Source organism: Gallinula chloropus (genome assembly GCF_964237585.1).
Source record: "Gallinula chloropus genome assembly, chromosome: 12".
Taxonomy (NCBI): domain Eukaryota; kingdom Metazoa; phylum Chordata; class Aves; order Gruiformes; family Rallidae; genus Gallinula; species Gallinula chloropus.
The window spans coordinates 18,044,361-18,116,449 of record NC_140097.1 but is presented as its reverse complement, the minus strand read 5'-3'; the positions used below and the strand labels follow the sequence as shown (position 1 = coordinate 18,116,449).

At 40.7% G+C, this 72,089-nt stretch overlaps 2 protein-coding genes across 2 annotated transcripts in view; both read right to left on the bottom strand.

Annotated features, from left to right (window-relative positions):
* Positions 1-29,046, bottom strand: part of VGLL4 (vestigial like family member 4) — a gene marked incomplete at both ends in the record, with an annotated part of 77,980 nt that extends 48,934 nt beyond the window's left edge. Inside the window, one exon of the mRNA XM_084269599.1 lies at positions 28,983-29,046. Coding sequence (XP_084125725.1) covers positions 28,983-29,046 — 64 coding nt within the window. The remainder of the gene's footprint in view (positions 1-28,982) is intronic.
* Positions 29,047-50,264: 21,218 nt separating this feature from the next.
* Positions 50,265-71,784, bottom strand: TAMM41 (TAM41 mitochondrial translocator assembly and maintenance homolog; the record flags this gene model as incomplete). The annotated part of the gene is made up of 8 exons (XM_084269435.1): positions 50,265-50,341; positions 58,344-58,406; positions 60,540-60,705; positions 62,913-63,058; positions 64,069-64,219; positions 68,329-68,421; positions 70,142-70,321; positions 71,647-71,784. 8 exons carry the CDS (start codon positions 71,782-71,784, stop codon positions 50,265-50,267), a joined length of 1,014 nt encoding a protein of 337 aa, XP_084125561.1.
* Positions 71,785-72,089: the final 305 nt, after the last annotated feature.

Here is a 72,089-nt window from a genome sequence, read left to right as displayed (position 1 = left end):
GATAACTCAGGGATGTTTTAGTTCCTGCCAAGCAGTGCTCAGATAGAGCCAAGGCCTTGCCTGCTCCTCACACCCCCACCAGCACAAGGAGCTGGGAGGGGATAGAGCCAGGACAGCTGACTCCAGTGACCCCAGGGATATTCCAGACTGTATGGCATCATGCTCAGCAGGTAAATCTGGGAGAAGGAGGAAGTGGGAGATGGTCAGTGATGGCATTTGTCTTCCCAAGCAACCATTAGATTTTAAAAAGCACATCGCTATGAATGTGAGTAAAAAATTCCTATCCTTTTTTTGTAAACATTTAGCAATTTAAAACCAGCCATTTCATATGAGATCAAAAAACTCTTACTACATTTAAGAGCTCAAAAAGCTTTAGGTTAATTAAAGACTGCCTTCATCAGCAAGACTTCTCCCTCTGTTTTCCAGTTTTCCCACCATCATATCTAGAAAGCTCTTTGCCTCCTATTCTGAACTAAGCGGCACCATGGACCATTTTCATGAGGGGGATGAGGAAGAAGTAAGAGGACCGAGAAAATGAGGACGAAGTTCACTGCAACTCTCCCTTGCTCTTGGTGGTTTGGTTGGGGTTGTTTTGGCAATTGCCACATTTAGCTCTCTGGGTGGTTGAAACACAAGATGGGTACAGAAGGCAGGATAGGATGGTTCTGGCAGCAACCGCTGTGCCAACAGGCTCCGGAAAGAAGCAGCCAACAACTTAGGAGGCAACCCACTTTTACTCCATCATCTGGATCATGCTGACCCAGGACTGGAGCTACAACCTTCCTTGTGTTCTCTCACTGTGGCACAAAAGCTGTAGCTCCTGGTTGTTTCAAAGCTTAGCATGTTTTTAAAAGCTGTATAATGAACCATGAGCAGGAGCACACAGACTAGATGTTCTGCTGGTCTTTCTACAGCTAAGTAACTATTGCACAATTGCCACGGACTGCAGGGCAGTGGAGGCAGCGCACCAAGTGATCGCTTCCAAGGTCTGCAAGGTGAAATACAAATGAGAAGTGTCGAACAGCACCTGATTTATCTTGACCTCATTCTTTGACTGCTTAGTCAAACCAGACAGTACGCTAGGAAGATCAGGTTTACCAAGAGTATTTTTGTGTCTCAGTAGCATCTTGCTGTTCCCAATTCACTGGCGTTTTTCTCTATTCTCTTAAGCTGGGCTAAGAACACGTTAAAAATGCAGATAGAATACAGAGCAATCTAGTTTATCTACGTCAAAAAACTGTTATTTGCTAATTAAAATCTTGATAATCTTTCCTGCTATTTGCATACTAATTTAAATTTCTGAAGACTTGATGATAATCAGAAACATAATTTATCTTGAACTACAGAGAGACTTGAACACCATCAGAGCCTCCAGATGCAAACAGCGAAGCCTTAACTTTGCTATGCCGTAATACCATGTCAACAGGGCAAAGAAAATGCTTTATAATTTTATTTGGAAGAAGACAAAAAAAAAAAAGAAGAAGAAAAAATAAGTGTATTAAAGAAAAAAGCCAACTCTAAGTCATCTTGATGCTCAAGCATCTAGAATGTTTTTTACTTTAAAAAGTTAAGAGCCAGACCATGTTTAGAGGCTAGATTTCAAAATTACTGTGCATATCCCTCAGTTTTGGGAAGAACCAGTTTCAAGAAACCACTAATTACAGGGTTTAGAAATAAAGCAAAGAGCTCTAAGATTGCTGAAGTCTTTGAAAAGGTTTCCCTTTTATAGCTAGCTCGGCAAGACACGAGATATGCTCACAGGATCTAGCTCAACTCAGAAGTCAACAAATGTAAATTGACTGAAGTGCGTGGAATTGACTTTGCTTGCAGAGAGTATTACAGGCGACACAGGTAATAACCTTATAAATAGGATAAAAGGATGAATCCCATCGCTATCTTGCCAAGAACAATGCAATAAAACCAACTGCAACCTTGGTTTCAAAATAAATTCATTTTGGCATTTAAATGTTGAAGTAATTACTTATCCTAAATGTTGAGATGAAAACGTTAATAAGGACCTATTACAGAACCCAACTATATAACCTGCAACCTACTACTTCATTAAACTAAAATGGAATTTCACTCAAGTTCAAAGACCATTCTTTTCCAAATGAGGGAGGTCTTCTCTGCTATCTAGAAGGTGTTTGACCTTAATACATTGTTTTATCACATTAAAAAAAAACCCCAAACTAAAACCCCTAAACACACGCTCACTTATCCCAAATTGTAGCGCTCACAAAGCCCCCAGCCACCTTTGATTTGAGATGCTGATGGATCTATTGTCCTCTGGAATGAGCAGAAAAGAACAAGAAAAACGAATCCCCACATTCAGCCAGCAAAGCATTGCCCTTGCGTTGTTTACAGTACTAATACAAGAAAGAATGTTTTAACTGTATATGTATACATACACACACATATGTGCATGTGTGAGGTACCTTGCAGCACACATGTGGACTGTTAAAAGTCGTATGAATTCCACTTACTGCTACAGACAATGCCCTCACCCTCCATCCAGCGCAAATTCAGAAGTCTCCAAAGAAGAGAAGTAACAGCCCCATCAACCCCTGACAAGGGAAAACCTTTCAAAAAAGCAGCCAGCCCCCCTCTGTCCCAAATCACCAGTGTTCATACTCTCAAGTGCAGGGACATCACTAGGAAGCTGAAACCCCACTTATCCCAATGGATCAAAGTTATCATTTCCAGTTCTACAGATATACCAGTACATTTTCCCTTCCAGAAAGGCCCTTTTTTGTCTCAAACATCATACCTAAAGACTGCTGAAAATTCTCCATCAAAACTATTTTCCAATGGAAACAGCATTAACTCTTCTCGCTGTGCTTTTGCTTCCACCCCCAAAAAATGCAAACAAGAAGGCTTAAATATTTTTTCACATTTTCTGTTTAAAAAAAAGACACTTTTTTATTATTAATTTCCAGCTTTCTGACAAAACAACAAAGCCCTGGGCTTTATATTTACACATATTTCTCACCTCTCCCCCTCTCAGCACAGCTAGCCTTTTCACAGGGGACACAGCAGTCACAACCATCACCAACCGCCTCTGCGGTTGAAGAGACCATGGCACAGCAGGGAACACGTAGCAGCAACATGGGGCTTCCAAGCTACAATGCTGCAAATGGCATCTTAAAACCAGCCAGTAGCTTTTGATTTACCAGAAAGAAGTCAAAGCTTCCCTCTGACAAACACTGCCTGTGCCATAGATTTTACTCAACACTACCTGGAATCGGGACACGTGCTGCAGTAATTTGAGTGTGAACACTACTAGAGCACTGAGCTTTGTCAATTTTTAATTAGTTGCTTGTTTTCAATTGAGTTTTCAAGGAAAACGCTGGTTATACACCAAAATGTCTTGTCACTCTCCTTACCAAAACCTCTGAAATAGTTTCAATCATACTTGAAAGGCAGCCAGAGCCCTCCAAGATAGCTCAACTCCTGTCTCTTCTCTGCAAAGTGCTGGCAGGGAGAGAAGCCTGACTGTAGCTCATGTCACCACCTGGGGAAAAGCAAGAGCTCGGCGGCTGCCCGCTCTGTTGGGAGGCAGCTGCCTGGCACTGCCGCAGATCAGCTGGAGCTCCACGGGAACAAGCAGGCTAGCCAGACTGCTGAGGAGGGAGGAATCCTAACTGCCAGACTTAATGAGAAAAAGGGAACTTGGGCATGCAGACACATGGGCACAGGTCAGCTCTTTCCCCAATACTCCTCCACCATCCCTTGAATTCCTGACATTCAGCTCTTCCCAAACAAGACAAATATTCCACAATATCCCTAAAACTTCATCAGCCTTTGAAGTCTTTCCTGTCTTAACATCCCTTTTCACTTACCTACAAGCTTCTCTCTCCTTCCAACAAGCTCAACCTAAGTAACTGTTACTCAAGTTACATTCCCCAAAGTCCATCCCTCTCTTCCTGCACCAAGCACCCATGTTTCTTACTGACCTGAACTTCATAATTCAGGCCTTAAAATTCACTCTGACTTCCCACCAGCTGCTAGGCTTCCCTATTTCCAGTTGCCACCAATCCTGTAAGCAATTGGGCAGGCCTCAGCACACACAGTACCAACAGATACACAATCATGAGGCACTGGTATCCCACAAATGAAAAGGCAGATCACGTTTTCAGCTTTATACCACCTCTCCATCTTGGTCCTTTGTTGACCTTTTCTTTCTTTCCTCTGAGCTAAGGGTCCTCTCAGCTACAGCAATAAGGTCCGCAGTTACGACGTTTGCTTCTGTTAACATGGTAACAGACCATCTTCTTCCCAAAGGGCTGGAAAAAGGCATCCTGGTTATAACGCGGTCTGCACACTCCTCCTTCAAGAGGAAAGTGTATAAAAAGCATTACTTTGTGACAGGATTTATGGCTAAAGAGAGAGGGGTCCTAAGGTTCCTAGCATCTCCTTTGGATAACAATCCTATTGTAGATAAAATAATAAAGATCCCAGCTCCCAAGCAAGGAAAAAAAATAAGCTGTAGGCGGCAAACTGAAGGGAGCAGAGAGTTAACAACTAAGCCCATCTGTCCCTTGCACATTGCTCACTTAATAGACCAAAGAATTTCACAGTGCACAGTTTGGGGTTTGGCGTCACAAGAGAATCCAGTTACTTCTAATGCCAACTGCTGCTGTCCCATTCACTCTCCTCAGCGCTCACTCATTAGGCTGCTAGTGTGTAGGTCACTCCCGTAACCTGCTGGGGTCAACGAAACCTGTCTGCTTGTCCTGCAGAAATAAGCCCAGGACACCCTCTCAGGGATTTAAAAAATATAGGTATAAACTATGTTCATTGAAAATCTACACAGATATGTACCTCGAGGGCAAGGGAAATATACATATTAGCAATAATTAAACCCCCAAAAGGCAGCTTTAAGTCATCAGCACACAACAAAACATCACTCCAGTGTGCAGAGTGTTACCTACAGAGAACAAACGTCCTTGCAAAGGTCTAAGTAAAATGCTACATTTGTGAACTTAAGGGCCAAACACCACAGCCTCACAGAAACTAACAGCTAGAATTCAGTATCCTACAAAAACACAGTGAGGTGTTCCATAAATTTAATTTCCTTTTAAGATGCTGCCTAAATTTATCTCAGTTAACACAATGCAGGTCATAATTTTGAGTTGGTAACACTCTGGATGGACATACTACAAGGCATTCATTATCTCATACTGAATCTCACCTGGCTGGAGAAGGTTGTACTGCCTGAATATCACCATTCTTTCCCCTTTTATGCATGTAATGCACATAAAAGATCATGCATTACTGAAGCAAATGTTTTCTTTCAGAGACACAGAACATGAGATTTATTTATTTCTTATACGTGCAAGGGTCATCAGCGTGCCTCACAATGAAATAACTGTGCAGCAAAAAACATTACCCACGTATTTCCCACACTTGGCTTGGAAGCCAGAGGGCTGTGTACAAACACAGCATGCTGGAAGACTGTGGTGATTAGGCCCGGTCCCAGCGGTCCCTTTATTTTCTGGAAAGCAATGATTAGATTGCACAGACACAACAGTATCCATCTTGAAGGAAAACATCATCTTACTGCCTGTTATATTTATCCAAAGTGAATATCCACCTCTCTCAAGCCTGCCTTCAGAAGCTTAAGAAAAGTCACCTTGAAAAAACCCCAAACCACAAAGTCATCTGCAGTTAGCACCTTTTTTTGGGAAAAAGATTAATTACAATAATAAACAAAGCTGTTTTTTCCTCCTAATTATATCACAGAAAAGCTAAATGAGGATCCTGGTATCACTGATGCTGCTATACCGCAAACCTTATTAGCAAAATCTAACAATGAATATGAATGTGTTAATTAAGACTTAGGTAATGCCTAAGTCTTAGAGTGGAACTGGAATTAAAATTGTCCCAACACCCACCACACAGACTTGACTGTGCTCTGCCCTTTCACAGACTAGAACTTGGCAGGACAGAGACGACATCGTACTTAAGTCTTCAATTTTGCCTTCCACCCACAACATAAAATTGCATCTCACACTTACTGTATAAAATTCCATTTTGGGACATGGTTAGAAATAAAAACAATCCAATCCCATTGTGAAATAAGGCAGTGGAGAATTACTAAGTTTTACAATAAGGCCAAACTTTTCCTAGACTTTATTTCAGCCAAAATATCTTGTCAGCACGACACCACTCAATACAGCAAGCATATAGAAGAACACAATATACAAACTAATTTACTATACAAACTATTTGCCTACAGAAAAATCTCAGAAAAAGAAACTATACTCTATCAGCTTTTATTTCTTTAAACTGCCAACATTATAATTCTCCAACCAACTTAAGAATGTAATTTCCTTAGCTATAAATAATAACAAGACCATAAAAATAATTTGTCCATTTAGACGAGTAATGGGAGTTTTTTCTTGAAATGATTTTTCTGAGACAGGCTTGAGAACCCCATTTGAGCATGGTGTTTCAAGATACACGATGTTTTCAAACACAAGTAGATTTTTCTGGAGGGAAACGGTAGGGCAAAAGCCTAATTACGTAAGTCACATTATTGCCAACAATTCTGGGCTTGCTGTTTCCAGAAGTTAGGGAAATTGAGGTGTCGTATGAGAATGATTGCTCAGGCTGGGGCGGGACAACTCCATCCGGAGTCCCATCATTGATCTGTATTGCTGGTTTGTTGAAACAATGAGAAACAGAGAGACAAATGGACACAACACGCACCAACAAACATTTAAACCATGCACAGAAGTGTGATACTGTATGCTCAAACTCAGAGGCTCAGTTTACACTCTTAATCTTCAGCATAGCTTGAGTCAGTCTTGGTAAACAGTCTAGAAGCAAGACTCCCAACGTGGAGTTCATACTCTACGAATACACGGCACCAACATGCACACGCATGTACCAGAATGAAGTCTGGTTTTGCTAAGACTCTTAGTTATGCTGGTTTTCTTCGAAAAGAAGTGGGGAAAAAAGGTTACAAAACATAATAAATCAAGAAGGCAAAACTCCTAAGTTGGAGATGTTCTACTCTTTCCATCACATGTCCATTACAGGAATCTGCTTTCAGGATAAATAATATTACATATGACTTTTAACATGTTTAGAGGCTCACAATGATAGGAGAATTCACAAACTCCCAAGTTAAAAAGTGCCAGGAAAAAGATTTTTTGGGGTAAACCCGCGTTGCCACCCTTACACAGTTGTACTGCATACCCATGTTTGATTACCTTGCAGACTACATTCCCACAGGACCTCACCTCGTTTTGTGTAAAGTAAGATTTACTGGCTCTAGTCCTGAATAACCATTGAATTGAATCATATCAAAGAGATGTTGTAAAGACTAATTAAAGGCTTATGAAGCTCTGTGGCAGTACAGTGATAAATGCCATATGAAAACCTACAAGGAACTGAATAGTCCTGCCTGTTGAGCTCTGTTTGAACAGTGGGCAGAAAAGTTAAGGCTCTACTAAGCAATGAGGAAAAACCCACTCAAATATCTGATAGTTCTTTCAGCAGGCACTGTCCCCCTCACTACATGAGGCTGAGGCTTTACATAAAGCAATAGCTTTTGGCAAGAACTACTCTCTCTACTCCATGTGCTTTTAACACAGACGCTGAATTAAATGGCCACCTTCAGTATTTCTTTCCAGCTGAGTATTCCAGTATCCATGGTTTGCCTAATTGGGCAAGCTAGAACAGAAAGAACAGAACCACCCCCCATCCTCACTACTCCACTGAACCGGTACTCACAGGAATTAACAGGGAGGCTGAACTGCTTATGCCTGCCAAAGAGGTGAACTGTGTCCCAGCCCCTTCTGCCTCGTCCCCTTTCCACCTCACAGCATCGCCCTGTCCCCTCTGATGCCAGTCTCGCTCTCTTCCTGTCACCAGTCCCATCATCCCAGGCTCAGCCTCACGTTTCCATTTCCAAGGCTCTTTTTACTAGTACCTACTTGTCCCAAACTCTTGCCCAACCAGGCCCCATTCCCGTGTTCTCCTGCCAGCTGGAGAGTCAGCGTAGGCAGAAACTTTCAAAATGTGGGTGCTGACACCTCCGGGTTTCTTGTTAGCTGTAGTGCGTTTTCACAGGGGCAGTAACAGGGACACAAAGGTCAGGCTTCCAATCCCTCCTCCAGAACAGAAGGTCACCACATTAATGGGGGTAATTAAACAGGGAGGAAATAATTCCTCTTTTCCTGCATGATTTCCTATCTTATTTTTGGAGAGAGCTAACTCACTCTGAACAAAGTTCCAGGATAGGTACATATGTGTACATATGCACACATACACATGTATCTGTAATGACTTCTAAAAACCAAGCTCATTTTCCTGTGTACCACCCTTTCTTCAGATGATTAAAACAGAACTGACATGAGATACATTTCCTCATGCATGCTAATGGCTTAAAAAAAAGAAATGAATAAATACAGCCCTTGCAACGTACTGCTAGTTAAAGAGAGTTGATGACTTTTTTTTTAATTTTATTTTGGAAATGCTTGATTTATCACACACTTTATCCTAGTAGACACTCTATTAATAATCACTCCACGTTCTCAAATGTATTTTAAAACACACTTTTGACAATGCTACTCATGTAGTACAAAAAACTGTTCAAACTGTTTAAAACAGGAAAAATTCAAATTACTATTCTTCTCCAGTTTTCAATCTAAATAGGAGTAAATCACATCCTTCATGAAACCATGTTAAGATCTCATATCAATGAAAGCAAAGCAAAATTGCCATTAAAATTAATCCTACAGGAGATAGTGGAAGAGGATTAGCAAAACAATTCAGCGCATCTCCTGTAAGTCAGGATGCATTTGTCACACCAAGTAATAAACCCCTGTGATGTCCATGTGCATGTTGTAGCCTACAAAGTGCAATGACAACTCTTTGCAATTAGAAGAGAAAGGCAACAAAACCAGTAATCAGTCTCCATTCCCCAGTGGTTTATCCCTCTGCGTCCTTCCCCTGCTCATTTTGGTCATGGATTCAAACATCTAAGCAGTAAAGCAGCAGCTAAAGAAAAAAAAGGAATAAAAAAAGGAATTAAAAAAAAAAAAAGGAAGAGATCTCTAGACAAAGGCAAACTGTGTTCCAGCTGTCCTCTGCTGAGCTGCACAACCAGCCCCAGCTTCAGCTCCCAACACGTTTCCTTGGCCGGTAGCTCTCTGCCCAAAGGCCCCAGAGCACTTACCTGGCAGCTCCAGGGCAGGGCAGAGCCTCCTCTACAACTGGAGAGAGCAGTCCAACCCCTCCCCTGCGGTGATATCACACTCCTGCCCGCACTTGCACTCACACGAAATGCAAATCACAAGACTGTGGATGGATAACTACCAACAAGTTAACCCACCGCGCTGGAACTGAAGATTTCCAACTATTTCATAGAGAAATAGTCTTAAGAAAAATCAAGTACAACAGAGGACAAACAGGGCTGGGGGCAACAGAACAGAATCCTGATGTGCCTGGAACAGGATTTAATTTCTTATTTCCAAACATAAGTGAAATGGGGAGACTCCACTACTGAAAAACTAGAGCCTAGCAGTGACCTTGATCCTTCCACACACACCCCCCCCACCCCCCCGCCACGTCTTTATGTTGCAACTCTATAATATTGCAAAGTTTTGCAATACTGGTGTCTTTCTTAAAGCCCCATTTTTCCCAAGGGCATCTGAAGATATTGCACACCATTTATTTTTATTTTTTAAGCTTGTAATTCTAACAGATAAACAAAGGATCATGTAAATGGTGCCTCAGAGTGAGTCCAACGGCTCAGGACTAGAAAGCAGTGAGAACTTTTCAATTAAACAATTATGAAGGCAAATCCTGAAGTGCTGAAATGTTTGGGCTTGGCAGAACACTTTAAAAACAGTGCAGCCAGATAAACACCATTGAAATACATTTTCTTCTTAGGTGTCTCATTCCTCAGACACACTCGGTTGTTCAGAGATCATCTGTCTCAGGACAGATTTTGTATCTTCAGCCCTCTGTGAAGTCAGATATTCAGAGACCCACAGCGCAAAGCTGAAGAAATTCTCGTATGGAAATATTTATGACAGCAGCCCTAAGCGAGCATTTTCCAGTTACTTTCCACACAGAGAAGCAAAGAATGAACTAAACAAAACTGAAGCCACACCATCAGTATTTTTATTTAAAAATATTTATTAAAAAGGCTAACTTCCTAACATCTAATATGGACAACATGTGAGAACTATTATGTGCACAGAATTTCTATCTCCAAGGAACCTCACAAACACCAACATACTCAGTTTCCTCCTGAGGCAAGTGTCACACCTATACCGCAGCTGGAGAAACCCGGGCAGGAAGATGAGATTTACCTGAAGGCATAGAAGCTAGTCAGTTCCTGACGCTGTGCCCAGCCAAGGACCACACCTCACTTTCATCCACTCTAGTAATTACAAATAAAAGAATTCTCTGTCTGTATATTCTTTTCAGGCAGAACCTGTCCAACCTGTTAGCTTACTGAGAATGTGTTTTAAAAGTCCCAAGAGAGACAGTTGGTGCAGATCCTCCATTAAAAGAATCCCAATAGGATGTTTCTCATAGGATACCTACCCCTCTTCCCTTACTCCAGACTGCGTCCATTCTGCATTCCAGCCTTTAGCTCTGGGGATATAAATGGTGCCAGATTCTTGTTCTGAGGAGGGAATGCCGTCTCTAGACATTGCTTACAAGACGACAACGAAACGAATTCAGTCATTGGGAAAGAAACAGAAATATAGGGCCACATTATTCCTCTTTCTCTGATCAAGGCAACATGAAGTACTGTATAAAAAGAAACTGCAAAGTAGTAGAAATTCCAGCAAAAAATACTGGTGGAGTTAGATTGATGAGGGAAAAGATTTAGTCACCTCACAAGTAAGTGCAGCATGTATTTACCCTCTGCAAAATCAGCTAAGTTCTTAGAAGTGAACAAAGGCAGCTAATTCTTGCCTCTAAGTCCTGATGTGCAAGCCTAGCATTGCATCAACTAATACGTTGCTGCTAACAGCCCTCGGGAAGCTGGCTGAGTTGCACATCTTCTGACACTCTTGGATTCCTCTTGTGAGCCTTTGCACATCTCAGTGAGCATAATCCGGTTCTTAACTTCAACTAGAAAATGCAGAGTCTGACTCTGGTTCCAGAAAGATGCCCCTTCACAGCTTCTTTGCGTTTCAACTGGAATATACCTGACTCCAGCAAGGGTAAATAGAAGAAAGCTAGTAAAAATGAGGCCTCTGTAACCACATAAATAATATCAATTAGAATTTCACAATACTGTTCATGGGAATAAGCATTGACAAGATTGCAGCCTCAGTAAAAAAATCTGTAGTACAGATGATCCCAAGATCAAAGTTCACCTTACAGACTTATCATCGGTAGGATTCAGCTACAAAGGGAAGCATACCATCAGAGTTATATCACATATCCATACCAAACATAGCTCTCCATGTGTACACATCACTTCCTTAGGGAAAAGTACCTTCAAGGGGTGGCCCGAAGAACATAAACAAGGTGATGAAGCAACGTCTGTGGATTTTCCCAAAGGAATAATCCTCCTGACTCAAAAGCCATTAAGCGCTTTATATTTCGTCAGGCTGCAACAGATATGTCACAAGTAAATTCATGTCATTAATATTAAAAAGTATCAGACCAGCTCAGTTGTCAGTGTAAAAACTACAGATCAGCTGTCAAAACTGCTGTGTGACTCTTATCTCTATTATGTTTTATTCCACCAAGAAAATCTATCTCTGATGAGGTATATACCTTCTCTGCCCTCCTCCATTTTTCTCTGAACACCAACATGTACACATGGAACATGAAATTTCAAAGTTTAGCAGAATATTCAGTAAGTAGGAGTTATACTCTACGTCCAGCTGCAGTCATTATTCTACTTCCTGTGAGGCAGCAATAGCTTCTATTTTATACACCACTTTCTACTGAGTTTTCCAGATATTGAACAAATACTGAACTCTCAAAGCTCCTATGGCTTCGCATGCATTGGTAAACTGCCCGTCTATGCTGACTGGAACTTCTCTCCAGTTCTATATATATATATAGATATCTAAAAACCAAGAGGCAGCCATCACATTCTAGAATAGTATTTGAGCAATACAGTTTCTGTATTACAGGAGTTGTGCTAATTCAGGCTTTATTCTGTATTCCCAGACATGCCGACCAACTCAGGTTACAGCCTACTTGATTTAGGTTTCCTTTGCTTGCTTCGAGATGGGGTTTGTGTCAGGAATGTCTTTGCAGTAAAGACAATCCCAAAGAAACCAATTAGCCACCTCAGCCTGCACAGCAATTAGCCTGGAATCAGATACCAAGAACGGCATCTGAGCACCATCAGAGGTTCTTATATACTGGATAATTTGCCAAGCTTTTAGGAAAAAAAAAAGTATATATATAAAAAGCAATACAACTCAGTTAAATGTGTTGCATAACAAACATTCAAACAAGTGCTGCATCTTTGGATGCCACTGCAAGGACTCATGTAATATTGTTTACCATAAACTCAGCAAAACAGCAATAGTAGATCGCTGCAACTGCAGAATGACAGCAGGCGTCAGTGACGCCTCCCAACATGCAAAAGCTAAGAGAAACATCAAGCTTTTGTCTTCACACATTTACATATATATCCCTCAAATATCCCCAGTATAAAGTTCATTCTCTATCTGATCTGATTCAATTGCAGGAAGCCCTATCAATTCAAATGGTTGTATATTGAGGTACTGTGTGTTCATCATGAGCAAACTCTGAACTGACACTACTTTGTCATCACAAGGGTCTGCACCAGTTCCACAAAGCTGGGTTTTGTTCGTGCTGGTTCTGTACACAGCCTAGAACCAAGAATTAACTGGGAGAGGATATGACACTGATAGCTGACTGAAGAAACACATTCCAATTCGGAGAATCCTGGTTTCTTCAATGCACGTGCTGGAAAGGATTCAGAACAAAAATAACATCCTCGTCTGAAGGTGCTGCCTGTGCCTCAGAGAGTCAACCACAGAGAACCTCGGTAATGTTTCTGAGAGGCAAGCATCTCTCATCAGGCTTGGGAAAAAGCCTCACCAAGCCTTGAGCAAGGCAGCGATTCCTTTGCCAGCAGATAAATCAGGGAGAGGAGGGAGGCACGGCCCATTCGCTTCTTTCCACTGAAACATATTTAATGAAGAAATGCTCTGCAAACAGTGAGTAAGGCTTGTTTGAAGTTTAGCCTAAAGCCCATGGCCACGCGGACAGCTCCTGTTAAAAGCTTGAATCCAGCTTACGTTTCTCTGCGCAGCTGCAAACTCAGTTATGAGCAAATCTTGATGTTCTAGTTGTGTGGGTGCTACCCACCCTCTGAAAAAAATCCTCATCAGCTAAAATGTAACTGTAACAGAGCTTAATAAAACATGTTGCAACTCTTACAGCACCTTAAGTTGTGGATTCCTTTCTCCTCACTCCCCAACTCCAGTTTAACTCCCTACAGAATTCCCTCTGCTTGTCCAGCTTTCTTCCTGTACACTTACTTCAGAATGACCTGGATGTTATTATGCCTTATCCAAATATTTAGATACCTGAACTCTTGGCCCTTCAACAATTCACACAACTGCGAAGAAACTGAGCTGACCGGGCAAAGAACAGACCCACACAGGGCAGCCTATCTTAAAATACCTCCACACTCATTTTACTGCATTTCTCACCACATCCTTCACTTGCTCTTAGCAAAAAATCAAGACTAGCAATATTATTTAATTACTGGATAAAAGCATTCAATATTTTAAATATTTCATTACATCAACATGGTTAATTTCAGTGCAATTTCTTTAAACTAAAATAGCTCCAGTCACTTTACAAGTGACATGAAGGGGATTTCCCGTACAGCCACACAAATGCCAAAAGCATAAGGACACCGATTTATTTTGAACATTCAACTAAACAGCACATGGAACTTAATTCCAATAAGTTTACACTCTCTTTCAGCCTGCAATCTATGGTAATAGATGCACAATGAAGTGAATGTACAACCCCAAAAGCCAGGTAGGAAGAAACTTGAGCAAAGGAACTCAGAGGATGCAGGGGGCTGGTTCTGCAAAAGGCCCCAGTAAGCATATCACAAGCACCAGAACTGACTTCCACGTTCTGCAGGGCATGAAACGTTGCTATAGGGATAACGAATGAACGCAGTGGCTCACGTGCACACCTCATGTGAAGGACTAGGCAGAACACCCCAGCGTGCACACAGCCTTTGGCATGTGACTGCTTTCTGCAGCTGCCAGGGCACAAGGGGATGGCAGCTCAGCTGGTGCCCGGCTTGGGGTCCTAGGACACCCTTTTGGGGTTCACACGCATAAGCCACTACAGATGTCTCCCGTCCCTCTCAGGATTCAAACAGCTTTAAGCCACCTATCAATACGCACTCACCTTTCTGCAATTGCAGCAGTTCTAGCTCAGAACCAGCCAGCAGTGGCTTCTAAACAGGAGAGCACCATCATTATTTTTTCACAACCTCTGAAGGCACAGGCATGTGTGACTATCACACTTTTACACAGACAGACAGGAACCCTTGAAAAGCTGTTCTTGGGTCACTATAAATAACAAATCCTTTTCACCCTGTTTCATCGTCTCTAATTTTTTTTTAAATGAATACAGGTGTATAAATATTTTCCTTCATATGTTTGTATTTAAGCATTGGCTCAAAAAAAAAAACAGAAGAAAAAAGTACACGTCAAACTCAAATCCTGTTCTCAGGATCATAAATACCAAATACAGGAAGCTAATTAAATTTTGAACTATCTGTCAAGACTAAAACTTAAGACATGACTAATCCAAGAAAAAAAACCCAAGGAAATAATTACACAGTAGAGATCAACATATACTCTCTCTCTGTGGCATGTCTGCCACAGCTTTTCATGAAATCATCGTTAAAAAAACGACAGGTAAAGGTGTGAAAGAGGAAAAAAAATAGGCTGCTTTGAAAAGTTGCCAGTACCACCAGAAAATATAATCTCCATGAAAAGAGAAATGAAGGGCTAGACATACTGCTGCTGCACGAGAGAAGCTGGGGAACACCTAACATTCCTGGTTAGCCCCCCCCACAAACACTATACAGAGTTTCCAATACTCCTCTAGAAATCATTCATACAAGCTGGGCTTGTCCAAAGACATACAGGTATCTTGGGGAGAGAATGGCAGGAAGGTGCTGTTAATCGAGAGACAGCCTGTTTGTTTTCCCAGTCTAAAATAACATTTGGTACTTCACAAGGTCACAGATCACTTTGTTTCTTGTAATGACAGCATTCAGGGACACTTCTCAATTTTAGGGTGTTTTTTCAAACTCCTTTAAGATTGTTTGTAATGATTCTGTGCAACCACATTTTTTGCATCAATATTCTCCTCTTACCTCAATGAATGTGCAATTTCAGCCGTCAGACAAAAATCATAACCTCTTTCCAACTTAATGGAGAACAGGAATCCAAAGAGAAAAAGGAAATAAAGAGTATGTGAAAATACACTGAGAACCCAAATTGAGAAATATATAAAAGGTCTTCCACTGAAATCTTCCTTTAGTTCTTTACACATCTGCACTATATTCATTAAATATGCAGGGAATCCCATACTCCATTCACAGGGGAAAAGCCACCTACTAAAGCAGTCAGCAGACTCTTCACTGCAGCCCACTGTCTACTACCTCCTATCTTGCTGGCTCCTCTCAGCTTTTTATAACCACCATCTAGCCTAGAATAACCCCCAGGACATCTCACCTCACATTTTAGCCAGAAGATGTAGCCTGGATGTCGGCTTGTGAGTGGCACACACACATCTCCCCAGGCACACCCCACCATGGCTCCCACGTTTGGCCGGAGATCACCTGAGTGATCACTGCCAGAAGGTTTTGCCAGAAACTCCCGTCTCCATATTAATAAATATTCAGGCTTTTCATATTCACCCCAAGCTGGACACTGACTCTCACCATTTTCTTTCTAGTACAGGACTGCTAGGTAGCAAGCGTGTCTCTATCCTGTTTCAAAAGTGATTTGAAAGCTACCAGAAAGTACAAAGCTACTCACTGAAAGAGGTAAAGAGAGAGTAAGTGAACATGTCTGATGAGATCAGTGGTTATTAGGCACTAGCAGCCAGAAGTAGCAGTGAAGACATACAGCAGCACAATCTCCTCCTCACTATTAATTAATATTTGGGTATGACTGAAAGCAGAAAGGCAGAAGCATTAACATGCTTGCATTAAGGTCACTGGAACAGCTCGTAACACACTATGCCCTGTCTCTACGTAGTAAAAGAAAAATAATTTTAAAATAGATCTACCAGATTACCAAAAGATTAGACACACGTGTGCACGTATGAACAGTCCATCATAAAACCAAAGTCTAGCTAGGCAGATCGATACTGGAAGCATGTGAGAATGAAGGCAGCTCAGTAAGATTTGAGTTGTTGTTTCAGCATGATGCTGTACTTATCATATGGGTTTACCACTTTGCTCCTTTCTCTGCCTATAGAAGTGGAGCTACCAAGTTTTGAAGGGGGAATTAAATGAATAAACATGGTGATTTTTCCCATTCCTGAATGTACTTGAGTTCCTGAACCCATCAGCAAAGCTGCTGCTAGAGAAACCAGTATGTCCAAGATTATTTTACTGATAATTATTACTGGCTACAAAATACTAACCTGTTCATACAGTACACTGAGAAAACACATACACCAAATGACACTAAATTACGTAATGGAGCAAATACTCATACTATCACTACTAAGCCCAGCAGTAATTCACACACACAGGTCTACTACGTGTTCCTCCACATAACCCCTGATCTATCCCTGAAAAGCAGTGACAGGATACTGGCAGGAATGTCAGATGCACCCACCATCCACGAGACATTCCAGAGGGGTTCCCAGAGAGGCTGAACTGGTGAGCTCCCGGTGTGAGCCAACAAGTAACTAACTGTCCATGGTTTGGGGTGCAATTCTGCTGTGGCAAAACAGAGCTCATGTTCCAACAGAGAAGCAAATTATGACTCACCCTGAGAAATACATAGTGATACAAATGTTTCTAATTCTAAGAGAATTTCCTGCAGAGAGGTTGCTGTCTGCTGAAAAGCCATGCCTTTCCCTGGGCTTCCAAGGAGCCAATTTTTCTTCCACTTTCAAGAACAGTGTTTGATTCCATTCACTGACCAACCTCCTGTGGCTGTTTTTAGCATCAAGGCTATGCATGTGACAGATTTTGGATGGGAATTTAATTCTGCACATTTGTCAATGCCTAGCACAGCCACGCTTCCATTTACTGCTGCAAGGCAAGTAAACATTGCTAAACATTACACTCTTCAAACTTCAGTGATGCTGCCTTAAACTACTCAGTATACCAGCATGCTCCAATTCTTCCTATTACCTTTCTCTTCTGCCAGTTGTTATTAAAGTGGTCATCAGAGATGTGGTTGAATAGCTAAGGAAGCCAGAAAGATTCATGAAATTTCAGTCCCAATGTCAAACTACATCCTGGTTCTTAACTGTGTTGGCACAGTCTGGGAAGCAAGGAGCTAGTCTGCTCAGAAACTTAAACTGACCTTTAAAGGCAAAACATCTGCTGAGAGTCATGCGAAGTTCAGTCAAATGCATTAAGGCAGCTGACCCGCTGCCTCATGGAATCAGAAGATATTCATGGAACCAGCTATTGCCATTAACTCTCACCAAGTCAGCCAACTACATCAGTCAAGAAGAATCAGACAGCTCAGAAGTTCACTGAGAGAAGTAAACTATTACTCTACTAAAAACAACATCAACAACAAAACAACCCAAAAGACCTACCTAGATTTTGGTAAAAAGGATAGACTGAAAAATTCCAAATTGCTTTTCCTCTCCACAGAACACAACAAGCAGAAACCCCATTACTTTCCTTCATATCCAGACATTGAAACATGACATTCTCAAGCCCAAGTTTCTAACATATTTTACTTAAGAGAATATAAATATTAACAATTTATAACTATTTGATTAAGGACTACTACAAATGTTAATATAAAGCTAATTACAAATTCAAGTGTAGCTTTAAAAATTGAGCACCTTGTTTTGAAATTAAAAAATAGTTTGTTTTGGTAAATATGACAACACAAACCCCAAATATAATTATGGTCAGCGTTACACAATAAATATATGCTGAAATTCTCCCTAAGACCCAGGTCCCTGAACAGAAAGATCCCGGGTTTCAATCAGAAGCCAACACTGCTGAGCTGTGAAATCCAGACTGCTGCCTGAGAGCCACAGTACTGTGTCTGCTGGCAAGGGACTGCTGAGGATACAAACTACTAAAGGAGGTCCTTAACTTACATCATCATTTGGAGGGGAGTTCAGAGGGGAAAGTAACACTTCTGCATGTGTATATAATCAAACGCTTTCTGTGTTAGGCTGAGAGAGGAGTGCACTGCAATCTAAAACTGGGGAGGAGGGACAGATGGGGCTCTAGACAAACTGCCACTATTATGGGCCAGATGTATCTGGCTCTAAGGAAAACAAATAAAGGTCAGAGGTTTACAGTAATAAAGTGGCAACTGTAACACACAGATGTGTTCACATGAACCAAACAGACAACATGGGCACGACCCAGAGCACAAAAGCAGTCACAGTTTCAGGAAAGCTAAGCCCAAAGCAGGTACTAAAATTACTCAATTTCAAACATCACCACACAAAACACTATTTCTGTCCAAATACTGCCTGTGATTTCTCTCTCTTATAAATCAATATGTATCTAAAGCAAACTTCACCCCAGTACTATGAGAGTGTTGTCACCTGATACAATCCATTGTAGTGGATGGGCAAAAACACTCCCATAATACAATGTAGTGGTTTTGGGGACCTTCTAATGAATGTGTCATTAAGTTTAAAATCAGAAGGGGCAAAAATTCAGAGGAGAGTAAGAAATCATTCTTCAATTTGCTAATAAAGAAGCATTTATCCTTTAAAGTTTATGGATGACAAGTTTCTGTAGTGACGTTGTTTATAGCTGCATAACAGCTTTATAGGCAGAATTATGCCTACACAAGCAATTTACTTTTGATTCAGCAGCAAGAAGGAGAAAATTAAAAGGAAGGAGTTTTGGTGTTTACATCTTGGGGGAGAGAAGTACGTTCTCTTCAGCTTGAACAAAGTATTGCTACTTTTCTTTTACTTTTTTTACTTTTTTTTCTCTTAAGCAACGGAACAAAAGACATGAGAGAGCAAAACAGACTGTCATGATTGACCATATTTTTATGCCATAAACCATTAATTAGGACACTCGCCTTGGACTGGAAAACTTATGCTCAGATCCCTCCTTGTTCAGGTGAGAATCTGAATGGCATAGCATAAACAAAGTCTGTGCTCCCAACAAGGGAAAACAAAATATTAACACTTACTAAGAACTTGCATGTTTCCATTTACATGGGAATTGTACATATTCTACCAGCATTTCACTGAAGTCCGAAAAAGGCGTAAAGATTGTGCCAGACCACCTTGGTTTCAACACTGCATGGCTTTGAAAAGAACTGACTTTACAACATTACTGATTTTTGCCATACTGTGTGCACATAAAAACTATGTCTTTAACTAACAATCACCTTTTTTTCAGCATAAGGGTTTTTAAAAACCTAACTCAATGCAAAGTTTATTCAGCCCTCCTTTCTCCAATATAATCTTTTCATTTGCTTACAGGAAAACATACCTCCAGATCTGCCTGCCTGCATAAACAAACTCAAGAATTGCTACACCGCAACCAAAGACATTCTCTTTCCCCAAAAGCCCTGCTCTGGGAAATGAATTACAGTAGCTGCGGAACGTATGGCATCTGGTAGGTACAACCTGAGCACAGCAGGGACGGCACAGCTCCTAGCAACAAGGAAGCTGTGAAGCCTTCTACTTCTAACCTTTCCAGGAACTTGGATAAAATGTTGAAATAAGCACCTACAGAAACAATTACACAAGGAAAAATAGGGAAACATACCAAAACCAAAGTATTAACTCCTTTCCTCTTACTAATTCTGTCCCAAGTAAGCACTAGCTTTTCATATGCGACACTGGAATTTCCAAGCTTATCCTGATTCTCTGTGCTCTTAATGATGTGCAGAGAACATCCTGGGAAAGCACCCTGCATTTCACAAGCAGCCTCCAGTATGTCTAATTACAGCAGAATTTATCTTTTTTTTTTTCTTTAAAAAGTCAAATAACATTTACCACATGAAGAATGACCAGAATTTCACATTAATATATTCTGCCTAGTCATAAAAAGAGAAATAAATCCATTTCTGCAGTTCTAGTCACTGCCAGACAACTTGACAGGCAAAACCTAACAACTGAATAACTTCCCTGTATTGCTTCAAAATTCAGGATATAACAAATATCATTGTAAAATATATAAAGTGAGCACAAAGTTCCAGACAGAGCATTTCAGACACCACAAGCATTTAGAAGCACATGCACTGAGAAGTTCGATGTGGTTACGTATGCGCTATCACACTTAAACGATAGGGGGTTTGGTCCACTGTGATCTCCAGAGCAGGGGCTGGGGTCTGCTAACAAATTCCATTCTGGCAAGAGGATTCTTTCCTTTCCATTTGCCATGCCACAAGAAGAGACAGTTTTTCTGTAAACACCACTGACTGGGAGGTAACGCCACCGATCTCTGCACGCGTGTTATCGCCAATGAGCTGAAAAGGATTCAGAAATAACTGGTGTCCTGGTTGGTGGATTATGCTCAGGAGCCCTGAGTAGCCTCTTTCCTGGGCTGGTACAGCCTGGGTTGCAACATCTGGTATGCTGAAGGATGCTACAACTTGTTTACAAACTGCAGGTGGCTGGAATTCCTGCAAATGCTGCTTTTTTTAAAACAAAATTCATTCGGGGGAAAAAAAAAAGTTTAGACACTTTTGTTCCTGAAGGCATTACCATCACTCCACTGATTATGCTAATGGTGTTCTACTGCTATTAAAATACATCTAGGCGCCAAGCAGACAATCACCCCATTTTCCAGCCTATTTAACAAGTTGAAAACATAACTACTCATTCTTTACTTCCTTGCTAGGATAAACTTTTTGGGAGGGAAATAAGAAGGGGGTGGTGGTGAAGTTTCCTGTAGACAAGAATATTATTTTTTTTTTTTACTTTTTTAAAAAATCCAAGCCAACCCAAAGAAAGAAGTACCCAATGTAAAACCCCTACTTTCAAGAAAATCCTAAAAATTACTGAATGACCCTGACATCATTTACTGGAAGCTACTTTGTGAAACACTGAGTAACGCAAACAGCTAAAGGTTTTTTGGAAGACAAAAAGCGGGAGGTCAGGAATTTAGCCACTCCAGTATTTCACTAAAAAACAGATTAACTGATATTTTAAACAGAGAAGATATTAGTATTTTCTGGTCTGCACAGTTCATAAATTTAGAACCAGAACACTATTCATGTTATTACTCACAGTTTTATTATTTGAAGCTTTTGGTATTCATACAGCAACAACAGATGACTCAGGCTGCCTCTCAATGAGTGAGCCACATATGTGTTTCCATCACATTACTACTCAACTGAAACATCATACTTCCATACTTTCCCCCGTCAGGAAAAAAAGATGTTTTATGCCACAAATTCTGTTCCAAAAGTAACAGGATTCCCCCCCTTTCCCTGCTACTGATCAAATATTATAGAAATGACTAGCTGACAAATCTACATTTAACACCTCTCATAGCTGCTGAAGGATTACAAAGGCAGACTTTTGCTAATACTCGTTCTTAGAATTCAGATTTTCCTCCAGAAAATTTAACTTTCTCTTTTGCTACACATCACAGAAGACAATTGTGCTTGTGGTCTAAGCTTAAGTCATAAAAGCTATCCAATTACTTAATTGTACATTAATTTCTGCAATTAAAGAATTCTCTATATTAAATTGACTTGCAGAACACCATACCTCTAATTTTCAAGACCTAATTCTTTGTCTACCCTATGTATTTGCCTCTTCTCTGAGCCAACATACATATTCATCCAGTCACCAACCTGGTAGAAAGACAGCCATACCAATATTTTAATTTACCATAAAAGAAGACAGAAATATCTACATGGAGAGTCCACTTATTAGAAATAGTCACAAAGCACTTCTTACCCTCCTTTCAACCCAACATGGGAAAAGTCTTCTGAAGTAGTCAGGCTCTAAATGAAAGGTTGTGCTGGGTTCGTTAATAACAGACATCCAAGTGTTGACAAAGCCTGACTAAAAAACCCCCGGACTTTGAAAGCCCTAAAGAAAATGCATACAAAATACTGTTAAATTTATTTACATAATGCAAAATAAAACCTGAGTTAACATGGTTGTGTTGCCCTCAACCTAGCCAAGGAGGATTTCTCCAAAACAAAAAGTAGGAGGTTAACATCAAAAATGACTCCTCCATTTACTGAAGGCTTCTGAAAGTCACAGGAAGCAAAAATTTTGGTAGAAGCATCACATAGAATCTTTTCATTACAAGGGAGATTTTTATCTATCCTAAATTAGAAAAAACAAGACAGTGATTTAGTGAGCCCTGCTGGCAATGGAATCTTACGGTCATCTATAAAGACTGACATCTTGCCCAGGTGAAGGAACAGAAACCAGCACCATGCCCTTCAAAGCAAAGGATTTCTTTAGGATAGTTTCCCTACAAGCAATTTTACGGTGCAGCTGTAGGTACTGTTACCAAATGATTTCCTAAATATTCCAGAAGCAACAAGCAGAAAAGCACTGCCTCCCCATGAAATTCCACTTCCACAACAGTGTTCATGGCACCAAACTGTGCCAGGACTTTTTTGCCAGGGTGCTTTGCAGACCAGTAGCTACAGCATTAGCAGTGTGGTGAGTAAGGTGTGACGACGAGGAATCGGGAAACGTGGGTTTCCATCTCCCCTTCTGACTCAGTGGCTCATCAGGAGCAGCCCTGTATCACAACACTGATGCTCTGCTTTCTGCCCTTGACCAACTGCCTTCAGAAGAGCGACTACCTTCTCTCATGCACCAAGTACCACAGAGAACACGAACATTCTGATTGCTGTTACAGTGGTGATGTACTCAGCTATTAAGTGTATCATACCTATTACTGGGGACACAAAATGAAGAATTTCAGCAGGAAGGGAAAACAGTTTACCATCAAAACAGTCTACGTGAGAATTAAGATTCAGTACAGAAACGTGTTTTAGATGTCAAAAGAACATGTTCCAGGTAGTTTTTATTGAACCAATTTGATTCCCTTCCACCCCTAAAACAAACATTATCAATGAGAAGTAATACTACCACAGCCAGCTAAAACTCTTCCCACTTGTTTGTTACAAGATTTGCTATTCTGAACATATTTGTTCGAATTGAAATACAAAGGGCAAGTCATATGGCAAGATTATGCCCTACTGGAAATTCTTCAGCTTGTTTTAAGTAACACTTTGCTCTATAATATTTATCATCCTTAGTAGAAGCATGCATTATTCCTTCCAGTTCTACCTGGCATGGGGTAAACTAGTAAACAGAAAACAAGTAAGGACTGTGATATGATACAGCTATTTCACTTCTGTGTAAAAATACTGTCACTGTTTCCCAGTTTTCTGAAGCTGATGAATCTCAGGGGAAGGGGAACATGACACCAACAAAAGAAAAACCACCAAAAACCAACCAACTCCAAGAATACCCCAATCCCTCAAAAAAAGTGAACTGATGACTCAGACTGACTGTACTAACTGCATTCATCTAGCAAGTTCCATTCAATTCCTCACTTTCAGTCAGTTAAAAAAAACCCTCAGGAGCATAAATATTTTCAGTGCTGATTTAAGCAGACACACAGTAGAATGGAAGTTATTTAAACTTTTGCAAACATTGATATTAAAACCTGCCTTGGGGTCACTGCCCATAATTTGCTGTATATTTAAAAATCAAACAGTACAGTTGGTAAAGAGTCCTGGTTATGCTAGAAATACATTACCACTAATCTCACTAATACAAATAGCAACACTCAAGTCTAATTCTACTTATAACTATGGGGTTTTTTGCATTTAAAGACAACAAGGTTAGAAAGTTGTCATCTTCAAGAGTCTTAATTGTTCTCAACTCAGCCTTGAAGTAATATTGTTTTTAGGCTCAGCAATCCAAAACAAGTAATCACCACGTATTTCTCATGAGGTGGTAGCCAACAGAAAATTAATTCTCCTAACTGATAACTGATATCCTAAATTGATATGAGTGAAGAACAGTAAAAACTGATTTTGTAGGTCTTGTCTACACAAGGACCTTACTACAAAGAGGATTAGGGCAGGGATTTTAAAGCACAGTAAGTTGTCTGTACTTCTAGCTTAATTATTTGAAGCAGATAAAACCAGCCCACATAAAAGAAACTGCTGCCAAACAATAACATTGCTCACAGGCCAGAAACGCAGAATAGCAATCCCGGGCTTCCATGCATGCAAGGGTGATGGTACATGTGCAAGAAGCATGGCTTGATCAAATGTGGTTTGTTGTTTGTTTTGATTTTTTAACATGTATTCCTGTATCAGTTTTTCAAAACATAAATCAAGACTCAATAGGTATGGATCATGGTACAGTGCATTACAATGCAAAGCTGTTACCTGGGACTTCATCGTGTCTACCTATTAGCTATTTCCAAACCTTTCATTCCCTTGTGGAATCATAGCTTCTTCTGCTTGTCAGCAACAGATTTTTCCCTGTATTACCCTGAGTGAGAGAGAAACAGCAAGTTTTTTCTCATTCATTCCCATATTCTTGAACTGGACTTGCATAGGGGAGGGAAGAATATGGGAAGTGTGACTAACATCAGCACGGGCTGAGTGCACTGTGCTTTCAACACATTCTGCAAGTGCATGTCCTTATTAGCATTTTCCTTCACTCTTTTCTCAATAACAAGATTATATGTTCTTAAAACAGTTTATAAGGTAAAGACCAGTTCCCAAACCCTTTATTTTTTATATAGGAGATAAATATAAAATGATAATCCTCCTTAATGTGTGAACACTTGCTGTTCAACAAAACTACAGGAAGAAAAACTCTACTTTTAGTAAAGGTCTTTATTTAAACACTACTGGCTTATAGAGTGGTCTTCTAAAATTAACCAACTTGAATGTCAAACATATGAGAAATCAGAAAAAGAGGAACAGAAGAGTGGTGAGTAGCATCAGGCATCTGATTGTATACCTTGATGTCTGCAATTTTACAATAACCGACACCCAACAATGTTCCCAGCCATGACAACATCAAGATGACAGCACACATACATGGGTCTTATGTCTGTTCCCTTCACACAAAGCCCACTTCTGGGTTTTATCTGTGCCTCAGAAAAGTCCTTCAGATAAAACAATAGCATTTTGCCTACTCCTGGCACGGCTCATGAACACCACAGACTTCCTACACCTTTTCCCTTCACTCCTGACAAGTGAGCAACTGGCAACAAGCCTTCAAGATGACTGGCTAATCATTACATCATTGTATGCTTTCCTTCCACTGAAGCGAAGGACCAAGCTTGGACAATAAGTAAACAATCAACTCCATTAGGAAAGATCCATATCTCCTCCTTTAACTGTTACCGCCTCCAAAGGAGTGTCCCTCTGCTTTTGTTCACTTTTTGTTCAGCTTTTTTGGGTTTGTTTCCTCCGGGATTTTAAATACAGGCCCACTATACCATAAACTTAAGTAACTGCTTACATCACAGTGGTAATACTTACAAATGGAGAATTACAGTAATCATTTCTTCTCCATAATTAATCATTTCCATGACACAGTAGTTAACCAAACGTGTTTCATAAATGCTGATAACAAGTGCAGAAGGAGCTGTTGAAGCACAGCATACAGCAGGGGTCACGATACAAACCCGATGCCACTAAATGCAATATAGGGTGCAAACTTATCGCAGAAGGTCAGCCTTATTGACATAGGTGCAGCTGCAAAAGAAATCAAACCTGACACAACTCAAGGTCATATTTGTTTAAGAAAGCAATAACCGTTCAGGGAAGTCTACCTGGCCACACAGCTCATTCATTTCTTTCAGTGCTCCAAGTTGAAAGGTACTCGCTTCAAACCGAGTGTGATTTGCATATACACTGAGATAATTCTACACTGCTTGGAACTGCAGTGGGTGCCCACGCAGGGAAGAGGATCCCTCATGTTAGAAGGGATTGAAGTCATAAATACTACTAATATTCCTCCTCTGAATAAACCCAGACAAGAATTAAACACCTACCCGCTGCAGGAACTAAACCCTGTGTTTTTTTAAACAAGAACCTGTATTTACACTTCTTGGATTCAGTAAATACACTTGGAGGCTGCTGGTTTATACAAATTATTTTGAAGTGGAGGTTTAGATGGGATTAAAGGATGTCTGCGTATGAAAGTCTGCAATTACCAACATCTGCAAGAGGAAAAAGGGTTTGTGTACAAATAAAAACTAACATTTTCAATGACAAAAGTAATGAAAAATATTGATACATATGAGTAGGGTGCCAGTAACAACTGCTAGCTTTGTACACTGTGTAGGAGCACGCAGTCAATAAATGTATACACATTCCATGTACACTTCTCACAGCAGATGACAGAAGTGTTAAGCTACCTTTTTCTGATAAAAACTGTCATAGTAAACTACTTAGAAGTCATTTTGAAATATTAGAGTTAAAATTAGCATCTTAATTGCTTAAAATGATCTTTAAAAAGTAGCAAATCAGCACTTTTCAACTGTTAGATGATATATAGCTCATATGAGAATATCTGATGGGAACTCACAGAATCACAGAAACACAAGGTTGGAAAAGACCTTTGAAGATCATCAAGTCCAACCATTCTCATCCTAAGCTAAACCATATCCCTAAGTACCTCATCTACCCTTATGTTTGAACACATTCAGGGAAGGTGACTCAAACACATCCCTGGGCAGCAGCCTGTTCCAGGCCCTGAGAACTCTTTCAGTAAAAAATTTTATTCTAATGTCCAATCTAAACCTGCCCTGGCACAGCTTTAGGCCATCTCCCCTTGTCCTATTACCTGTCACCTGGCTGAAGAGACCAACACCCACCTCTCTACAACCTCCCATCAGGTAGTTGTAGGTGGTAATAAGGATACTTGTTAGACAAGTGTATGGGGGATACAGAAACACCAGCAGGACCACTGCTGTAACTCCAGGAGCAGCAGGCCATGCACTTCAGCAGAAAACTCACAGGTTAACTTCTAACCTCCAGATTAAGACTAACCTCAAACTGACAGTATCCACCCTGCAACACAGGGTGAAGCCTGGCTGGTGTCATTTCCACAAAAGCTGGCACAAAAAAGCACAAGTTCAGTGACAGGTCTGAGCTGCTCGTTTCTTCACTTTAGCAGCTTTTCATCCCACAGCATTCTTGGTGTGTGATATGCACAACAACAGGACAAACTCAGAGACAGCATAAGTTAGAGTGGCATAAATCTAATTAAGCCTCAGTGGTAAGACTAAAGGAATGTAAATTAGAACCAGATATATATCAGCTTCCTCATGCAAGTTGCGCTGAATCAGACTTCCTCTGGATTCGCTCAGCACAACATTCCTACCCCATGGAACTCAAAATCGAACTAGAGACTTAGACAACAGTTAACCAAAAAGAATGCATTTGAACTCAAAAATAGTAAATACATATGCAAAACATATATTAAAAATGTAGTCAAAAGAAAACAGGTTAAGCTTTTGCTTTTTCTACATACATACATGTTAGTTTAGAGGAGAAATCCCCCACACCAAAGTTATGGTTGAAATTGTTTCCTCAAGGACTTGCACTGCTGTGCATTTCAGCAGCAACAGTCAGTAACTGCTGCAATCAACTAAGTCATCCTACTACTGTGGGATCAGTAAAAACTTCTCCAGCAGCAGGGGGAATGTGAAAGAACACCTTTATAATGAATATGGGTTTTGCTAAGGGCCAGTAATGCAGAAGAGCTCATCAGAGCAAACTTCTGAAAGAGCAAGCTACTGGTATCTTGACTATTTGAATATACAGAAAAATCCTGGGACTTGTTCAAATACACTGCGTTTGTCTTACTTTGCAATTACTTCACTAAGTTGATTGGCAACAGCAATTGTTTTATTCGTTACTCAAGAAAATTACTTTTCAAAAAATATATAAAGGAACAAAGATCAAAAGAATAGTTGAATTTGTCTCACAAGATGATTTTAAGCACAGAAGCTACATGCAAAAGCAGTCTGACACCCAAAATACCATTTTGTAGTTACTCATTCAGGTTTATACCCAAGACACACACTCCCTGAGTGCTTACACTACTCAGAACTGACAAAGGCATTTATTACTAATCATGCAGGTAACAATCCGATCTACAGAGCAGCACTGCAATTTGGCACCACTGAAAACACTATTCTAACTTCAGTTAGCCCATCTTTAATACTTAATGTGGATGTCAAAAGCAAAAACATTACCCTAATGACTGGCAACAGCAACTCTGTAGCTGCCACTGGCTCCATTTACAATGCTAATGTCCTGTACCCATCTTCTTATAGCAGGTGAAGGAAACCAAAGCACTCGTTGCTGATGAGAATGGGTTTTTATGACCTGAAAAGGGATCTTTGCACCCCACTCATGCCCACCCAGTTACAAGTTCTTAAGTGAGACCAGAACTAAGCCATATCATTGGCAAGTGCAAGTTCTGAAATCGTTTAGCTTGACAGCAGTCTCATTACAACTTTCTGTCTACTAACAATGCCAACAGAATTGGGCAAAGAGGTGCACCTTTATATGAGGTGATAAGTACTTTTTCAAAATTACAGGAATCATCCTCTCTTGCACAGCAACCAATTTAAAGGCAACCTATCAGTTTGGCACCCAAGGAAGACAACCTTTTAACTGCCCTGAAGACATTTAGAAAAATGTCCTAAATTCAGTAAAACACAGAGGTCAGATAAGCCAACATCTAGGCTGATTCACAGTGCAAACATACAGCATCTGGATCCAACAAAGCAGAGAACTAAGTTTCAGACTTACGTTTCTCATCATCAGCATGTACTAGAGATGCTGCTCTCGACAAAACATCCAATGGAGTCTCCATTCCTCTCTGGATCCTGGAAAATTCAGAGTCAAAGTTTCAAAGAGTAAACTGACAGAGTCCTTGCCAGAACACACTAGGTGGTATGCCACTTGCTCAGAGCATACACACATCTGGTTTTACAGAAGGCAGTAGTAACACCCAGCAAGAGCATGACAGCAGAAAGAATCAAAAATCCAGGTTTCTGTTGCTCTTTTCACAATGTACCAGCACAGGATTTGTTACAATCGAAAACAAGGGAACATAGGAATTAGCTTTGCCACCAACTACTCATACAAAGCAAACCAGACCAAATTCTCAAGTACTTGACCAATGACCACTGCTGACATACGTTGCAACAGGATTATCTGCTCTACACTGTAGTCTTGCCTCCTACCTGCCAGCTTTCCATCCCAATTAATGTACACTTCAGCAATATGCTAAGCAAAGGACTGTCCCATTAAAAACAAAACAATAAAACACCACCCAAAACCCAACAGAACTGTACTAGAGTTTAAGTGAACCTCTCAGTGCTTCACATGAATGGATTCAAACCAAAAAATGATATGAAAGGGAAAGGAAAGAAAAGAATAACATGTTGTCAGGATGTTTTTGTTGAAAGGACAACAACTTGTAAGTGTTTTTAAATAAGAAGGCAACAGCATAGACAGAATTGCTAAGAAAAGAAATGGAGAAAGAGAAAAAACCCAGGACTGCTAACAATTCCACTGTGTTTTTTTCCCTGCAAAACTACCACTCTATTCTGTCATAAGAACTGTTTACTGTAACTTACTTTACAGTGTGATTTTAAAAGAAAGAAGAAAAAAAAAAAAGGTAGTGGCAACTACAGAAATCTCAAACACATGTACACAGGCTTAACAACAAGCATATGTTTGGAAGTAGTTTCCTTGACTTTGCACTATAAATAATAAACCTCACTATGCTCCCTCCCTCTTCCTAAATAATGTCAAAGACTTTAAAACTAATCAACGATTTTAAAGCATAAGAGAAAGGATTTTTGAAGTATTTTTAAGTTTCAAAAATATTTTTTCAAGAAAGAATTAAATCCAGTCTTTTTCCCATAGAACTGTATGAGGAAACATACTTGAAATAACTAAGCCCAGCGCTTGCGGATAAAAGCATGCACTTTCCCTCCCCATCAGAATCAGCCTTTGCTCAAACTCAGTATTTTAGCTAAGCTTATAAATCAATTAACTCCTTATTTTAAAAACAGTGTATGTGGGCAAGAGATTTTAGAAAGCAAGACCTTCGAATCTTATTTTACTAAGTTTATCTTCATTTAATATTTCTATCACCTTTGGCCACACTTTTCCAAAGGAAAGCAAAGATTAAGAAGGAAGTGTTACCTAAGAAGCCTCCAGCATCATTCCACTTCGATCCCTTACACTCTGATGCTTGGTGTCTTTCCTTTTTGTTCTCTTGGGATTTGAAAATCGCACCACTTAATTTCTCTCCAGACTGTTGAATACTGACCCTCTCACACAAATTCATCTACAAGTGAAGAATCATTTGAAAGAAAGATTAAAACACGTCTGATCAGGTGATGTAGCCACACCAAACTGATGGCTAACTCACGATTCAGCGCTGATCAGCTGTGCCCTAAACTTCAGACACAGTCACACAAATCTTTTCGGCCAACTCTTTAGAAAACTCCTCTTGATAAAAACACACTCAAAGGATATTAAGATATTTTCTGCTGAAAACAAACGTTTATTTTAAGTTTTTTGGAAATTTTCAAATAATTGGAATAGCAGATGCCCAGTCCCTTTCCGGAACACGCTCCTAGTAAGAGAATTAGCTGGTGACAGAAATCCACCTCGAGAGAAGGAAACAGGAACCAAGTCTTAATGCTGTTCAGGAAATTAGACACTTTAAAAACAACTTCACTAAAACTGGCCTCAATATAGTTTTGCAGCTTTGCATATTATTACAGTTTGTACCATGAGAGAGCTGCAGAGGTGTTTCTCTAGCAGTTAAGGTCTTGTGGAGAACGTCACGTCTATTCAAGAACTTCTCTGAAAGGATGCTGTTAATACAGAGATCTGCAAATTCCAGGCTACAGTATCATATACCTGCTTTTTTTTTTTCCTAAACATGCTGCACACATTTACAGTTATGAAAGCTACCTTCAGGGAGCTATATACTTCCAGATAATTTTTCCAACAATATCAAATATCCGTCTCCCCAGATCAAGCTAACAAGTCAGGGGTAACAGTTCAGGAAAGAAAGAAAGGTTGCCTACCAGAATCAGAGAGAAGAAATCTTCTCATGAACAATTCAAAGCCTAATTCCATCTGGGCAAGGATAGCAACTGCTGCTGCTACACCCAGGCAGCCTTCACAGAACAACCCGCTCATCCTCCGACCGAGTCATGTCTCAGAAATGAAAGACCAGTTCACTTTCCAGGGTTCTGACAAAAAAAGCCAGTTAAAGAGCAGACTTCTGGTAAAAGCCAGCTAATTCTCTGTGTGACACAGAAACATGTCTATGCAGCAGAAACTAACCTAAACCAACACTGAATTACATATCCCCATCAAAACTCACTTCTCTAGCAGCCCATGTGGAAGCACCACTCTATACCACAACTGACTAGCAAAACACAAGCACACAAACTTCACTTTCACTGGATGGATCTGATTTAAGCACTGTGGAAACAGTTTCATAAGTATCTTAGTGGTTACAAAACCTTAGCTGTTAAAGAGACACAAGCCAAAAGCACTTGTACAAGAGTTCAAGATATTTTTATCTACTGTAATTTCAAATATTAGTTTAGTATCCTACTCAGTCCTTCCATTTATCAGTTACTGCTTCCACTCAACACTCCCCAAGTCTGTCATCTCACCGACACAGCAGCTGAGAAATACTGTGGAAAAACAGTGAAGACCTAGGACTTAAAACAGTGAAGATACAAGGTCTGAAAAACAAAGAAGTTACTGAACACTGATTCACTAGTAATTCATTAGACACTTGAACACAATACTCATTAGTGTAACGTATTTTCCCTCACCTTTCAAGCTTCTGCAGTCTCCCTGAATAGAGGGAATACTCTCATCTTAGAAAATGCCTGTTAACAGGTTTTTCTGAAAACTTGAGAGAAATTAAAGCTTTTGAAAAGGAACAGTTATGTGATTTCATGGATTTATATAGCACCTTTTACACATCAGGGAAACCACATGGGGAAAAACTTGTTTGAAACTTAAGTAAACAGGCAGCAGAGAAACCGGCACCAGAGTCTAACTCCAGACTGAACAAGGGGACATTCATGCAATCCCACGAAAGCTATTATTCACAGTGGGATATGTCAGGAAAGATCTGCAATTAAATGAAGAATTTTATACTTGATGGAAAAAAATAGGGGGAATAACAAAGAGGGAGGAAGGGGAATGTGAAAGCTTGTATTTATGGCATTAATCTCTGTTAGGGAGCTAAAAAGGCTTTTGTCTAGAATGGGTCTTCACCAGTAGCCAAAGTAACAAGTTAGGTGACAGAAACAAGGAAAAAGTTGGGTGATAAGAACAAAAGGCCTGTACAAAAGACATGCTGTGCAGATAAGAAAAATCAGAATTTAGACATAGTTCAGACATGAAGATCTAAAGAGAGGTCACAGTCATAGAGATACTTGGATTACAGGTCAGACTGACAATGAGAATAGCAGCAGGGCCAACAGCCATTGAAAACACGTTAACAAGAAACATGTGAAAGCAGACACTACTAAGAGGTCTCTCTCAAGCTTATTGAGTGTGAACCAGAGATAAACATCTACATGATGCCAAGGAGAGACAAAGGCTGAACCTTTCAATGCTGCAAAGGAAAGTCTGGCACTTGAATTCATATGACTGGTGAAATTACAGAGATAAGGTTGGAGGGAGAAGTGGATGAATAAACGAAGCCCTTTGTAACAATGAAAAAGTGAGAAAAGAATGACAAGACACTCAAGAAACAATCATGAGAGAGAACTGAAGTGAAGTAAGCCTAGATTAACACAAGTCAGGTGAAAACGATGAAATTGAAGAGCGTGGTCAAACAGGTCAAAAGTGGCCAACGTCTAGGAAGGTCTGGATGCATTACTTTCCCTCCCAGTCACATCCAGAACCAGAAGGACCTACCAAAAAGGGACTCTGGCTGATTTCTGTAGGAGAAAGGTAAACTGAAGAGGAAATCCAGACACAACTTATCAGCACAATCAATAAGTCTATAGAGGAAACAAAGATAAAGCAGCAGTTTGATGTAAACTAGGTCAACATATTTTATTTTTTAAGATAGGAGAGAGTGAAGCATATTTGTTCTGTGAATGAGAACAGTGACAAGCACATGGTATTCAGTGTGTCCTCAGTAGCCACAATACATTTCAATTCCTTCAGCTGCACTTAGGTGAGGGCTCCTAATGGTGGGTATATAAGTCCTGAGTTGAGATACCATGAGAAACATTAAAAGTGAGCGCTCAGCTTAGATGGCGATTACCACATAGCACCCATCATCCTCCTGCGTTTACAGCTCTCAGTCTTTGGAGCAAGTTCAGGCTACTCGGTCAAAGGAACCGTCAAAATACCACTTATTAAAAACAACCATATTTAATCAGTACTTTGGGGTTGGTTTTTTGTTTACCATGCCTGTTTTTGCATGTGGAAAATGTGTTTGAACAGGCAAATCTTCAAACAGAAGCAACAACTTATCACACAGAAAATTATAAGCTTACAGCAAGACTTTGGCATTTTACCCTGTGCTTTTTGTTTTCTTGTTGCATAAATCTGCCTTAAAAAGGCAGCATTTAAAAAGAAAACTATTAGGAGCAGTATATGAATTAAAAGCTAGCAGAAGTAGGAAACTAAAGATGGAAAAGCCTAACCTGACCAGATCTATCTACAAGGGCCCTCAGTCCATCCTATATGCTACCCATTCTGCTGCAAGCACACCACGAAACATCTAACCACAGTACAAGGAACCAAACCAAAGCTGCCTTTTATAACAGAAGACTTTCAAATGGTCTGAAAACAAACAAATTAACCTTCTCAGTGTCTCCATATGGCAATAGTTCTGAAAACTACATACATGTAAACAAGATCCTCCTGACACTACCATGTCAAGGTACTTCTTAAGTTAACATACCCCAAAGGTCTGGATCAGTGATTTTCAACCTGTTTTAGCTCCTAGCCAGATTCAGTAGACTATCAGATCTACCCCTTCAAGCACCACTTCTGGGTGCCATCACTTAAGCACTGGCTAATTCCTACTCTAAAAAAGGCATAAAAGCTACGTGGTGGCATTCACCTTGCTAGCATCCTGCACTGGAACACCAGTTCAGCATCAACTGTTTCTACCCAGAAGTACACTTTAAAAATCAACACAAACATACAGCACAGACACATCCAAACTCCACCAGACCAGACCTGTGTTTTATTTGTGACAAAAGTAGTTTTTATAACTGATTTCACAAAACCTTCCAGCCCAATGCCAAATATCGAGACTGTAACTGGTGTATCAATCAGAAGAGAGAGGTGTAAGGAATTTAAGCGTAACACACTCTATGTGAGAAATACTCTCACAAGTAGTCAGATAGAAAAATAAAAATTAAAGCCCAAGAAGCTTGAAGAAGAGCCTTAAAAAAAAAAAAATATGTATTATTGAGGCAGGAGAGCAGATTGCTGCCAGATTTTATACAGCTTGAATCTCAGGCTTCTTAATATTGTTGCCTACAAAGAGAGTTTTACTCGGGTTTCATGACCTACTGTTTGCTCCTCTATAAGGAGTGTTCTTTAATTAACTCGCTATTCAAAAGGCAGAGAAAATCTAATCAGAAAAATTATGCTGCGGGAAACCCAGACCCAGTCCTCTCCAGTTTAAACTAAAAAACATCAATTTTTCCTGTTCTTGATAACACTAACACACACATAGAGTAAAAGAGAAGCAAGTTGGCTTCATGGTTTCTCAAATATCAGTGGAAACAGTTGTGAAATTGCCATTCACTGCACTTTTGGAAAAGGGGCACACCAGTGTCACGTGCAGTCAGCTTCACTCAGAAAATTAATTACTTCTGATTACATCAGGGAAACATAAAGCCAGCTTGACTGAACAGACCAAAACTGCAGTGCTAAAGATTAAATATAAAGGATGCCTACAAACAGAGCATGCTAGAGGCACAGTCAAAAGCCTTTACAGTGCCCTTCCGACTCACTCCGATGGATTTTCCCCACACGAGCCTCTGGCACTGCTGAAATCCCTGGGATTTTCCCCACAAGACAGGCACCTTCTCTCGAAGCCAAGGTGTGAATGTAAGATGGCAGTCAAAACGCTCCCCGCTTGCTCCTGCCTCTCCGAAGTAACTTTCCGGACAGGACTTACGTCAGGGTATTTCATAACAGTTAACTTTTGCATCCTTCACGGTACCCTGGGCAGCCTCCGGGCTGCAGAGGCTCCGGCCAGCGACACCCCCCAGCTCCCCAGGCAGGAGGGGCCCGAGGGCACCGCAGCGAGCGGGAGCGGCGCGGACGCCTGCGCCTGGCCCTCACCCAGGCCAACACCCCGGCCCGCGGCGGTACCCGGCCCAGCCGCCCGCCCGTAGAGCTGCCCTCCTCCCTCTCCAGCAGGGGAGCGGACCCGGGCGAGCAGCAGGCCCAGGCACCGGCGAGCTCGGGAAGACCCGCCGTAGCAAAGCGGCTCGGTTTCACCCCTTCCTCACAGCCCCGCGGCGGGGCCTGAGGCTGTTCGCCCCGGGCGCCGCTGACCTGCCGCCCGGCCCACCGCAGCTCCCTCAAGGCGACGCGCGGAGCCTCGACTCCACCGCCCGCTCCCAGGGCCAGCCCAGTGCCCGGCCCAGGGAAAGTCCCGCAGAGCGGAGGACGAGATGGGGTTGCCCCGTCCCGTCAGGGAGGCAGCGCCCCGCCTGTCAGCGCCCCGCGGCAGCCCCGGGCCCCGGCGCCGCCAGCGGCAGGCTGCGGAAAGCGCGGGACGGAGCTGCTCCGGGCCGGCCGCCCCCGCCCGGGGCCCACCGCGGCCGCACCTGTCCCTTCCTCCCGCCTCGAACTTTCCACCGGGCCGAGGCCGGGCTCCACTCCGCGGCCAGATCCCGGGACCGCCCGGCCGCAGGGGCCGCTGCCCCGCTCACTCACCAGCGTGCTCCCGGGCGGGCGACGGCGGCAACAGCAGCGTGGCTGGGACGCCCGGCGAGCGCCGCGCTGCAGCGGCGGGAAAGGGCAGGGGAGCGGGCCGGGGGGCGGAGGGCTGCTTGTTTACTCCCGGGCCGGGGCGGCGAGCCCGGGAGCGGAGCGGAGCAGGCGCGGCGAGCCCCGGCGCCGCTGGCCCCGGCGCCGCTCGCTGCACGGGCCCGGGGAGGAATCCCAGGAATGATGGAATTCTCCTCCTAGCAGGTGGGGAGCGCGGAGCGGTCCCATTGGCTAGGCCTTGCTATGAGGTCAGCATAATTAGGGTAATGAGGCGCTGACATCATATCCTCGCAGGTAGGGAGAGCGCGGCGCAGGAGGAAGCGGGAGCCGCGCCGAGCCAGGCCCCGCCCCGCCCGGGGGAGGCGCGTCAGCCGCGCACAAAGCGGCCCGGCCCCGCCAGCGGCGTGCGGCTGCCCGGACGCGGAGCCGGCCGGGGACCTGGCGCGGGTGGCTCCCGCCGCCCGGGGCGCAGCGGCAGGCCGAGGGATGCGAGCGCGGGCACCCTCCCGCCTACTGGAGAGCGAGCGCGGCCCTGGGAACAAGTTACAGCGAGGGACTGCCTGCCCAGGGCCGGGCTGCAGGGAGCAAGCACAGACGGTGCTGGCCGTTGCCCGGCTGACTAACCGAGGCTTTGAAAAGCTTTTCTGGAGCCGAGGGGAAACAACACAAGCACTTATTTAAAAATGCGTTTGCAGAAATGCACCACGTGCCCTTCCAATTGAAATGCACCATCGCCCAGCCTCTGCCCTGCGACACGCAATTAAACACACACCAACGATGAAACGCAAGCTGCTCAGCCGCCACGGCAGCTCGCTGCAGCCAGGCTGGAGCGGCGGGGAGGCGACACCCCTGTATTTGACAGGAACTGAAGATTCTGACGGCCGGAGCAGATCTGGCTTTTTCTGTAGTGCATGCTTACTGCCAGTACTCCTGAAGCCTCAGAATCCCTTCCTGCTTCTGACAGGACTTACTTAGCCATCTGAGGAAACACCCAAAAGTCAGACTTGTGTGAAACTACAGCAAAGTTACCACCATGGTCTAGAAGGAGCTCTCCTGAACTCCCCCTTCCAGAGGACAAGCTCCCTTTGCCATTTCAAAAAGTCTGAATGTTTGGCCACATTCAGAATGATCTAGTCCCTCAAAATCAATTGCCACAAGCAGCCCCTAACACAAATGCTCCCAGGATCCCAGCACCTCCCTGCCACTTGGCGCATCCTTGGCATTTCCACTGACTTGCAGCAGCACTCATTCCAAGTTTGACATTTTCAAGACTCTAGCAATTCAGGAACACATTTTGCTGTCGTACTTTGCCTGGTTTGAGTAATCGAATTAAACTGTCAGACAGCTTGTACATAATGAAGCAACAACTCCTCAGAAGCCAAGACTTTACCGACGTACTCTGAAGGACCCGGTAATGCAGTTTTCAGCAACAGGCATTTTTTGCTTGATAAATTACTTAGCAGGATGGTATGGAAAAGCACTGTACTCATGTTTTGTTAACCACTATGAACATCAGTCATCCTCTAGAGGATCTGGTCCTGTAACGTTGTTTTTTACCTTCACAAAGGCCACAGGGATCTGAGGTTGCTTCAGATGGCTCTGGGAGTCCATTGCAAAAGGAAAAAAAAGGACCAAGAAGTCAACCTGAGCGCACGACTGCAACAAGGGGCCTTGGGGTTGCAGATTTGGGGTGGAACCTGCAAAGAGCACAGGGCAACAGGAATACAAAGTGTCTCAGTACAATTCTGCTGGTGGTATTTCTGCCATTTGGCTGCTCCTCCTTGCTCGCAATGCAACAGACATATGTGCTAATAAACACCTACAATATTTAAGCAGCAGCACAACTGCCTGTTCTCAAGGAAAGAAAGAAAAGTACCAAGACACAGTGAGGCTTATTTTAGAACCTGAAACGACTTAATATGAAGCAGTGGAAGGAGCACAGCTCCCACCTTCATCCAGTGGTGCAGCCAAAGCAGCATCCCAGCCAAGGGGCGTGGGAGGCTGCGCGGAAGGGAACGGCTGAGGATGAATCCACACACCCTCCACTTCGAAACCTTTCAAGGAATCAGAGTCTGCAAAGGGTCTCTGCTGTACAATTAAAGAAATAATCTACCAAAATCATGCATGAATACCTGATACTGAAGTATTTTCATATCCTTGCAAGGACAGGTCATGGGATCTCAAGGCCATTACAAGCTAGCCAAAACCACATTCCAAAAATTAAATGAAATCCAGATTGAGACTCAACACACTCAGTGTACCTAATAGAATGGTTTCAGTTGCTAAAAAACTGAACTGCCCAAGTCTAATAACAACCATGGACATTATTTTGTACATTTCTTAAACTCCTGATCTGTGACATTTACAACAATATATAGCAGTGTTCTAAGTTGATATTGTATTAATAGACTACTGGAAAATATTTTTCTTATCAGCAAGCTGAACAAGAGTCTGATGATCTAATATTTGGAAAAATGGTAATCAAAATAGTAATGGAATAATTATTTGAGTAAAAAAAATAAGAACACCAGACAAGAAAAATACTATGAAACATGAAAAACAAAACCACAGGCCCTGAGATCTGAAAGAGACATGGGTACAGAGCATGAGAAGGAACTGCTACAGAGTAATTACAAACCTTTTTAATATGTATCTTCAAGAAAAGAGTATGCCACTCCTGTTTCTAACTGCTGGAGGGGAAGAGGTAGGAAGTGTTTCTTTGTTTAGACACAGAGCTCCTGGGATGAGGTGGAGCTTGAGAAAGGAGATGTCAAAACAGCTTTTGATCCTTTGGATATGCTACTGCAGCTCCCAGCAAAAGTTTTAGAACAGGGTATTTATTAAACATCTAAAGATTCTGAGGGAACATCAGCTTTCTGGGAACAGTGACCCACTGCATTCCCATACAGACAGACAGACTTCCCCACAAGTTGGGTGCCAATGTTTGTTAAAACAAAAAATTGAAGTGCAAGTCGTCAAACATCTGAAATCTTTAAACCCTGAGCAGCTAAGGTGTTGTCAGAAAGCCTTGTTGAAGCTGCTGAACTCCACACATACCAAAGCTTAGCCGAGCTGTTCAAAAGACAAATTTACACATCAGCAAAGCAAAACCATTTTAGTCTGAGGAACCACGTTTTGTTTTGCTTGGGTGTTAAAATTTGTCTTTCATTTTGCATGTACTTAATAACAGAATGATACCAAAGGCTCTTTGCTGACTCAGATACCAGCACAAACAGGCACTGCTGAAACACAAAACCTGATGGCAATAGTTGAGGGTTTGTGATAAATGAAAACAGTAGTACCTGGGCCCAAACCCAGGCACCCAGGTAGAACCCCCAAGGTATGATTCCAATCCTGGGACTCCAGTTGTCACTCTTTTTCCATACATGCAAAGATGGCTGTAAAACCAGTGACATTCTCCAGACCAAAAAGCAATGTGATCAATGCGTAAGGGAGCCAGAATTGTGAATGACTGTGCATCCCACCTGCAGCGGTCTCAGCAACACCTCCTAACTTTGCCTCTGCAGAAGATGCTTGTCAAGCAAAGATTTGCTCCCCTGAATTTGTGTAGCAGCCCATATTCCCCAGGCCCACTGAACAATGTGTTAGCACAGTTACAGAGAAAGACATCAACATTTCATGGGCACCAAAAGGTGCTATGTCTTTTCTGGATACGTTAGGAAGCTTCTTTGAACAGATATCACTGTTTCAAACTTGTTTAATTTTTATATGTAGAGGAGGGAGAGGACCTGAGAGCAGAGAGATACTGTCAAGTGTGGTTGCACTCCACAGGGAGATCTGATGGCCTAATTGTACAGGCCCTACTCAACCATTAATCTTGTAATTATTATGGAAATTAAGCCTGACATCTGTTCCATGACCAACTAAGAAATTAAAACACTTCCACTATAATAACAGTTGTTTAAAAGTGCCTTGGGCAAGTGTCTCCCTACACATGGGCCACAGCAGTGAGATATGCCTTACTGCTGTGAAAAACTTCTGTGTTTAGAACTAGACATGGATACTCAACATGGAAAGGGGCTCCAACCTGCTCTGTAAACCATCTTCCAGTGATTTCACCTGGTGAGACTAGCAGCAGGGGAGGGGGCACACGTTGTGTGTTGCTTCCACCGATAACACATGTGTAAAGCTACAAAGAGATGCTACTTTTTTCTCTCGGTGCCCATCTAAGGCAGTGATTTGCCAGCTGCATTCACTGTGCATGAAAGAGGAATTTACCTGAGTCCTTCCAATTTCTTATTGCAATCTCACTTTTTTGGTTCTGTTTTGTGGTGGGTTCTTTTCCTAAACTGCACCAATACAGATGCCTGTGTCACAACAGACAGGAACGCATGAAGCTATTACCTTAAGTCTGAGGAGAAGCCCAAGACATACTAAACTCTGCACAAAGATCATTAATTTTGTGCCAAAAGCAAAGCCTTTTCCCACAGCTATCACAACACATCATTATCTGTCACAGGCTTAATATTGTTTCACAGTATCTGCCAGTACACTTGCAATGTATACCTCCATCTAGCCACATCTTCTTTTAATAAAATAGGTTAATTTTGCACCAAATTACAGCAGTTTCTAAGATTGTATCTCAAAGTACCTTTTATCCAAAGCAAACCACATAGTGTTACAAGCAAACTTCTTCAGTGTTAACACTGCTGAACGCTGAACCTAAAACTCTTCCCTGCAGAAACCTAGATTCATTTGCACTGCACCTTACACAAACACACCCAAATTCAAAACACTGTAGGCACATAAGGTTGAAAAAGACACTTTAAATTTTTTTGAAGATAGTTTATTACTTCATTAGACCATAACGTGTTAAATTGCAGTAATTCCAGACAGACAAGTTGATCCAAACTGTAAGCTGATGGAGATGGTTATTTATTACCTGCTTCAAGACAAAGCTTGCCCTCTTCATAATTGTCTGCCCCATCATCCAAAGGAAGATTAAAAGAGACAGTATAATTTCAGTTGGAGCAGGGTCATAACAACAGCATAATCTTCAAGCAAACAATGAGATACTTTCAGAGTCAAACAGAAATATGAACACCACCAACTCTGTTCTTTCAGAGCATTTAACCACAGGTACTTTTTGCTTGCTTTGTTCTAGAGAAGAGGAAGATTCCACCCTATGGAGGTTCCCATAAGATGAAGAGAGAGACAAGATAACTGAGGAGAAAAAAAATGAAAAAAAAGGAAAAAGATAAAAAGGGACATCAGATAAAGGAGCTGGAGATGAACAAATTAACAGCACCCTGTGGCCATAACCCACTGGTCTTAATTTGTTAACATTTTGTTAAACACCACTAAAGTGACCACAGCTGGTTCACAGCAAAGCTCTGAATGACAAAATCAGTGCAAAACAAGGTCAGTACACTCAGTCTTGCACAGGTATAAGTATTAATTGTAACCTATTTATTATACACTTCTTTCATGATTCTGCCCTTTTCTTGTGCAGTAAAAACATTCATGTAATAGATCTACCTCCCCATTAGATTTGCACCCTAACTTCTGCACAGGACAAGAGAGCCTTTAGTGCAGCTGGGATCATTAAAATCACAGTTTGCAGTTCCTGTTTAGATGTGAAATTATTTTAAGAGTTTACATACCAACTGGCTGTAAGCTACACGATTTACATACATTTCCAGGCTCTAAGAAAAGGTTATTTAGTCACCAGAATTTCCTCTAAACCAGAAACCAGCAGTAGGTCACTGGACAAAAGTCACATGCCTGCCTACAGGAACTGGATGGGAAAACACCGCCTAAAGCACTTCCAAATATCCCCGCCTATCAGCTCGAAGATGCATGAGGGAATCACGCTCTAACAATGAAGTTTAGCCACACGTGCTGTATGAGAATACCTGCATGAACTTTGATACTGTTCCTGTGTGCCAACTGTATAGCTCTTACAGCCTGATCCTGGTAATTGCTGAGGACTTCAAATTCCTACTGACCAGCAATTTCTAGAGGAAGGTCAGTTATCTCACCAGGACATGTGGGCTTTCTCGTTAGGTTTCCAGATGTCTCCGTGTCACTGATATCACCCCAGCACAAGCTGGCTGCCTGCAGACCCTGGCTTTGTCAAGGACAGGAACAGGGATGGAAACAAGGCAGTTGCACTAAGACAAAGTAGGACATCAGACAGCAAGCAGATCATTTTAGTTAATGAACTCCATGTAAGAGCTCAGCATTTTGGGGGTTTTTTGTTGTTTTTAATACAAGTAACACACTCCTTTTCTTATTGTAAAAGGAATCCTGCTGAAACAAGTCACAAATAAACTAGGCAAGGAAAGGAGACGTGTTCTTTAAAGATCAAAAAGTAAACCAGAAGAAAACAGATGCTTTATTTTAAAAGTAGCTATGCAAGTACAACCTTTAAATATAATCCAGCTTAAAATGTTGTAAAAATTTAAAGCACAGTTATGTAGTTTCATCATCTACTGTTGTCTGTACAAATGCACCTTCAAACTGCCAAATCGCTCCTGACTCATTCTTCTACTTGGCAATTTTCTAATCCAAGGATATAGGGTCAGATTGTGCATGATCATCTAGGATGCATGCCTCAGACTCGGGAGGCAATAGTGGGGAGGAAATGTTTGGCTGGATGCTACTGTGAAAGTAATTTGGTTTTCAAGAGTCCTGCCCCAGACTGTCATCCCAAAGCACTGTGATACCATCATGAGACAGACACTGGCAGGCTGCTCTAAATCAGCTCTTCCCCCTCCCCTGCACCACTTCTTGAAGCATTCGAAGAAGCTACTAACATTTTGGCTCTCACTGCTGTCTTGTGCCGGGAGTGAGCCAGACAGTTCATCACTGCAGAAGAGCCAGACAACTTGAGGAGGGCAGAATGAAAAGAAAAAACCAAAACCACAAACAAAAAAACCCCACTGAATGTCCTTTTCTCATGCTTTACTACTAATTTTAAAATAAGAGGTTTGGAGAAATTTTGGCAGGAGGCAGAGATTAAAAAAAAAAAAAAGAGTAATCCACTGTGTGGGAACAAAACTTTTCAAATTTACCAAGTATACCATGGAACTACATAGATTCCATGTAAGTGAAGTAATACAGATTAATTCAATACAGGCACAATGAGATATTTAACTAAATTATTTACCTAGCTTATTTAATTGAGTAGGGGAGACATCTTGAAGGTCTTATGGTACCACAAAGGCAAGTGAAGGAACCAAGAATGTTATGTTTTTGGCTTGTTTAGTTGGGTTTTCCCTATAGACAGTCCTTTAGGACTACAGAGTCCTAAGAATCAAATTCTATTCAAATTTAAAAACAGGAAGAACCCTCTATAGCCATTCCACATGCATGGAGTTTCAGTCAGATCAGAATACTGGTCTTAGCAGCTGCATGATTCATTTTCTCCAGAAAAAAAGAGTGCATAAATATTATCAAAGCAGCCATCCACCATTAATGAAAAGGTTTTGGCAGAATGCTGGATTGTGGAGGCAAAAGTGACATTTAAGTTCTTACACTAAACAGGTAACTGAAATATTTGGAGTTTTTAGGAATATTTCCGAATCTATAGTCTGAAGCTTCCTATTTGTGTACTAAAACTTAACCTATATCTTAACATTTCTGATTTAACAAGTCTGAGTAAGAGGTTAAAACATGCAAGAGTAAAATGATTACAGCCTCTCCCTAAAGCAGTCATTAAGTTCAGGATCAGTTAGCAACTGGGCTGTAAATAAATATCTAGAAAAACAGGTAAATAAAGTCACTGCAAAAATTCATGAAACTACAGTATTAAAAGTGACAGAGCTGGTCACTCAAATGAAAAATACACCAAAAAATAGCTACACAAAAGTAATGTTTCTTCTCCCTGCAGTAAGTAATACAAAAAGAATATATAATTTTCTACACACTCAGAATATCTGTCCAGCAGAAGTGAATTTGAAAATGAAGACTGCTTTGTCCCCTGTGAACACCTTGCCCAAGAAAAACGATCAGACACCCAATGACCTGACATTCTGACCTTCAAAGCATATTTCAATTTCAATTCTATTTTTAAATTAATTGCTGGGAAAAGGCATGAGTCACAACCCTGCTTGGATCCCCCTCTACTGGACACTCACCAAGTGCTATGTTTGTTCTAAAGTTTCCCAAGTCAGAACTGGCTTTAGCATTACCTCCTCAATCAATTTAAAGAAATCTGGACCCTGCGGTTCAGTCCCTAAGCCACCTGGGAATTCTGGTGTCTGCATCCATCTTTATCTTCCCAACTTGGCAAAGACATTATGTGCAAACATCAGGAAGCTATGGGATACTGTGAAATCCTGCTCTCTAACAGAAAGGAGCCACACTTGTTCAGCTGTATGCTACCTAGAGGTACCTTGTTTATGACAAGCTTGCAGCTGCTACTCTCCATCTGTTAGTCAAATTCACTTACACTGAAGGTCAACCAAATCTAAAGAGAAATCGCACTGAAGCACAGGTGAGAAATACGGTTGAAACAAAGTCAGGTGCATTCAATACAGCCTGTGTTTGCAGGGTCATGCAGCCAGCCACCTGGAGGAACTCACTACTCAAATACTTGGGGAAAGTGTAAATGAGCAACCAGTAAAGAACACATCTTAGCCTGATAGAGATCAGTATCCTGTCCTGTTTGGTACAGTCCTACACCCCCCTCAAATCTTAAATTAGGAGCAGCTGAACTGCTAGTCCAGTGGGTTTCTTACAACAGTAGGCAAGTTAATAAAGGGACACAATAGTGAGATTAAAGGCTGTAAAGAGAAATGGAAACCAAAAGATATGGTTACGTATCCAGACAAATTCTGATTTCCCATTTATCCTGTATCATCCAGTTTATTCCCGCTGAAGCAAGAGACAGAGTTACATACTTCACTGCTGCTGTCGATCTTGGAGCCAGCTAGGCCCATGCTGCTGACTCACCTACGGAAATCCTTCGTCACTTGATTGGGTCCAGGCTCTTTGTTACAAAGAAGCCTTTTAAGACATCAAGAAGTAAATCATCTTTAACGAAAGCACTGTTACACAGGAAAAGAGGGGATGAGGCATGAAATAATATCCACAGTGCGATGGCCAAACCAGAAAAGAGGGCTATCTGGAGAACAGAATGAAAGACTTGCTAATTAAGTCAAGAAGAGAAACAATAAAACAATAAAGCAGTATGGAAACAGAGTGGGAAGGTATAAACAGGAAAGTTACAAATGGAATGAAAAGCTAAAGTGACTATTTTTCGTGAAAGAACAAGCACACCTCATTATGACAAAGAGCTAGCAACATATTCCCATGTACTAACTTCCCATGCAACAATCACTAGCTATTTTAGTGGATTACAGCTGTACAGCCATAAGAAATCATTTCCACATAGTGTTGAGGAACTTCAAAAGCAGCTAACAAGTCTGAAATCAATCTCTTCTCTTAAAAGTTTTACATAGCAAAACGTTGTAACAACTGCATAAAGTATTTTATATTAACAATAGAGAGGAGTTCAGACTGTAAGCTGCTCTAGGCTATGATTCATTCATGGCTACCTGCCAAAAAAATAAATACGTTCAAGACCAACGGCCTCAAGGGGAAAGGTAGGCCACTTTTTAAAAAGCCCAGAGATAAATGATTTACAGAACAGAATACAGTGTAAGATTTCAGCCTATATGGAAGATGAGGAAGGACTTTCTTAGGTCTTGCAAAGATTTACTGCGCAGACGTGAACACTGGCAGCATATCAACAGATGGAGTAAACTAAGAACTATTAAACTGGGATTTGCAGAACTCTCTCCAAAGAGCAAGAAATGACCCATTATATTGCTATACACAAAGAAAGTTCATAAAGCCAAATCAAGATACGTAATGGGTATTTCAGCCATGTAAGACAAACACGGCCAGTTCAGATTACAGCAAACTGCAGTAAAGTAACACCTGTAAAGGGAAAGACCAATCCCTGGCAGCGTGACAAACAGTTTAAAGGTTGGGAGGGTCTGACGCCATACGGCATCTGCTGCACATAAAAATGTTTAATTAGCTGCTGAACAGCAAGCAGTACATTCCTATTTTTTCTATGAGAACATTATTTCTTGAGTAAATGCCCTTACTTAGCTTGCAAGGTTCAGAATGAAGATAGCTGTTCCCATGCGGGAGCTGAGCCCCACACTGACTTGTAATCTCACACATCACACTGACTTGTAATTGACTTCTAATGCTCTGAACTGCCATTCCAGTAGCAAGCACCCTCTGAAACACCAAAAACACTTCTACATGTGTCTTACATTAATATTCAGAACATTATCTTCAACTGCATGGCTAATGGCTTTTAAAAAGAAAGCTACTCTCTTAAATCCTTCCCTGGAACTACAACTGCATTTCACCACTAACAAAAACCAAAATCTAGATTCCACTGCTGCTCATCCCCAAGCTTAGCAGCAAGGAGGAACTGAAGGAGAAGCACTGAACTGCTTAAGACACTAGATATCCTCACAGCACATGTATCAGAATTCAAATAGAATGGATCTCCAAGGTACCCTCTCAATACAAGGGAAACAGCCACAACCTCAGGGTGACAAACAAAAACCTCCACAGGGAACAAGCTGTTCAAACCCAGCCTCCCCGTATGCTGCAGCCAGAAGGGGTTCAGCAGTGCCCAGCTGTACTGGGACATCACATTCATTTTTTCAATTCTTTTTACTTTTGAAGATTCGAGTCTGAGCTATATGTTGCCAATATTTTCAAAAAGGAATTACATACCTATTCAACAATGGTAGCAATGCATGCATTTTAAGTCAAGCATGTGATTAAATGCTCTGCTAGTAAGAATTCTCAACCAGATGTTGGGCAATCTTGCAACACATCATCTCTCTCAACCAGTGCTTGAAGCAGTTATAATTTATGAGCCAGTGGTTTCACATCCTGTGGTGCTGTTATTTAACCAGGTTTTAAAAGCCCCATTTCAAAAAATAAAATTAAAATGTACAGGTTGGTCAGGGTGGCTTTGTTCAGTGATATTACTTCCCAGCACAGCTCATGATGTAGAAGTTCAATTAACTGAACTATTAGAGGAGGAAGGAACGAGCTCCTTACAAGGTGAGAGTGCCTAGTTTTGCAACTGCCTACTTTTTTTTTTTTCTAATTTGGTCACATTGATTATTCTGTGGATAAGTTTTTGCTCCATCTGTGCACCACAGATGTCCCTTTCTTTTGTTTCCTTTCAGCCCATACATTTCTATACAGCACCTAGGAAAGCCTGCGTCCTTGAGGGAATTATGGGAATTGCAGAAACACAATAGTTACATTGTCATTCACAGACATAGAGGGGAGATAAATGAGGCAAAATCTGGAAGAACGTTTTAGCTGTTAGCCTTAATTATCTGGTTACATATTCATGCAAGAGTTCTCTAACAGTCCAGTGTGCAGCAACTGGCATTTTTTTAAAAACATGAAACCGACTGTATTTTTCTGCTTACAGTATTTGCTTTCCAGAAGTTGCCTACAGGAACAGCATTCACACACAGAGAAAAAGACCATTTCAGTAAGCGTGACTGCGCTGACTTTGTCAGACAAATCCTCACCAGTGGGGAACATCCTCTCTTTCAGGAGCCAAAGCTCACCTACGCTCTTTCCCACACAGCCTGGAAACAAGTAGAACTACAGAAGAAACCCCAGAACACATAAAATTCAGTTACATGAAAATGACAGCCATTCAGCTCATTTGAAGTTGTCCTGTTTCCTACGAGGAGTTGGTATGTTATGTGTTGTCCATTTCAGTTGCTTCCCAGATTAGGACTTTTTTTTTTCTTCCATCAAGTAATACACTACCAAATTGCTGGTGTGAAAACAATCACTCTTTTGTCCATGCCACTGCCCATCTAGAGTTTCCCCAACAGGGTGCTTTATATGGGACAAACAGATAAAAACTGTTACCTCATTAGATGCCTTAGCCAGTGCCAGCATTGCACGTCTTACCTGGTAACCATTTCGTTCACAAGGTCATGGCTCCATCCATTTTTCTCATGCTGTTCATTTGTCTGAAAGCCTTGTATCTGTCAGGGTTTGTTCCTACACTGGGATCCGTATTCTCTGCTCTTAAGAACTTTCCCCCAAGCATAACGAAGCAAGTTAACATCTGATTTCAGACTGCTTTTTGCTAGAGTTTATGCTGAAATGTAAAAAATGGTAGGGCTGTTGCACTACATATGAAGTTAATTTTAAGGCAAATAGGGTATATTTTGTATAAAATACTTCTGGATTATCCAGAAAGGAACCTCTTCATGCAAACAAGAAAATCCTGAGCCAAACCCCAAGGTTAATTTAATTTAAGCAGTGGCTTAAATTCCCCAGCTCTGTTTCTTGTAATATAAACTCTTCAAGTCACAGACTTTGGTCTCTTACGAATAGGGACAGAGAAGACTAGTACCACAGATAGAAACATCCCCAAGCTTCAGTCCCAGGGACACTGGAGGGGATGTACCTTACAAGTACTACAACTATGCTCCAAGGATCATGCAAAGTTTTCAGAATCTGCCTATGACCTTAGAAAGTTACTATTTTGTAATAATAATATTATCCAAGAAAAAAAATTAATTTTCAAAGAGTACAAAAGGGACACATTTATTTCCTGACTCTGGGTTCAAATTTTGCCCCTTTAAGCCATGATATTTAAAATAATCAATATTTAAAAGTTCCCCTGTGATTAAAGCAAACCTGAATGAGTCATATTACAAGCAATAATACATTTTCTGTCTTCTTTCTCTAAATTTATGCTTTGAACTGCTGCCTGGAAACATTTAGTAGTCAATTTCATTACAATATTTTTTTTCAAGTGACATCACTAAATCAAACATAGCTTGAGAGATCACCCTACTCATTACTTAATACACAAGAAAATATATGCTAATCAAGAAAAACACATTTTATTTCCATTTTTAGATTTTATTATTGTTAACATTCTCACAAATAAAATTAAGCATTCTCTCAATTTCTATCAAGAAAAACATCCAAAATTAGAAAACCCACCTGACTCAGCACAGAAAATCTTCTGTTTACTGTAAATGCTCCGAATGTACTGTGTCACACCAGCACAATGCCAGAAACGTCCTTTCGTTAATGGCGTGATTAGTGTAACAGGTTATGCTAAATGTCCAGTTTTCTTTAGTTTAGCTGATTTAATTAAACAAGGGAGATCAATTTTTACCTAGTAGACAGGATTTTCAGGAAGAAAAGAAACAAACAGTAGGTATAAAAAAAAAAATCCCACCTTTAAAGCACTGAGATGGAATCTTCTGCCAAACAACACACTTTCCATAAAGCTGCTCTAGGAGATCCTGAAGGTCAAAGTATGACTTTCCTTCCCACAGGGACACTTCTGACAGTGCTTAGCTACAAGCTGGTCAGTTGTCATCTCAGTATCATGAAAGGAACATACAATTTTCAAGAAAGGATCTGATACCTGACAAGTTTCTCATTTCAAATACACTCTCTCGGACCCAAATTCATTGTCAAGTCAAGTTTTTGGGTTCAGAATATCATGCTTCTGAGGAAAAATATACTTTTCATGAAGTGTACTCTGCAAAAGCACCCAGCAAGCATTCTCAGAAGATTCTAAGGCTGAACTTCTATGTGCAGAAATAATGTATTTCAAGAGGGCAGTTTCATATCTATTTAAGACTCAATTCACTCTCCAGTTTCAAAAGTCACCAACAGAAGTAAAGTTGGGACAGTGAATATTTTGGAAAAGTCTGAGGGTATTTTGGAAAACAAAACTACCAATAGATAGAAAATTAGTGGCTTTGGGCTTTACTTCGTATCTACAATCCATCCTTTTTACTCAGCATGACTGAAAATCTAAGGTACAGTTTACAGGAAAATTTGTTCTGGTATTTACATAGTGTAATTCCTTTGCCCTATTATCATCAAACCTTCCCCCACTAACAAAAGTTCCCATTTAGTCATAATATTTGTCATGTAAATTATTAGAACAGACTTCTTAAATGTGCTTTAATCTCAAGTTAGAAAAGCAACACCTGCAAAATATTTAGAGAAAAAGTACCATTTATTTACCCATACACAGTATGTAAAGACTCAAGATGTCTTCCTTAACCATCCCTTTGTCATTTTATATAATTTCTTCATACTGTAAGTGAAAGATTTCTTTGCTCCTAAAAAAAAAAAAAAAAACAAACAGAGACAAAACCCAGGAAAAAAACCCACAACATTTAGGAAGGCTAACTTAGTATTCAAGTTGTTACTACATTAAGTAAATTACTTTCTTGGAAGAATGACAACCTAATCCATCAGGCAGACATGCAAATCGCCTTGTAACGTTTATAACACGGTTGTAACGACACACACAAATACTTTCAATAGTATCAAGGCATGCAAAACAGAATAGGTTCATTCTGAAGGCCTGACAGTGTTGCATACAAGCATATAGAAACAATGACCATCTTAACTAGTTCAAAGGGAAATTTCTAATGTACATCATTGTTCCTAAATGCCAAACATAGAAAAGCTATTAAACCACCTGTGTCTACTACGGATGCTTTGCAAGCCCTTTGTTTTCTACTGCTCAGTAGTGTGTCTACCTGAGTAGGACTGTACTGAGGCCTGGTGATGGTCACCAGCAACCCAACTGGCTATATTCTGCAGCAGGACACCAAGGCAGGACTATTAGAGTAGTACAAGCTGTTACAGTGTGCAGGTTCATTAGCTACCACATATGTAATAAGGATCTAGTGGTCAAAGCATTTCAGCTCTTGAAGCAGAAGTCCACCACCAGATTCTGTTGAATAAATTATGTCTAATCATCAAGAACCACAGCTATATCCAAAGCTGTGCAGCCAAAATTCTGCTAAAGGGATAAAGGGGAAAGAGAGAAAGGTGTCAGCCAGGAGAAGAGAACAGTCTGCTCAAGGAAGGCGAGCAAACTCTGCATGACTGGCAGGCAGCAAGCTTTACACTTCCATATCCTACTTTACCCATTTCTTCTGCTAATCAGATATTAGTTAGCCTCATTTCACGCTATACACAAGGCACGAGGTTGCCTTGTTGTAGACAGGCAGAGGAGGTGCCTAGGGATACAGTTTTGTAGAGGACAAGTACAGTTGCACTCAACCTCAAAAAGTCTTTTCCAACCTAGTGATTCTGTAGATCATTTCTACAGAGTCAGAAGTGAGAAGCATCAAACTGATGACCCTTGATTGAACGCAGTCAAACACTGCACACCACCAGCAGCTTTCCAGGACAAACAGCCCCAGAGCATTGCTGTGCAAAGGCCTGTGAATTAAAAATGAGAATGTTTTTCTCACAGGAAATGTGCTGCTTACTGCTGAGGTGGAAATCTGTTCTGGTTCAAACAAGTTGCAGAGTACATTATAACCTCCTTGAATACTTCGTTATTGCCTCATCCTAACTAATGGCAGCTACCATTTCATCACCGAGACAACAGCACATCTGCAAGAGAGTAAAACCACTCAACTTGCATAATGAAATGACATCTGTGTCCTTAGGCAAAAAGCTGTATTACTGAAATGATGTAAAACCAGATTAATAAGGCATATACCCAGGTGAACTGAATGGAGCACAAATAACAAGATGATGACATACAGCTATAATTTGGCAGCATTGACATTATCAGAAGTATACCATGGGCACCAGTGTGAACACCCTGTCACAGGGATGTTGTCTGGACTGAAACTGGTTCAGAGTAACTTGCCTGTCACTTGTTTATAACAAGCTTCATATGAAGCTAGAATAGCTGTCATATGCTATCATCGTCCTGTAGTAGCCCACAAGTAGTGAACTCCAGTAAACACTACTATGGGAGGCCTATAATGAAGGAAGGCATTTCTAACTTTTCATAAAGACACAGAAGGATTTTGCAGCAGTCATTGCCTCCAAGCTTTTACAAGTTTTGGATATGACAGCTCTGAGGATGACTCCCACACAAGGTATACAGTGCACCCTTAAACACTTTCCAAAGTTCTACCAAAGATGTGTGTTCTCTTGTAGACCTGGAGTAAAAAAAAGACAGACACAACCTCTTGCTTGGTTTAGTCATCTAGCATTTGGAAACCTAAAACCAAAATATTGTTAGTCTTGGCATTTCAGTGGGCCTCTGAGATCCTAGCCAGTGGAGCTACTTATTTTTCCTCCTTTTTTTGATTAAAAAACCACCCCTAAAAAAACCCAAACCCAACATAAAACAGAGTGCCTTTTCAGATTACAACGAAGTCTAATCACACCCTTAAATTCAAAACTGAAAATGCAAGTTTTTAATGCTGCACAAAAAGCTTTGATTCCAACACTTTCATGCACAGATTAAGTAGTATTGTACACTATGCTTACTACAATCTTTCATATGTTTATTTAATAGAACACTGTTTACAAGACTGACTACAAGTACACAAAAGCAATTCAGCCAAAAGTCACACATATGACACAGCAGAACACAAGGAAAGATCTTTCAGAACAAGTGAGCAACTTAGACCCAGGTTTAGTCCACCACAGCACATACTTTTGGGTGGGAAAAAAAGAAGGGTGTGGTAACATTTCATTTTTAAAGGACCACAGAAAGTAATCGAATGAGGATCAAATACTTTAAGTAAAAGATGCATTCAGTATTAGTGGTCTAGAGTCACAAGAAGTCAAATGAGAGAGCAGCAGTAAGGAAAAAGGGCATACTCTATTTCTGAAGCAATGTAATGGAAAGTAAAAAGCCTATCACAACAAATACACTGCACCTTATTACTTTTGTACTTCCTGTGTCTCTAACTGCAATTCAAAGAAACTCAACTTCACCTTTTGCAAAGAATCATCCACACATATATTTTCAACCATGTGCATCCCATATATAAGCTCAGAGTTTTCTATATTTAACAGGTTCTTGCCCAAAGCAAGCACACTAGCAGTCACAATGGGCTTTTCCTTGCAGTGTCTGAAGAAATACTTAAATTTTCAAGCGCCTCACAGAGCTGCATTAAAATTGCACACAGCATTAAGAATTCCAGTTGCAGAACACGGCCAGGCTGAGCTCAGGCACAGCACATAAATGAAAGAAGTGGTTCAAACCCCCAAAGTTAAAACTATGTAGCTGTACAACTTAGAAAATCACTGTCTGATCTCCGAGGTACTATACAGCCCCTCGAATACCAAAATAGCTCTGCCAGAATTGATGTTGTTCTGCCTTTCCAACGCAGGCGGTGTACTTCTGGAAGCAGAGTATAAGCATGTGGCAAACCAAAAGTAACACAGCTGATCCAGCCCTGCATACAGTAATTAACTGCACTGGCACCGCAGCCAGCAAGTCATCTTGTTCTGAGCTTGCCAACCTACTCAACCTCTTGCAGCAGCCCAACATAAAGAATATTTTTCTCCTTTATATTTTTCTGCTTCATATTTTTCCCCCGCAGGAAGCAGTCTGCTGAACTCCACCCACTAGAGCCTTATGTAATAAGATGCTTACATTTCTGCCCTAGTACATCGTGCTACAAAGCAAAAAACAGGTTTATACATACAGCTGATTTCTTAAAGCAGCCCTCAGGGTGATGAGTCACATCTGTAGTAAATGTTAATGGTTGTAATTATGGCTCAGTCTCAGAATCCAAAGCAGTTGGACCACATGAAACTGCCTCTCTACTTTAGCTATGAATCCATGACTTGGTGGTTCCACCTCCCCTTTAGATTTTTCCACTATATGATACAGAAAAAAGACCTAATGCACATGGAATCAAGACCACAAAATTTCAGTGTAAATTTAAGTTCTATCTGGTTTTACTTAATGATCCATATTCAGTTTTTAGGAACTGTTAGTGTGATAAGAGAGTAACTAGGCTATTCGGCCCCCAAAGTTTCCCAGTAAGCCTGGCTGTAGTAGTCTTTATTTCCTTTTTGAAAGAAAGAGTAGTGCATATACTGCTGAGAAGCTGTCCTGTGGAGGCAAATAGTTGCATATTTTTAGTGTACTGTGCACAGACACATGCAAGCTTTTTACATGTATTCACAGGGAAGGGCCGTGGTATGCGGTATCTGCCCAGGCAGCTGATCAAGACAGCAGTTACCACAAATCTACAGACTCTTTGATAGGTAAAATTTGTATTACAGTTTAAAAAAATAATCCCCGAAGACACAGTATACTAATATCCCAGTTCTAAGAAAACACGTTACTCAGAGCAGCTACAAGCATTTGTGCTAACTTAAAAATATCTTGAACAATTGCTTTAACTGATGATTTACAATCATGGGATTGTTTAGGTTGGAAAAGACCTTTGTAGATCATCTAGTCCAACCATTACCCTAGCACTGACAAGGCAGACAACTAAACCACGTCCCCGAGCACCACTTCTACACATCTTTTAAATACCTCCAGGGATGGCGACTCAACCAGTTCCCTGGGCAACCTGTCCCAGTGCTCGATAACCCTTCTGGTGAAGAACTTTTAATTCATAGTGTTTTATTTACAAAAGATTTTCAAGGCTTGCAGCATTCCTCTAGTAAGATACAAAGAACAAATCTAAGCTGCAGAAATATCAACATCTCCTTCAGAGGAGCTAAATATAAGAACTTCAGAGTTAGTTCCCAAAGACCAGGCAGACTCTGCCTATGTGGGAAAATAGATCAAGTGACAGTGCCACCTCTAATGGGAAACAGAGAGACAATCTCACCACAGGCTCAAAGAAATACAGGCACATTTTCAAAACCTAAATAGGGCATTTAACAACAAACAAAAACATAGAGCTCGAGCTCAACTTTAAAACCACGCTGGCAGAGAAAGATGAAAAAAGTTCTCTTAAATGGGTTGAAATTCTTTATTTTGCTTGTGCTCCTTGCCAATAATGTTAATACACAGCATGCCATCTCAGCAACAACTATTCCTGATTTTAAGTCTAATTTAGAATCATGCTGTACACTGGACTACCATGCTACAGAGCAGAGACTAAGCCTTTCACTCTTTTTTTGGTGTTCATGTTAAGATAAAACAATCAGCTAGATAAATGATTTTGTGTCCCCCATTACATTTCAAAAAGAACGATGGCCATGTCATGAAAACTAATTCTTTTGCAAGCAGACATAGGACAGAAGTACTTGTACAGCTACTAGGAACAGCAAGAAAAATAACCATAACTTATTTAATGGAACCACTGATTTCACAAACATCTTTCATATTTATCTGTATCTTCTGTTCTTAATAAAAGCACTGCAGAAAGACAGAGCCAGAATAATTTTCCTGAAGTCTCTACTAGAAAGTGAGAAAATAGGTCTTAGGGGAACAGAAATTTGACAAGATTTGGTGAAAGAATGAAGAAATACAGCATCCTTAAGGATTACATTTAGAAGCTCAACACTTTCCTGTGATATATATTCCTTGCATGTGTCAAGCAAATGCTTTCTATGTGGGCATCACACTGTATTATCCATGCAGAGTATCTCAGCTAATATTTATATAAGAGCCCTGGGAAATTGCAAAGCAAGGTGAACAGCATTAATGCCTGCCCCCCAGTGACACATTTTTTAAATTAAGAAACTGTGATTGGGACAAAGTCTTCATTTGAAGATACAGCAAGATTTAACATAAATTCAATCATAAATATTGGGAGAAAAGTATGTTAAAAAACCCAACAAACCACCAGGCAAAAAATTTCTACTAAAGAGCTCCTAAACCTATCCCTTCTAGCTCCAGGGAAGCTCAAAGATGATAAAGCATCACAAGTAAGGCCCATGCACAGGCTGGTCAGACGATGCCTACATGAGCAAGGGAGGCAACTCTCATTTTACGTGCAGTGATACACGTTACAGACCCAGTCCTGATCCCAACTGAAGCAGTAGGACTCCCCTTGTCCAGCCAGGGTGGCCGGCACAGTGATTCTAAGGAAGGTCAGCTCTAAAGAGAAACTTTGCATTCACTAAACACCATTCAGAGGTTAGGAAATGCCAGAAACAGTCCTTTCCCAAATCCACCTCATTATCCTCAGCAAATAAGCAGTAAGTAACCCCCAAAGGATTCATCCTGAATTCTGTACCTAACGGTTTTGGACAGATGCTGGCAGAAACTCATAAATGTAGTTGATACACCAAACTAAATCTCCCAAGCCACACTCCAATTTGGTTTGTGTTTGAGGAAAAGGATCACAAAAGCTTTGCTCTACATGAATCAAATCTACAAAATCTACATTTTGTTTTAAAAATAATAAAAAAACCCCACCAAAACAGAAGCCCATACTACATAAAAACCCAAAAGCATTAAGCCAAAGGGAAGAAATAGCATTTCATAAATACCTAGTTTCAGATGCATGAAACAAACAAGTTAAAAATTACAAATTCTACTAGAAGATGCATTCGTGTCTCCCAAAAGTCCTATTAACAGCATAGGATTTAAGTGATTTACTGCATGACACACAAAAGGAGATAATGACTCCCAGAGGTGATTTACTGTCTATCAGGACAGAAGGAAAGCATAAATAAGCTGACAAATCCTAACTACTTTTATTCACACTCTTGCAGTCCAGTTGCACAGAGTTTTGCCTCATGGGTCAGTCCAGCTGCTAGCTTTCACAAGCACTGAATTCAGGATAACAACACTGTCTTTGGCCCTCCCCTCCAATTACTTTGCTCTACAAAATCTACTCTGCAGGGATTTAAAAAGAGACAGGTTACAAGTTCATCTTTCAAAAAGAGTCTTGTCGCAGTAGAGAATGTCTTGATCACCAGCAGGTAATTTTGACAACAAATCCTAAACGAAAAAGCTCACCTCCTTGGTTGGAAAACTTGTACTGGAAACTCACACCTGCAATACGCCTAACTCATAGAAAACAAAAAATTTGCTTTTCTGAGTTACAACCTTCATCTCCTCCAGCTTCTAAACAAATTTAGGCAATAGTTTGGTTATACTTCTTCCAGTTAATAGAACTAAACTATTAACAGAAGCATGTAACACATACAACTGTCCTTGCTTATTTGATTCAGCAGACTACTAATGGTCCTGGAACACTGCAACTTGTGTTTATCTACATGGAGATAGGAAGTATAATATGGAGCCACAAACTTTAGTACTAAATGGGAAGGGAACAGCAGCTGTAGAAGTTTGGATAATGATTCTTTAGCATGAAACTATAAAGCTGCTTTTAAAACCAGTAATGGCATCTTTTGTTTGTAACTGATTTTGTGGAATTAGGAATAGGTATGAATGAGTTGAGAAAATGATTTGAGAAACTTCAGGCAAGCAGTAAAGAGTTTTCACTTTGCAGGAAGGCAAGGCTAGTTCCTGATCAGTTTTAAGTAAAGGCTCAGGTCTTAAGTTGTTTTGTTTTTTTTAAACTGAGCTGCAGTGCTTTCAGCTTGTTACAATGTAAACATCAGGACACCTTAAAGTTACATTTATTTCAGAACTCAGAAAACAGGATGAAGTTCCAGCTTTGTTACTGGCAGTAACTTTGATTCAGTTAAGGTGTCTTTGATAACTGAAAAGCATCCCTAGTTTTCCCATCTTTCTACACAAGCAAGTCCTTTTTTCCTTTCTACACCTTCTCTCCCATTGACTTTGTAATACTCTTTTTCTAAAAGTAATTAATTTTGAAGAACAAGTTACAGTAATCTCCAGTGTTCACCAAGTACAGGCTCAGTTTGGAATACACGATGTCTTAAAATACACATTTGTCTTCTGAGCCTGACAAAAACACTGGATCATGTCAAAGTCCTCCCTCAAAACTCACCCCCTACTTGATTTTATGATGAAATAACCTTATAGCCTATGTAACACACAATTACTATGTGCTGTTCACTCAGGAATCTGCTCATGTGTAGAAAGCCAGAGTGAATGATAAAGTTATTTTTCCCATATTTTAATATAAAAAGAGCAGAACTAGTTGTTATCAATCAAATCTGGTCCACGTATAAACCAAAACTGAAGTCAGAAGTCTTTTTTTTGTTACTTTTGGGGGGTTTGCTCGTTTAAGTGTCATATAGACTCCAGATCCTTTTAACATTTTACAATTTCTTAATAGTTATATGAAGCTTTAAATATTACTTTTATTCTCCAGGGGCTTTTAATTAGACTTCCACAATGTTTACTCTTTAAACTCTCATAACAAGTCAGTTTGGGGCCCTATAATTTTTACTTTGTGAAATCAGAAAGCCTGTGTTGATAGAAATCACACACATTCTTACCAGCTGTTAGTATGGTTTTAGCACTCTGCACTATACTGGAAGATCTCACAATTCCCGAAATGCCTGCAGACAGAAGAGAGCACAGATGTTACCCATCTCAACACTTTCATGGGATTTCTTTTTTTTTTAATCCTTCAACATACACAAAAAAGTTAAATATTTTTTCAGTTATACAATCAAGCCAACCTGCAATTAAAACATACATTTAAGCTGAGAAAGTTTCTGCTCTGATTTGTCATACTAATTGAAAATATTCTGAGCTATCTTAAATTATTTATATATAACATGCAAAAATCCCCCAAATCAGTATTTAAATAGATAACCAGTAGGAATTGATCAGATTAATTCATTCAGCATTCCTATTATTTCTCTAAGACAATTAAACACAAAGGATTCAGAGTTGTTTGATTTAAGTGCTGGCCTATTAACTTTCTAGAGCAGAACAAATTGTACACATTGTTTACTTCAATATGAAATTGGGATTTTGCACTTCTCTGATGAAGTAGAGATGCCCATCTTGTGCACTGGCGGCTTTTTTTGGCTGTTTTTAATGATCAGCTTTTGGAGGTAAGGGTAGTTTACAACTTTGCACTCTGGCACAGTCAGTCCCCACTGGCCAATGGTTCTTAGGCATTAACAGAACAGTATGTAAAGTGTTAATACTTTTAAAAGAAGTTTTATCTGTTCTAACACACACACACAAGCATACTGACAAATGCCGAACAAAACCACTGTACACTGCTAAATGCTTAACAAAGTAGAAATGCAGCAAACTGAAAGACACCCTTCTGCATTAACCGGACTGTAAAATATCATTTCAAATACTGCTTTTACATCCTTCTTTCAAAGCTACTTCTATAATGAAGAACAAAGCTAGGGAAATCCATTAATAAGTAAAAGGGATACAATATTCCACTGCAAAGTAATTTTTAGGGGTAGGGGTGAGGCAAGGAAGGGAACAAATCATGTTGAGCTAGTAAAGTACCTAGGGACAATGCAATTCAACTTGAGTAATAAGCAATGACTTGCCTTGTCCTTTACCCAGATTCTTGAATTAGGAAAGTCTTTTGACCACAAAAGCAAAAGAGGGGCTTTCATTTGTTTCTCCCAAGAATATTAACTGCTTAAGACTAGTTCTATCCAACGTTTTGATACTGAACTGCTGTCCCACCGTGCAGTCTGCAGTCCCAGCCATGCCTGCAGCACGCTACACAGCCAGAACTCAAGCACACTTCGCTCAGGGTGCGCTTGGAGCTCTAACACTATATGCAGCTCACAGCCACCGCAACTCCTGCTCCTGGAGTCACCTATTATCACACTACTGTTGCAGTCCAGTCACAGCAGCACAAAAGCTACCATTAAGTGACATGAAAGTTGGACACCTTGATGTCCAGGTGCAATTCATCCAATACTGTCAGTGAAGAACTGCAACTCTCGGAAACTTTATTTCCTCACACACAACTCCACCATGGAAGTGCTCCCACAGCAGCTGGCTGGGGTCCAGTGGCTCTTGTGCAGCTACACATTTTTCACTGTGCTCAAGGAGCTTGTAGAATTGTTCACCTGAAGCCAAGATGTGTCAAGTTCTTCAAAGATGTAAAGAACTCTTCAAATACTAAACCTTATCATTTTTCTGCAAAATAATAACATATTGATGTGTGCAGGATAAGCTTTAACTTACTCATACATTATCTTGCCTCAGAGAAGCTACCTGATGATGTAAAACACCTCAACCTTTTTCCTCAAAGCTCCAGGTCTCTACCAGAGCTCATCTATCTGGACCAGCTATGAAAACTAGGAAAAGTACTGCCAGCAAGCTAGAAAATTTAATGTAGCATTGCAATGTGTATCTTGTAGGATCCAGAGTATAGGATTTAAATGAAGTTATGCCAGCCAATGAAATCCTCAAGGTGTAGCATCCCAGAGTTACACAGTCTAAGCAGACCACACTAATTCCTAAAGACTTCTTTTTTTTAGCATTCAAACCCTACCTTTCTGTATCAGTAGGAATGCTACTCGCTAGGATTTCAGAGAACTTGTCTGCAATCAAATAAATCCAAACCTGTACTTTTAGGGTACAGACAAACCTCTTACTTTTGTCTTCCTTCTGCCTAAATCATCCTTCTGAACTCACAGAACAGGTATAATAGGTCTATCATATCTTAAAGGAGATGGCAGACACTGATCTAGGCCTACCTTGATGTACCACAAATCCACAGTCAGGGTCATGGGCAACTTGCAGTAAAATTTCTTCCACATCCCTGTTTTTTCCAGGAGGGTCTACCAGAGAAGTTATCTTTTGTTGCAGAGTCCTTGGCAAAGCCATTAGTTGTGCAAATTGACCTTCTGGACTTTTATCAATCTGAATTTTATAAGAAAGAAGACAGTAAAAGCATTCAAGTGTTAATGAAGTACATTATCTTTTCTTCAAAGAAGTCAGGAAAGTTTTCTGTCTGTCTTTGACTACTGGTAAACATCACAAAGAACACAATCCATTACAATGGTAAAAGTCATTGACTGTGCTAATGAAAACTTCCCAAGCACTGGAAAAGGCAGTATCTCAGTTCTGAGCCTGAAGAATAATTTGACACAAAGATGTTCATTTTTATCCAAGGGAAGACTAACATGCACACATGATATCGTTGCCTCTGCAGACAACTGTTCATTGAAACTGTAGCATTTTTTGCTGTATCCAATTTCCTTTGGAAACCTAAGTACACTACAATGAAAAGGTTCCCAAAAGACCACTTAGCTCAGTTTCTTCTGCCTGAATATAATCAAACTATACACACACTCATTTCAAGTTTAGTTTGAAAAACATTTTCTCTGCTTTAAACTCAAACAACATCTGGTTTGTATAATACGAAGGAAACATTCGTTCCCATTTTACAATCTAAATCAGCAATTCGATGACCCTTTTTTGAATACAACAATTTCTGAATACCAACACGCAGGCCTGTGCACATTTACACAAAATGTAAGCACAAGCACCGAAAAATGCATCGTGGAGCAGATCCCCCCAAAACTGCAGGAAAATATGAAGAGCTCAATTCCTCCCACACAACTTTTTAGACAGATCATGGAGACATCAGACAGGAGTCTAGCTGCCCTATAGACACACACCCTTTAGTCAATAGGGAGAAAATGATATCCAGATGAATCACCCACCAACTACTGAGGGAGCCGACAATGAGCAGGCTCTTCGCATTATGTGGGAGGAATCCACGCCTGAACCAGAACTGTAAGAACGAGCGTCTGCCTTCAATTGTTTCTGAGGAATCTTTTAAGAAAGAATTTTCTCTGTAACTCTAAAAATGTATATTTGGAGAAAGGGTTTCTATTCTGCATTAAACAACACTCCTGATAGCAGTTATCCTCGTCAGTCTAGAGAGTAACCGCCAATAACCAGACCAAGCTGCGAGAAATAAAGTACCAGAGCACTTCACACAAAATGAACATCAAAACAATGGCATTTAATCAACAACCCCAATGACTGAAGGAATTAATGTACACATTTATTATGAGCAATTTATCTGTAGTATGTTACCAGGATTTGTTTAACGGTAACACAACAAGGTGCAGCATTATTCTAGCTACCCATTTACTTGGAGAATGCATTACTGTTTCTATTCAAAAATCATTTAAATACTTCTTCCACTGAACTCTTCAAAAGCAAATTGATAAGAAAAACATGGAGACAGCTGCAGTATAATACAGAGTCGCCCACGCTGTATTCCAAAACGTTGCAGTAAAATTGTACTCAAGCTTGCTTATATCTGTACTTCAGTTTCTAACAAAGACGCATCTAAAAGGGGGCATTTGTGTGATAATGACCTGGGTGACTTGAGGATAAAGAGACACCCATGTCCATGAGACAATCCATGCTACTTGTAACTTCAGGTTGAAGTATCACACTCCACACACAGACCTGCATTTTACAAGAAGAAAAACTGCTATTAGACCTGGACTGTGGCATCTCTCCCCTAACTGCAGTGCTAACAGTTATCCCTTAGGCCAGAAAGATAGAATTCAAGATGCCAGTCATTTTGGGTAACTGCTTCCCAAATACTAGGAAAAAATTGGTTTAGTATGGATATTTAAAGGCAATGCCAGAGTTTCATTTGGGTTTAGATCAACTGATCTTCATAACTACCAATCTAGGGTTTTTTCTTTTGTGAGATGCAGTGTTTGATTGCAAAGTTCCACCTCTATGTTACCACCTAACCTTTTAACACAAACCATATGTTTATTCCTCGCTTCCTAGACTGTTGTTTCCATATGGCAGTCATTAGAACACACTTCTAAAATGATCTTCTCTTGTTCCCTTGCTAGGGCTCTAGCTCCACACCCCTGCTCAAAGAAAATGAACAGTAGTTACTACATATGCAGAGACCGGTATTTAAGGCAAGTTGTCTGGCTGCAGAATTAACTAAACAACAGAAACATAACAAATCACAAGTACAGTCACTACAACTGCTCGCCTTGGTGTATGGCATAATTCTTGCCTTCTGTCAATGTGATAAAGCACTTCCACTTGCTTGTTTTAAAAATGTTTTGAAGAACACTTGCCTCTAGCCTTCCCAGATGGTGCTTATATACCACTTGAGGGCAGTCCTGTAATATGTTACTGTACAGCTTCTGAAAATGGGGAACATTAGGTTTCACTATGTTCTGCACTTTCGATCTGTCTTCTCCTATTACCATTCTGAAATCACCTAGTCAAGGGAAAAAAAATTAATTCATTAGGAAAAAAACAGACCTCAAGGAAAACATAACAGAAACCAACATTGTACAAAGCTGCAATCTAAACCTATATTCTTAAATTCCACCAATGCCTATGAAACCTACAATAAGGTTCACTTTCTAAGAGTCAAAAATGCTAGTAAAAACCCTCAAGCACAGAAAATAAGATTCAGAATTGTTATGTGGCCTCTGATATGCTGTAGCATCATCAACTAACGTGTCCACATTTTCTCTTCGACAACCAAAAATGCTAGTTATCAAGTTCAGCCTCAAAAGCGGCAGTAACACAGTTCTGTTCTCTGTAACCATACATCAGTTTCAAAAGATTACTGAACAGACTGACCAGCCCCGATACTTTGTACCTTGAAACAAAGAACCAAAGTTTTCCAATATCAAAAGAAAATAATTTGCATTGTCTCTGCACTTCAAGGGCAGTACCTGAAGTACAGTAATGGCAGTAAGATCACAGTATCACCTTTTCTTGTTAGCCAATATGTTTTGTTAGTAATTACAAAAAGCAATTCCTTTTAACACCATTGTTACATTACTGACCTGTACGCTTCCTTTTACCATACATTACTGGAAAGTTTCACAGAGAGTATGTGAACAGTCAGCCTGTAAAAAACAATTCATCCACCTCTGTTGGGTACTACACTGGTAGCTTCCAGGATTACCAACTGGGAGTTAGAAGCAGCCCATGACCATCAAACAAAATGCTATCAATCACCCACACTTAGTTGTTCCTAAATCAAGCAGTTATAAGAAGCTTTGGTTATGTACCTATACCTATTTTGTATGAATAGGTATAATTAGTCTTTCCAAGCTGTCAGGCAACACAGCATTAAAATGCAGTTGTTGGAGCATGCAGCAGCATAGGCCCAGAGCAACAGGGCAGATGACTTGTACCACAGTACAAGTGTCATGTATAATAACTCCCAAACACAGCTTTTCTCCACAGCAACTTTAGACACCATATACTAACCAGAATAGGAGAGTCCTGCAATCTGCATATAGAGATCTTCTTCAGAGAAACTTTCTGGTAACATGAGAAAGGCTGCTGTGACTGCACTCTTCAGATTGCTGACAAGAGCAGCTTGCAGCTTGCTATTCTCACTCTGTGTCAGTATTTTCACCTAAAAAAGCAGAGTCATTGGAAGCAAGACTTCAGGGAAGTACTACTGAAAATGGAGCTAGAAGCATTACTCAATCTAGCATGAAAAATGAGGAATTTAAGATTAGATCCTATGATTATGGTACAGTAAAGACCACAGCATTCCCTTCGGTTTACACAGTGGCAGAGATAGGAACATCTTTTCAAGAATTTACAGCCTGCTACAAAAGAAGGGTCAGAACAAACACATTCAGAACTACTGTAAGCAACAGCCATTAACTACTCTCTGAAGACCTATTCACCTTTACATATTAAGGAATTTCAGATTAATCAAAACAGTAAATACAGATGTATCAACAGAAATATTTCATATGCAATTATGCGGTAAGAAAACAAAAAGCCCACTGTCCCACAGAGAATGGAATACCAGAGAGAGAGTTCAGTGTTTCTACTCATTTTCATTCTATTTTAATAGAGGACTTGTCTGTAACACACTACAGGTGGTTTCTTAGACATTAGTTGTCCTCCTAGAAGAAGCAGGGCTTTATTTTGCACTTTGCACAAGCAAACTGTGATCTCAATGGGAACATCACGTATACATGAAGAACAGACCTCTGAACCTGAGGGCTTCTACGTGTCACAGTTTATTTTAAGCAAGTTATGAACAAATGCATCCAACTTGCTTCTTCTCCTCAAAAGCCCATTCACACATAAGTGAGTTGCAGCATTACTTGAAATTCTGCCCCCACATACAACCTGCAACAGCTAAGGTATCCTTTCAAGTTAACTATTTTCCTTTATGAACGCAATTACTCTGCTAATGAAGGAAGAAAAAAATGAGCTAACAGAGATTCAGTAAAGTATGAAAATCAAACACATCTGCTACACAAAATTCTTCTTACAGAAAGGACATTGACAAAGCAACGTGATGGCTGGGCAATGCTACATTCAGAACATACACATGGTGAAATCTTTCAATGGACTCAACCCAGAACAATATCTGACTTTGATACGATGGTGAATGCAACAGTATACAGGCTGCTTGTTCCAGTCATTCCACACTAAATCCTAACTTCTGCAAATTACTTTGCAATTTTTAGCACTAAGGGGAAAGACATTAAAATGCAGTACCTTCGTCTGCCCAGAGTACACTTTATTCCCTTGAAAACATGAGAAAAATTTACTGGATGCATACAGACTTGCTCAGACAGGATCCAATAAACAAGGCAGATAAATTAATATTTAAAATCTCATCAACTAATTCACTTCTATTTACTTTCATAACTCACTGCTACAAGGAAGCTCTAAAGAAAGACAGAAGAGACATCTGTGGCACCTCAACCAGTCTCACAAACTGCTTCCACCTTAGGCTAGTCCTGGAAATAACAGCAAGTTACGGCCATGTTTTCAGAACTTCATAGATGCCACCTTTTAAGACATGAAACTCAGCAGACATGCTATTCCTTCTCATGTAACAGCAGAAGTTGCTTTAATGAAGTAAAAGGGAAAAACTCCTTTGCTAAAAATACTCCCCAATGTAAACCAGTATTTTTTCAAAAAGTAACATGCCAGGTTTCAGATCTGGAACCCCTGAACCACTGCAGTAGCAATACCATTTACAAACAAATTGAAACAGCTCAGAAAGGAAGACGAAGTTATGACCGAGGTATGACAAGGATGAATGTCAATACTTGGGGAAATCTGAAAGAAAACCAAAAGTTAAGGAAGGTTTTTTTCTGTAGTACAGAGAACTTCTGTGATACAGTACCCAAGTTCTGATGGTAAGGCAAAAGAAGCAGCCAACTTATTCTGGTTTAACTGTATACACAGAATTCAGCTAATGAATTAAGTATTTTTAATGAGTAATTTCAATTTTAGAAATAGGTTTGACCCTCGGTCATCACAATATTTTCAAGTAGGAAATGTACTACCTTCACTGCTAGGAATCTCATATAAGAAACTGCAGGTGTGTGTAAACAAAAATACTTATAGACAAACAAAAGACACAAAGAAAATCTCATTATCGAATGGAAGGTGCTAAAAGCACTATTCCAGTTTGCCATTTAGCCACATCAATCACTGCTAAATATCATGATGATTCTTCCATTTTCTTTCAAAAAATGTTTTTGCACATTGTGACAATGGAAAAATTCTCTAAACAATTAAGTGGTCTGTCACTACGTCATGGGAATTTTTATAATACAAAACCCCTAAATGTCCCAAGAGCTTTCTAAAAATTACAAGATATTTCTATACACTATTCATACACCTCTATCTCACTTGACTTCAATTTATTAAACACTTCCTCCTCTCAGGGGTTTCCCTAAGATCCAGCAAATACAGCTGCTCATGCCAAAGCTATTAGTTATTCTTTATGTTTAACAAAAACTCAGTAAAATCCTCCTCTGAAAAGGAATTGTGTGTCACCTGGGCTTATTTTCTTTTCTACATTTTTTTTTCAGGAAACCTGGCAGTTATAGGGAATTTACAACTATGTATTTTTCAATATAATTAAAGGGTCATATAGCTGAGGACTGTTATAAAAGTTTTCATATTACGTGAAATTTAACACAAACAAAGCAGCCTGGGAAGAAAAGTTAGCATTTCTAAGTGGCAAATCCAAACTTCATCTATTCTGCCAAACATTCTTGAAAGATTACTTGGTCAAGGCACCCAGTTTAGAACAGAAACAAAACCTCCAGTGCAAGTTAAGCCAAGATTTTCAAGCCAGAGCAAATGTTTTAGCTCTTGTGCTAGAATAGCTTGGATATCTTTCAGAGTGACAGCTTCAGTTTTTCGGAACACCAGAAAGTCATCGAGTTCTTCCTCCTCTACACAAGAGCGAGGAGAAAATTCCCAAACAAACTGTTAAACAGTATTAGTCTGGCTTCAGCCAACTGTGGCTAAAACTAGCACAAATCGCAAACAGTATGCAAGATATTACAGCGTTTAAGAAAACAGACCTAAGCCTGTGTTCCCTCCAGAAGAGGCTTCTATAAGAAGGTCCTTTTGAGGACCTAGAAAAGACTACCAATTCTGGCTTCTCATGTAAATATGTACTCCCACCGATTCCAACCAAAAGATATAGAGCACAACTTATATATGCCAAAAAGACAAAACCTCCTAAAATTAATTAAAACAGCAGCAAATGCAATGACACTGAAAAGAAATATTCACCATTCATTGTTCATGTGAAATACAGAATTCTTCCTTTCAGGTATTTTTCTCAATGTAATAAGCTGCATTCTTTACAAAAGTAACAGTTGTTCTAACCTGTGTATTGTGCTATCATTTGTCTCTGAAGACAGAAAAAAACAGTAGCACTGAGACTATTCAAACTTTCACCCCAAGATTTTGGTTAAAAGCATAATTCACTTCTCTCCTAAGACTCCAACAGAGTTCTCTCCTAAGACTCCAACAGAGTTCTCTCCTAAGACTCCAACAGAGTTCTCTCCTAAGACTCCAACAGAGTTCTCTCCTAAGACTCCAACAGAGTTCTCTCCTAAGACTCCAACAGAGTTCTCTCCTTTCCACTCCTCCCCTCAAGAAATTTTAACTTAGTACTGCTGCCATCTGCTGAAAGCACTGAATCAGGCAGTCGTGCAAAAGCAGACTTCCTATTTTTTATGACACAAACATGGAAAAGAAAACCCAACATGCTTGAGACACGATATAGTCAGTTATACTTTAACAATACAACCAACTAGTGAGTAACCACACAGCAAAACAACTCTCATCTTTAGAGATTTCCATTATTTAACTGTGTTAAGTTTTGGTGACTTGTATCATTTGTTATAAAATGTAAATGTTATTTTAATATTAAAGGGACTTTGCATTAATATAGTCTAGTTGTTCCAAATTTATTACAGTTGGAGAAATGTGATGAATATACTTACCGTGAGGGGTTTTTTTTTCCAACATTCCACAGAATATCATTAAGGACTACATTTTATTTCCATTCAGAGAAATTAGATTATCCCTCTAGGACTAGATCCCTAAATCAGGGCAGATCATTTGCTCAGCACTGACCCATAGATCCTTAACAGTTGAAATTCTAACTACAACCAGTAATTTTCCAGCCCTGCAATTCCCTGCCTTTCAAGACAGATAACTGAACAGACCAACACTTACCGGCTTTTGTAGGCGTCCAGCAACATAGAGGGTTTTCCAGTGAAGTAAATCATCAATCAGAGTATCAGTACTAATTACACCATATTTTATCATCTGGAATAAAGCAGAATAAAGGCTTTTGAAAAGCTACATACCTACACCTTTTTCACTACATGAAACTTACTACTTACTCTGTCATTAATCCTAAGAAACATACACCTCCAATAAAAAACAGGGTGCATAATATTAGGAATATTTTACCTCCTGTGTTAATGGACACAGGTGGTAAAAATTAAATGCAAATTTAATTAAATGCAAACCTCTGAAGAAAAAAGGCACAAAATTCATCTCTAGAATCAAAGTTACAATGAAGTCACCCCAGCATCAATCACTAAAGCAATAAGCTTAATTCCCAAAGAAACCTAATTTAAGTGGACATTGACACTGAAGAGATCTGAACATTAAAATACAACTGTTCATAAAAAGACTTTGGAAAGGTTACAATCAGTTTTGTACCAGCCAAAAGTTAGAATAGGTGAATTAATCCACAGTATCGTGACACTGAAAACAGTCCAGAAATAGTGTTTCAGCAACCTATAAAAGCCCCCAACCCTAGACATTTATGGGTACCATTATTGGGGGATGGGGCATGCATCAGGGAGCTGCTTCTTTTGCTCTTTGATGTCAGAAAAAACAATAAATTGGGATTTTGTAGTTCAGTTTGTGTAATTGGAAAAAAGAACTTAGGGCAGACTGTTACCAATTTCCACTTCCTGAGTTCCCAAAGATTACCACCACAGCAAGGCAGCCTACTCTAGATAAAAGAACCATACACTGTGATACCACTGAGTCATTACAGCATGAGATAAGGGCATAAAGAGCCAAGAACCTAATCTATAGCAGAAATCATTGGTAATTCAAATCCAAAATTCCATTTTACATACAGGGAATGAGGTTTTAACCCCAAATATTTGCCTCATACCTATGTGTTTAAACATAACAATGTTTACAGCAATTTACTGCCATTATGTAACAGACAACTTTACCTCTTCAACTTTTTATGACAAATTCTAACACTTATCTAACACAACTGCAACCATGCATGCTCTGAGAAACTTCAGCTACATAGATACTGCTCACATAGCATTTTTCCATGCCTGTCCTTCATTTCACTTCCTACCTTTCTTAAAAGAACTGGCTTTCCCTATGTACAGATTGTCACCTCAGGGCAAAAGTTAATCAAAATCAACACCAAGACAGATACAGCATTTCCCTCCCTCAACTCCTATCTGCACTCCTCCTTACCAAACACAGCCTACACAGAGATGCAAGAGTAGGCCTTGCTGGACAAGTACTACTTACCTAGAATTATTAATTATACACAAGCTTCACAGGTCAAGATGTCAGCCATTAAACAGCACAGATGCTAATACCAACTTGCTATGTTAAATATTTGCATTGTGTGTCAAACAGTAAGAATCTACTTTGTTATTACGACACAGGCAGCTACTGAAATTAAGGCCCTGTTTCCTCATGATACACTTTGCAACTACCGGAACTGGCAGACAGCAAGTAATAAGGAATGTCAGTCCAGTTTCTGAAATGCTTTAGTTTTAAATTCCAAACATTACTTACACTTTAAAGCACAATAGCAGCTTTTTAATTAACTAGCTGTTTGTGAAAGTTATGAGGCATAAATATTGAAGACACTGAGTTACACATCAGTTACAATCTACGAGTCTTGCTTCCTGCACACAATTCTGCTCCAAGCTAATCATTTCAACACAACATACACAAATATTTGACTTAATGTACTCAAAATACTTGTACTTACCCTACCATCACATGGCACTAAAGTATTGTAGTAAATCCCTGCTCCGTAGCTCTGTATACTACTTATCTGTTTTGGCCCAAAAACTTTTAGGAAAGAATAGTGACTTCTGTTCTTTAACAAGTTCATCATATGCCAGGTTACAGAATCATCAACAGCAAACACGAAGTCCAGCATATTGTTCTATGGACAAGGAGAAAAATATCAATGTTTATATATCAGAAAGCATCCAGTGCTAATCATATTAAACTAAGATATACACAGTATTAAACTCTGAGCTAATAATTTTTAATGAGTAAAAAAAAAATCAAATACAATTTAAAGGTTCTGATAAAGTGGTATGTAGCAGATGGTCTAAAATTCTCCTGTCCTCTGGTTAAATGACCAACCTCCAACCCTCCAAAATGGGAGCACGTGATGAAATCTCCATCATCCCAGTACACAGCACAGTGTAACAGCTTGAACAGCTCACCAACGGGACTTTTGCTAATATATGAATCTGTGAACTGGGAAATGCAGGCAGACAAAAGCATCTGAGAGGTAGCAGGACGAAACTGCACTTCAAGTGTATTCATGTGCTTTTTTCAACAGAACTCCAAAGACTTGCAGTGTACGATGCATGTCCTGCTTCCTGAAGAAATCAGCTCACAGATTCCTTGTGCAGATAAGCTGGAACGTTACAGCTCATACCTACACCTAATATTTGGATTGACACTACTTCAAATTCATTAGGCCAGCTTCTCTCTGTGGGTTAACTGCTGCCCCCATCTTAACTCATCAGTTCGCAGCACTATAAAGACAGACCATTAGCCACCCTTTTCTCAGTGAGAGGATGAGATGCTGTGAGTGCTCCAAAACTCTTATTATTGCCTGATTTTCTCTTTTCAGAAAAATAACGTTTAAAGACGCATTTGTGGGGAGCGCCTAATAGGCAAGGCACAATGAGCAATACTGCCTGTGAACAGCTTCAAAGAGGTCAAGTACACAGACAGAAATATTTATTTCCACGCAGCCAAGAGCAGCACTCCAGCGTGGCCACTGTTTCTCCGAAGCTTCCCTCACACACCGCACCGCGAGCACCTCGGACAAGCTGCAACTCTTTTTTCACAGCTGGCAGGGAAGCAGCCGCGCGACACACAGGCCGCAGAGCTCAGGCACCACGCACAACCGCAACCCCACTGTGAGGGACGGCTCAGAGGCCGCCCGGGCAGTCGGCAGACCCCGGCGCTCTACCTCACCATGGCCCGAGGCACCCGCTGACTCGCGGTTTGATAACGGATCGAAGGCGGGAGGGGAGTTGGGGATGGGAGGTGTCGCCCCTTGTCGTGCCCAAGCCACAAGCGGGCCAGCACCAGGTAGCGCACCTCCACGCTGCAAAACCCAAGCACACGAGGCCCACGGCCACGGCAGCCCCCCCGCCTGCCCCGCCACACACACCGCGGCGGCTCGGGGGCAGCTCGGGAGGAGCCCGAGGGGCCGGACCAGGCCGGGCAGGGCGGAGCGCTCACCTCGCCGGGCCCATCCGAGGCCCCCGCCTGCCGGAAGACTCCGGACCCGTAGGCGAAGGCCAGACTAAGCTCCTGAGGAAAGTGCGCCAGAACCCGCCGAAACTTCACCGCCGAGCTCGACAGCACCGGCAGCGCCATGACGGCCGGAGGGCAGCCCCTGCCCGGCCACCTTCCCGCCGCGCCGCCCCTGCCCGCCCACCTCGTGAGACGGCGGCGCGGGGAAGAGCGGCCGCAAGAGGGAAGGGGCAGCGGCCACAGCGCCCTCTGCCGGTCGGCGGGAGAAGGGCGGGGCCCAGCTGCTTTCCCGCCTGCGGCCGTGGCGAGGCTGCCGCGGGTTGGCGCGCAGGCGCTGAGGCGGGGCCGCGGGAGCTGTCCTCAGGCGCGGAGCCCGCCGAGGCGTGCTAGACCTCGGCGATTGTGTCTTCCAGCCGGTAAGGCTCCTG